This window comes from Mixophyes fleayi, chromosome 3, assembly GCF_038048845.1.
Source record: "Mixophyes fleayi isolate aMixFle1 chromosome 3, aMixFle1.hap1, whole genome shotgun sequence".
Lineage (NCBI taxonomy): Eukaryota > Metazoa > Chordata > Amphibia > Anura > Limnodynastidae > Mixophyes > Mixophyes fleayi.
Window position 1 is genome coordinate 28,947,775 of NC_134404.1, and position 57,662 is coordinate 29,005,436.

A 57,662-nucleotide genomic window follows, 5' to 3' on the forward strand; every position below is an offset into this window, starting at 1 on the left:
TGCTGTGGTGTGCCACAGTTGACATCGAAGTCGACATGTAGTATGTAGTAGAGCCACTTGATCAAGGGCCATTGCTAAGGTTTGGTGAAAATGAGGTACTGCCTTCTCAGGTGAGGAGAATGTAGAGATAGGGGAGAGAAGGTGTTGGAGAGAGGTGGAAAATCGTTGAAGATTAATAGAATTTAGATTTCTGCGGATATGAGGAGGCTTGGTGGAGTTAGACAGTAGAAAGGTAAGAGCAGTGGGGGTGAGCGTGTAGCTGATAAGGTGATGATCTGAGAGGGGGAAGGGTGTGTTAGGGAAATTAGAAACTGAGCATAGTCTAGAGAAAAAAAGATCAAGGCAATGGTCATCCTGGTGAGTAGATGGGAGAGGTCAAGTGAGTAGGTTAGAGAGAGCAGTTTGGAAGCAGCTTTGGTAGTTGGGTTATCAATGGGGATGTTGAAATCACAGAGGATGAGGGTAGGGATGTCTGAAGATAAGAAGTGAGGGAGCCATGCAGAGAAATACTCAATAAATTGCTGGTGTGCTCCTGGGTGACGATAGATCTCCGCAACACGTAGAGAGAATGGATTAAAAATGCAAAGAGCATGTACTTCAAAAGATGTGAACGTGAGTGATGGGACATTTTTTAGAACTGTGAATGTGAAATGTGGGGAGAGAAGTAGTCAAACACAACCTCCTTGTCTGCCTTCAGGTCTGGGGTGTGGGTGAGATGGAGGCCACCATGTGAAAGTGCTGCAGGTGAGGCAGTGTCTGATTGCATGAGCCATGTTTCTGTTATTGCCAGAAGGTTGAGGTTTCTTGAGAGGAAGAGATCATGTATGGAGGTATGTTTGTTGCAATCAGAGCGTGCATTCCAAAGGGCACATTTAAAGGACTTTGGAAGAGTGGGGAAACAGATAATGTGTTTGAGGGTTGCTATAGAGCAGTAGTGCTCTGATGTATGTGTGTGTGTGTGAGCAGTGTCGGACTGGGGCATGAAGGGCCCACCGGGGAATGCAACACTAGGGGCCCACCAAAGGGGGTGTGGTCAGCCATCATAAAGGCGGAACCAGACACTAGAGGGGGAGTGGTCAGTCCACAAAAGACAGCTAGCACCTTAGTGTAGTGAAACTACAAGCCCCAGCATGCTTTGCCAATATATAGCAGCTTATTGCTGTAAGGATATGCTGGGACTTGTAGTTTCACAACACCTGGAGTACCACAAGTTAGCCAAGCCTGCACTAGACTCAGAACATTTGACAGACTGTCCTACCTGTTGTTGTCACTTTTACCACCTGTGGCTGCTGGTTTCTTTAGTTGCAGCTTGTCTGGATCCAGGAATGTTGAGGGCCCTATTTGGAAAAAATAATGGGTAAATTTAGAAATGCCAACCATCCCTGCCATTAAATCAACAGCACCCACATTCAATTATAGACCCAAACCACCTCAGCATTAAAGGTCCCATCACCCCCTCCCTATAGTGTTCTTTGTGCAGCCCCCCTCACTAGAGTTTAGTATAGTCAGCCCCCCTATAGTTTAGTATAGATAGGCAGCCCCCCTATGCCACATAGTAGTGCCCCCAAAACAATGCTATGCCACACGGTAGTGCCCACAATTTTTACGCCACGCAAGTGTCCCCGATTCATATTATGCCTGCAATAGTCCTCTCAATTCACACACATTTTATATATATATATATATATATATATATTGAGAACAGATGTAATGGGAGACCCCATATACTTTTTACGATGAGCGCTACCTTAGTACTTTCTGGTAAAAATAAAAAGAAGGTGAAGAGGGTGATGCTGCCACTATTCCCAGGGGGTAGAGTATCCTGACAGTACTCAAAAAAATTTAAATTTACAGGGTTTTATGGGATGGGCGCAAATCAGGGGGGAAGTGGGACACACAAGGATACAAACATACGCACCTATTTGGACTGTAATGTGTATCTAATACTGGGTGTGTGTAATGATCAACAAAGCTAAATTAATATCAAGACCAATACTAATAACATTGTAATCCAGTGTTATCAAGATAAAAAACTATAATACATAAATGATTTTTTAGCACAAACAATATAAACAACTGGTTAAAGTATACTTACCCAAAAGTTGATTGATGCAGCCTCTCTGATCTTCTCCCTTCAGCGGCGCGGCAACATCAGCTGACAGGGTGAGTGGGCGGGTCACATGATCGCAGCTGCAATTGCATGTGAAAGGTGAAAGATGACTGGCTGTCAGTGACAGCCAGTCATCCGCAGCAGCGGGGACGCCGGAGAGGAATGCAAGCACCCTGGTGTGAACAACGGGCCTCCAGGTAAGCTCCGCCCACATCTAAAAGGGGGTGTGGCCGTAAGGTAGCCGGGCCTACCGGTAATTTTACCGGTAGTCCTGTGGGCCAGTCCGACGCTGTGTGTGAGGAGTGTGGGGGACCTGGATTAGGTGATATACCACCGGCTAATAGAAGCAGAGTGAGAGAAAGATAGGTAAGGGGATTGTAAGATGTGTGATTTTTTATTTTCTGACAACAGGTAGAGGCTGTTTTTGTTAGAGATAATAAATAGGAAAACAGTTCATGGGTGTTAACTAGAGGTGAGTGGAGTAATGAAGATGCAATGTGGACAAATGTTTGTATTGGTGGAGGGGTGAAAGATGATACAGTCCTAAAGATAATGCCATGAAAAGAGACCAAGAAAAGCAATTTGTTAAACATTGTGATAAAAGAGTGAAAGCAAAAAAGTTAGGGGATTTTAAAGAATTACCTTTTTGCAGTGTTCCGTATAGATAGACTAGAAATGCAGAAATAGGCTGTGGCAGATGTAGCTTATTCCTGGAAGTAACCAAATGTTGTCCAATGTTTGTCCAACTGTGTTGTCTAACTGTGCATTTTCATACACTTTGTGAGAAAACTCACTTAGTGTAGAAAACACCCACATACGTTTCACCCCACAATGTTGTTCAGAACAGCAGAGCATGGACATACTTTTTAAACACAAAGTTGCAGGGATGAGATACACAGATTAATGTAGTTCAGAATAGCAGAGCATGGACATACCTGGAGATGAAAAGAGAAGAGAAGGATGATTGGTTAGCTCCTGTGTTGCCTATTCTTACGAGCCGCTGCTCCCGACGGGCCGCCACGGCTCACTTGCTGCTGCCTCTGCTGAAAATATATTAGGGAGGGGGCTCGCTGGCACTCTGCTCTTATTGGTTCCCCTCACTACTTAAGGCAGTGAGGACTGAGCCTCACTGCCAGTTATAGCTCCCAGTGTAGCTAGGCTCCTGTTCTCTGTCCCTGCTCCTGTTTTGAGTACTTTAGTTTGATTTCCCGTGTATGAACCCTGGCTTGCTTCTGGACCTCGTTGGATTGCCTGTGCCCTTGACCTTAGCTTGTTCTCTGGATTTGTTTGCCTCCTGCCGGCCCCCGACCTTCGCCTGGACCTCACCCTGCTGTCTGCTATTGCCCTCTGACCTCGGCCTGTTTACTGGACTCCATTTCTACCTCCTATTTGGCCCTTGCCAGCGCTGTGGCAACATCATAAACTTGTACTACTCTGAGTTTAAGTTCTGGGGGCATATAAGTAACTGTGAGAACGTACAGGTCTACGGGAAAGGCGGCTTGCTACAGATGAAGACCTCTTCTGCCTGTTCTACAAGTTTATGGTGCTCCCTGACAGCCATAACAGTCTAACTGTGCATTTTCATACACTTTGTGAGAAAACCCACTTAGTGCAGAAAACACGCACATACGTCTCACCCCACATACGTCACCCCATAGACTAACTATAAGGAGCATGAGTGGGTATCATCTCAAATTTGTTCCTCACCTGATAGTGGAAGAGGGTTCTCTCATTTTGTTCCGACTGTACATTTAATGGTGTTAGAATACATGGTTTAAACAAAACATACTATACTATATGCAGGGGCGCACGCAGGATTGTCAGGGGTTTCCCCCCCCCCTGACAAAAACAAACAAACAAAAAACACACGCGCGAGAGCTGCTGCGCATGCGCAGCAGCTCAGTTTCGGCAGCACTATCCTATACAGCAGCCACGGCGCTGTCAAAGAAGCGAGCCGTGGCTGCTGAATAGGACAGTGCCGCTATGGTGGCCACTTAGTTTGCAGAGGGGGGGGTTTCTGGAGACCCACAACCCCCCATGCATGCGCCACTGATATTGTATACTTTTGTTCTGTGATCAGCAGTAGCAAACCAGCTCATAACACACCTTTCTTTTTAACTACCAGAAAAGGGAAATGCACTTTAATGGAAAGGTCCTAGTTCCTCAACAATTGCATTCTGGAAGTAGCTTTCAACTCTGTACTACCATTGTACAAATCTATCTATGTTAACCATGGTTGTCACTTTAGCTTTTAAAGAGCCTGTTGTAGTTAGTTAGTTTGTGTTTTTAGTTTATGCTCTTCGTAAACCCATGATTTTATTATTTTCTTGTGTCCAGCAGTAGGGACCGGGGGGGGGGGGGGGGGGGTCAGAAGGGGCAGTTAACCCCCAACTCTTACTTTGAACAACAAGTTAACACAATGACTCTAATATCAACAGCATAAGACAATAACATTAATTGTTACAACCTTATACACTGGATCAATATATCAGATGGTAACCTTACTGGCTCTTGGTACTGGGAATTATCTAAAGGGGTGAATGTATATATTTTTACTTATATCTATACAATATACTGCCAGACACACACACTGGCAGCACTCAAACACACCACACAGATGGAGCAGTGCACTGCAAGTTGGGGCCCATCTGTATAGATGCAGCATGTCCAGTTTGCAGCTTTAGGGGTCTTTCAATCGCTTGCAGGAAAGTACAACAGTCACAGTATGCAAACCTTCCTGTAGCAACAGCTGTGAGATCCTCAGCTTGTATCCTTGATTAATCCTGGGACTTGTAGTTCCACAGCTTTATTTTAACACCAGAGAGGTCACATTGTGGTATAAGTTCAAATGCTGATTAAACAAAAGCGTTGTGCACGTGTTCCTGCCCACTCATCTATCTCTGACTCTTCAGCCCTTGTGAACAGATATAGTCCGCACCCTATTGAATGACAGGTAGGTAAATTAACCACAGTTACTTATCTGCACCAGTGTGGGTCCCGGGGTCTGAACTTGATTCCCTCCAATATGGCTGTAAAATATCCTTCTTCAGAGGTGCATGCAAACCTCCTCCTACAGTGGTTTAACTGAGAAGCTCAGTAAGGAGCCTAACCCAATGAAAGCCCTTCTCCAGCAGGTGGTTTTGCCCTTGGTGCTCATCATGACTCTGCCTGCTTCCTCGGAGCGCACCTTTAGCGCACTTCGCCATCTGTAAGCATATCTGAGGTCTATCATAACGCAAAAACGCCTGACGCAGATCCTGATACTTCATGTTCATCAAGAACATACAGCTGCACTGAACTTGTATGACGTGTTGAGAGAGTTTGTAACCAGAAATGAAGTGTAGGAGTAGGTCCTTCAAGTCATGGTATCTGTTTTAAACTTGTGAAACTTTTTTAAATTATAAATTGTCTAAATATAACTACCAAATGTTCTTTAATATAAATTGCCATGGTTTAGATTTAACACAGATTGATTGATTTGTTTATTTAAAAAATTCTAAGTGTTGCGATCATAAATATTTAATAAATAACTTGTATTGATGAAGAACTTCTATTCACTTTACTTTTACCCTGAATTTAGTGTGGTGCGTCCAGTAACAAACACATAGCATAACCAGTGAGGCAATGACCATAGATTTAAAAACACTCACAATCAAATAAGATTAGGCTGTCAACGAAATCTGAATAAAAACTAGGTTAATGACTATGAAAAATGTACATTTTTAAGATGAACAATTGAATTTATCAATCTTTCTAACAGCTATTGTACTAATTAGAAGTTAATATTAATAATATTTATTTAATAACGAATAAATATTTTTTTTTAGTAAAATAAACCTCTGAAACACTGACAAAACGTAACATAGGATTGGGAGTCTTTGTATATCTATAGTCACTGTTACAGTCAGTGATATCTCATAAATCGAGATACCAAGCACAAGAAAAAGGGGCTCCAAGCCCTATAGTAGTCCTTAGCATTTGCCCCCCCCCCCCATGAAAATTTACGTTCCTACGCCCCTGCTTGTGTCCTTATAAATACATTAAATTAAAATAAAGCATCTATAAAGAAAAATTATTTTTATTCTATTTGCAGTAAATGTTAAGCAATTACAGTAACATTACTAATTATCTAATATTGTATTATTATGATATTATCAAAGTTAATTTAATTCCAAAGCTTTAATTGAAAGAGTTTCAATTCAGTGCTGGGTAATTGAATTGTTACACCTGTAGCACTGTTTTACGGTATATCTAGCATTCCACAAGTTAGCATCATAAATTTAAACAGCAGGACATATAATAAAAGTCATTTCAGTGTACTGACAGTGTTGCTCTGAATATATCTCTGTACCACAGCTTGTCATACTCCAAAAACAATTTAAAAGGGAAACAGTGAGACACCTTGTGGTGTAAAAGCATACTGTACAAATTATTTATTTAAAAGAAAGGATAGAATATGCAATGATCAATATGCAATAGAAGGATCAAATAATGTTAATCACCATCAGCAGAGCTGGTATTAGTGTTCGCTAATGTAGAGAACTACAATCCCTTATACTTTTGTTTATATGTAACAAGCCTTCATTCTCTTTTTTATGTGATAAAAAAATTATCTTGCTCTTTAAATTTATATAAACAATCTTTAATATATATTTTATTGCACAATAATTATATATGTGCAGAAAAAAATACATAAAAAGTAATTTAGTGTACAAAGTAGATAATAAAAAATATTTGACTCATTTTGTTTATGCAATACAAAACAATTATGACATATCTTATCATCATCATCTTATAATATAACTTGGCTGACAACATGTCTAGCTGCGAGGTATAGCACAGATTTCATGAGGTAATGGTGCATTAGTAAACCCTAATGCAGGGGAGAGTTCCAGTTTAGCTCCAGGTGGAGCCTGGAATGTGAAGTTCTGTAGCAGGGTCGTGAAGAACAAAAACAGCTCCATTTTGGCTAGGGTCTCTCCAGCGCAACTTCTTTTACCTAGTTAAAACGTAAAAAAAAGCATTGAAACCAGCATATATGAATAGAAAGTGGCATCCAATACATTTTTTTTTTCCAATAATAATTTTTATTAGAGTTTACAGTATACAAAGTATACAAAAAATAAAAACACATACATTAAAATGAGGGAAGGAGGGAGGAAGGAAAGGAGAGGGTAAAGCGGGATATAGGGAGGGAATGGGTTGGGAGCACACTCCATCTAATACATTTTTAATAAATGATTAATTAAAAATGTAGAACATGTTATAAAATAAAACACTTGATTTATGTTTTACCAGTTTGGGGTCAAACTAATCAAGGCTTGGCACCTTTGAGCTTCCTACTTTTTTCTTTTGGATAGAGGATGATGAGCATATGAGATGCACAATTAATGACAATGCCTATCTACATTAATGCCAACTGATTTGAGGTTTATTGGCGTGGGTGGTGAACGACAAAATATTATTTTTCATTGTCATAACTGTGCCATTTGGCTCCTTACCACATGAAATAACATCAGTGTGGACACAGTTTACATGCTGAAAGTGGAAGTCTACAATGATGAAAAAGCTCTGCTCAATTTTTTTTTTATATGTGCACTATATAAAGTAAAATAGTCTCCTCTTCCATTCATTGCTGTTAGTTTTCATCGATCTTGTTCGGTGACTTAAAATCTAGAATGTTTTTTATTATATTTTATAAGAGAAGGAAGCCCTATACATCAGGCATTACAGTGTGTCACTGCAATAGGGTACCTGGGATCCATCTCGGGACCCTTGAGACTAGCTGTAGCAGAGGTGAAGTAGAAACTAGGAGGCCGGATGAAGACCTTGCTCATGGAGACAACGTGATCTCTATTCATTACTACCAGATGACAGGAGGAGGAATACTGCATTGAATTTAGTAGTGAAATAACCAACTGGAAACTGGATCTGTTGGACTGGAACCTGGACACAGGAAAAGAAAGATGAAACCCATGGCCAGAGACTCACTACCCCCAAATTCCAGAAATTTAGAGAATTCTTGTATCAAGACTGAAACTGGAAAGGCTCATAACTCAGATAGAGGAATACCAGGAGTGGCTACCTCCTGGACTGAATAAGCCTGGACCTGGAATCGGAAACTCAGGACCTGCTGAACCTACAACCTGGTCAAGTCTGGAACTTGAAACCCGTACCCAGAGACAACGGTGTCATGGGCACTAGGAGTCTTTACCCAGGGATCACCAGATGATGGACTTACCAGAGCAGTATAGGTGGTAAAATGGTACTCTGGTAGCGGGGTGATCACGGAACAGGAGACAGCAGATGGTAGAGAATGCTCGTGGAAAGTCTATGACTAGCAGCACTGGTAATATGTAATAATAGTACACGAGGAACTGAATGGACAAGGGAACGTGAGGGTAGTCAGTGGTCTGCGGATAGTAAGTTGTACCACTGCTATAGTGAGGAGAAATGTCCAGAAGTAACGAGGAGGTGATGAGAGTCAGCGGTCTGCGTTAGCAAGTTGTACCGCTGTCTAGGTGAAGGAATGGAATCCGGGTGGAGGTATCCGGGAAGTCAGTGGTCTGCGTTAGCAAGTTGTACTACTGCTATGTGAAAGGATACGGCAACAGGAGACTCAGGAAACAGGGAACAGTGGTCTGCCTCTAGCAAGTTGTACCACTGAATATATATGTGAGGAGGAGCACGGGGAGAGAAATGCAATGCAGAGTATACATGGGCACACTGAACTTGATCCCACGTTGATATGCACAATATAGTAATGACTGAACAGCACTGCACAATAATACCAAGTCACAAGAACTATCCAGGCAAAAGGTAACACAGTCAAATGATGGCAATAGTCTCAGCGGATAGTAAGCTCCAGAGGAGAACAACTCAGTCCAGCAAGATATGCAATACACCAGCACAGTCAATGAGAAGTATGCATACCGTGGTTCAGGAGAGCAGGCTGTCAGACAGAAGTGCAGAGATACCTGGACGGCGGGAGGCCGGCAGGATACGAAGTCCCAGGAGGGTAGAAGCGGTAATCTAGTAGGTGCAGCGCACAGGTAGGTGAACCAGCCGGGATAGAACAAATACTCAGAAAGCAGTAGTATATAGAACTGGACACCTGGAGAACACTGAAGAGTAGAGATGATCTAGACAAGATGAAAGCAGCGGGGCGTTGATCCAATGCAGACAGGCGAGTTAACACAAGCGGAGACACTGTAGAAGCACGGAGAGCGGATCAGCTGGCTGCAGACACGAGAAGTGGAGGGTAGCGATGAGCAGGGAACTGCAGATACACGGAGGCAGCGGATAGGAATCAGCTGGAGAAGTCACGATGAAACACGGGAGAGTTGAGGTGAGGAGGATACTGCAGATACACGGAGGCAGCGGATAGGAATCAGCTGGTGCAGTCACGATGAAACATGGGAGACTTGAAGTGAGCAGAATACTGTAGATACACGGAGGCAGCGGATAGGAATCAGCTGGTGCAGTCACTATGAAACACGGAAGAGTTGAAGTGAGCAGGATACTGTAGATACACGGAGGCAGCGGATAGGAATCAGCTGGTGCAGTCACGATGAAACACGGGAGAGTTGAAGTGAGCAGGATACTGTAGATACACGGAGGCAGCGGATAGGAATCAGCTGGTGCAGTCACGATGAAACACAGGAGAGTTGAAGTGGACTGCAAACTGAAGTAGCACAGAGGCAGCGGATAGGAATCAGCTGGTGCAGTCACGATGAAACACAGGGAAGATGAAGTGGTCTGGAAACCACAAACGAACAACAGGAATCAGCATGAGCTGAACACACGAGGAAACACGGGAACACCTTCATAGGCTCATGGGGAATGAGACTCCAAGATCAGGCAACGAGGTATTGACCTCAGGTGCTTTAAATAGGGAGTGTTGCCTGATCAGCCAATTAACTAAAAGGAACATGAACTGAAGGTTTGAAAGGGCTGCACATGCGCAGACCCTCAGGATGGTGGACGGCCACGGTTCCTAAACACACGAGAAGTAGCACTCACAGTCTGGTGAGTGACAAATGGTTCCAGATGATGGAAGACTCAGAACAGTAACGTACTACCCCGAATGACCAGTAGGTGAGTCAGAGGAATAGGTAGAAGTAAGCTGGATCCTCACGAGGAGTAAATAGCCGGACTTAGAACAGTAGCAGAATATAACCTTGAAGTAATAGGAGGAAATTAAGTCCACACAATAAGTTAATGGCTGGACTTTGTTCAGCAACAGATGGTAACACTGAAGTAGTAGAAGGAAGCTGAATCCACACAAAGAGTTAATGGCTGGAATCTGTACAGCATTAAACAAATGACAACAGTGGTAAGCTGAAACCAGGAACTATGAAATTTGTTGAGAGTAGAAGGTGACTTTTATAGTCATTACAGGGTGTTAATTGGTGGATGAAGTCAGGTTCTCAGAATAGGCAGCATGTAGCAAAATGTGTCACACAAGATGGCAGCGGCCATTACAGCAGACAGATGTCAGCTTTGTCCCAGGATGTAGAATGCTGCATTCTCACAGAAGGAAGATACATGATGATATGATACCGCCAAGTGGCATAAACAGGCCTAAGACACAGTAGTTTAATTACAAACATCTATCACTGTGATTTGGTCACAGCAACATTAAACATACTTGCCTACTCTCCCGGAATTCCCGAAAGAGTATTCAAATAAATGGTGATGATGATGATGAAGTGAGGTAATTCTACAGCTAATACATGGCAACGAGCACTGCCCCTCCCCTTCCCCCCCGGGATGCGTGCTTTTATCAGACACACACCAATCCAGGGTGCCAGACAATGCACTATAAAGAGCCATTGAAATTCCCAGCAAGAAGCCAGTTCATCAATGAGCTTCGAGTCAGCCCCAATTCCCACAAAATTATACTCTAGTTAGGTACCTTTCATGTAAAGTGCAGATTACAAACACAACAAAACACATGTGGGAGAATGTGGCCTCTAAAAGGCTGACTAATAGACTCAAAGACATTGCATGGATGGCTATCCAGAGATGTCTGCTTCTCAGGACATTCATGCACTCCCGGAACCTGTGACGATATGTCCACTGCCCCTTTTGCATCACCAGAAGGGAAACAGCACAGCATATTTTTAGGACTGCCCCACTGCACAGGCACTGTTGGATGCCTTGGTACATGAACATAAGGACAGTGTCACCAGAACTTGCCTTTCATACCATTCGGTATTTTATGGATTATTTCCTGGGACCCACATCATTGGGGCAATCCAGGAGGTCTGGAGCCTTATGAACTGCTTTAAGGACGCTCTTTGGCTTGCCAGGAATCACCTCATCATCATCATCCTCATCATCATCATTTATTTATATAGCGCCACTAATTCTGCAGCGCTGTACAGAGAACTCATTCACATCAGTCCCTGCCCCATTGAAGCTTACAGTCTAAATTCCCTAATATAGACAGACACACACAGACAGAGAATGAGACAGACAGAGAGGGAAAAGATGACCACTCATGACTGTCGCAGGCTGATCCACAGCCTGCTAAGAGACTATAACACCATTGACAGTCCTAAGGAAGAGGAAGATGATTCATTTTCTGTCTCCCTCTTCTCTTTTCCCCCCTAGGTGTCTGTTTATTCAATATAACACTGTTGAACTTGCCTGCAAATTCAGAAGACAAGCCTGCTTGCCTTCCTCTTAATCAATCACTCTTAGCAATTGAGCACTCGTCTTTGGGTGTATATTAGACCCTACACTTAGTAGTGCAAATTCAGAAAAAAAGAGTGCAATGACTGGTATATTAGGATTTCAGCAGTCAGAAATTCAGCTCTTTTAAATGGGTGTATATGAGACCCCAAACACTTTGTAGTGTAAATTCAGAAAAATTACCATCCTCCTATTTCTACTCTATCACTTTGCCTGCTCTATACTGTGACCTAACCCTTCTCTGTCCCTCTCCCAAATGGCACTAGATTGCTGTGGTGGCGGGTATTTATTGATTCCCTAACTCACGAGATACGAGATCCGACAACGTCACAATGACGTTTTGCCTCGTTTTGGAATCCGAATAGGCGCGAGAGTACCAAGCCCAAAGTTCGGGTGGGTTTGGTTTAAAGGAAACCGAGCCCACCCATCTCTACAACAAACTAGCAATTATTAATTAATTTGGATATGATTAGGCTGCTATGGTATTGTTTAGACCAGGGTTTCTTAATCCCAGTCCTCAGGGCTCCCGAACAGTGCAGGTTTTCCGTATCTCCTTGCTGGAGCACAGGTGTATTAATTACTGACTGACACATTGTAACAGATCCACAGGTGGTCCTAATTATGTCACATGTGATCTGGAAAACCTGCACTATTGGGGAGCCCTGAGGACTGGGTTTGGGAAACCCTGGTTTAGACCCATCAATAATAAAACAGTTTATAAAGGTACAATTACTCATGTAACTATAGCCCTCAGCAGTCACTGTGACTGACATGGGCCCCGACAGTGCATAGGGCCCTGAGTCAAAGGAAAGAATGTACCTTAAAGTTAAATTAATACAATGAATTTATCCATTTATATGATTTGGAAAATGAGGATAAAATGACTGCATATGAATTCAGACTTGTGTGCTAGATTTCTACTAATTCAATGAATACTCTGCCCTATTGGATACTGACTGGGGATGGAGTAGACATCATGGTGGGTATGACTGTATGATGGTGCATAGAGAAGCAAAATCACAATGTTGTCATAGGGCCCAACATTCAAGTAATGTCCCTGTGTACATTCTCACATTTCATTCATCCTCAAGGAAGCAGTGATATATAAATAATATACATTGTCCACCATCAATACTTATACTGAAAGTAAAAAGATCATTAGTAAAAGTATAAGATATCGTATTAGTATAAGTATAAAATATAGTATTAGTATAAGTATCATCATCATCATTTATTTATATAGCGTCACTAATTCCGCAGCGCTGTACAGAGAACTCACTCACATCAGTCCCTGCCCAATTGGACCTTACAGTCTAAATTCCCTAACAAACACAGAAGACTAGGGTCAATTTGTTAGCAGCCAATTAACCTACCACTATGTTTTTGGAGTGTGGGAGGAAACCAGAGCACCCATAGGAAACCCACACAAACACCGGAAGAGCATACAAACTTCTCACAGATAAGGCCATGGTTGGGAATTGAACTCATGACCCCAGTGCTGTAAGGCTGAAATGCTAACCACTACACCAAGATCATTCTACTTTCATGCTTTAGATACAAATTACATATTGTTCTTGTTCTAGCATCGGTAAAATATGTTCAGAATGAAAGTTACCTAATGAGAAAGGTATGAATGCTTCATTCTTCTTGAAATGTCCTTCTGAGTCGAGAAAATGTTCTGGCCAAAACTGTTCTGGTTTCTCAAAGTAGGCTTTATCTCTCAGTACAGAGGACAGTACTGGAAAAACGGTGGTGCCCTAGGGAGAAATATAACAGTTTGGGTAAAGACGAATCCTTAAATAGGCATCACTGCTCCCTTAAAAAGCAAACATTCTCCGCACAGGTTTATCATGAAAATGACAAAGACACAGAAAACTACTTGAAATTGATTTCATATTAAAATTGCTGAGTGAAGCATCTTAAGTGAAGCTACTATATTTATAAACTGCTATAAAGTATATTTTTATAAGACATATTACACAATAATATAAGTAAACAAATCTATGAAAAACATCTTCATAATCAATAAGTTGTGATTTCAGAACACACAGATTATAAACATCTTCTTTATGGTACAAAAATTATTTCTTATTTCGTCACCTTATGTGTTAACTTACGTCACCTTTAGTGTTCTTCTTAGATTGTACATTCATTTGAGCAGAGACATCTTTACCATCTGGTTCATGTCATTGTTTGTAATTTGTTTATATTGTGATTCCCTCACTGTTCTATGTAATATTTCATCACTTTGTAAGTAAAGGATGATAATAATAATAACAATAATAATAATAATAATAATAATAATAATAATAATGTTAACCCTTTCACTACACAGCTGCGGGAAGCCTTCTATATCCTGGTGTGTCTTAACTAGCGGATGTGCATTCACAACCAGGGATTTGGCAGAAAATACATGGAAGACTATAAACAACTTGCCAAAAATGCAGTAATCCTAAAATAACATGCTCTACTACAACATGTAGGGGGATAGCACTAAAAAAAGAATCAGATGAGGGCAAAAGGTGATTCCTGCCTTTAACAAAATACAACTAAAATGGTTAGTACATATTTCTCACAGATCTTCCTCCTGCAACTTCCGCTTATTAATTTTTTTATCTAATTTAATTTACGAATTTTCTATTTCTTATAGTTTAAAAATAAGCATCCTCATTTAGAGTTAGTAGCAAAGCAAAAAAAAAAGGTGTACCTGGCTAAACCATGTTACCTGCAAGGGATGTAAAGCATTTTTTTTCTATGCGCGGATAACAGGGTCTGCATTCACGTGGAGAGCACAAATACTGGGCAGCTTTATTTTTACACTGCAATTAAATTTTATGCTGGGACACCCCTCTCTCCCTCCCAACTGTAAATCTGTCTTCAAATTTGTATTCCCTCCCCCCCCCCACCCCTGCAATACAACATTGCCACTGGGCAAAATTGTCCATTCTAGTTGGATTAACTCCTAACTCTAAGAAGTGAGATCCACAGTATTATTAGTTTAATCAATACAGAGGATATACTACATACAAACAGTAAATAATGAAGTCATGAACATCAATATTTGCATAGGCATATAATCATCTTAATAATCATTAGCTTATTATAAGGAATAATATACCTCTCAGGTTGTATAGATATGAGAAGTCATCTCGGACATTATGTCCTTGTGCCTCTATGTGCATCTAGACCCTTTCTTGACTTCTAGTATACTCATATAATACATCATTATCACACAACTATCACACAACTTGTTACTTCCGCTCATAGCATCTCATATAGTATTTGACAAAAGTTTCTGTAATAATTTGGGTAGCATGTTTAATACTTGAGAAATGCTGCAAATACAGAATCTTACCGTACCTACAGAACACAGGTTTTAAGGCAACTTTCTACCTGAACTAATGTCTTACATTATGTTCCTATCCATTCCAACTTACATGCACTAATTTTTGTATACATTAAACATAATGTAAGCACACAGCTAAGGCATATCTGCTATGGTTACCCTCATAGATGCTGGTCATCTATACCCATCACTGCTCAAGCCTGCTTGTCGTCAGCAGCCTGTTTGTGTTCTGCATGAATGCTGTGTATATTAACTAAAGGGCCAAGAAGTATCCTGCCCCTGTAGTCAATGCACACCACAGTCATACAGATCATATACAGAGAAAGTTACACAAATATGGGTATGTCATATTGTAAGCAATTTTTATGACTGCCTTATTACCGCTATCTGCTGAAGAAATGTGGGAGCCATCACTCCCAAGGATGGGCAAGGAGACCCTTCAACATAATGATCTAGGGTCCTAAAAGTCAGTGCACAGCAGGAAGAAACAAATCACCTTTGGAATAAAATATCCTCTGAATGTGACATCTTGAGTAGGGGCATGTGGGAGATTACCAGGTATAATATCACCAAACCGCTGAATTTCATGAATGACGGCGTCAGTGTACGGCATATCTTTCCTGTGCTCTGTTTGTGGTTGAGCTGATCCAATCACTCTTTCAATTTCATTTTGCACTTTTTCTGTTAGGTGAGAAGACAATATCTTTTGAGTTATAATACATACTGATAATAACACCATAGTATTATCATTCAGAAATAGATAAGTCAGATACATCAAAGTACATGAAAATGACTAGGACAATGTTTCTATAGACATGAAGGGTCTGATTTCAAGTCCGAACTGAACTTCCATGCAACAAAAAAAATCATGAAACTTTAGTGTAATTCTGCCTGTGTTCAAATTCAAGCAGATCTCGAGATGATTTTAAGTACGCTCTGTCTAAACAGTATTGCCATATGTTAGCAGGCACGTACATATGTACAATATATAGTCAGATCAGAACAGCACGCAAAAAAAAAGATATTTTAGAAAATAAATGAGCAACTCATTATATTATAATACTTAATAAAATTATGCGTTTTCAAAAATTCTCTTTTTTACATTACATACATAAAGCAGGATGTTCTTAACACGTACTGTATAATGCAATGCTTATTTTATAGTCTCTCTTACTTGCATACACATATTCTTTGTTATTTAGTGGCACACAAACATGTAGTTTTTAATACAAAGGTTATGCCTTGTCAGTTATCACTATCAGTCAGCACTTACATTTGCTGGTGGGTCATTCCACGTCAGTTCAACCAGGGCTGTCCACCACCCATCTCAGATTTCTATGAAAAATTTTTAGTTAAGAGAGGAGGTCAAAACAACTATTTCTGCCAAATATCTTGACTGTCTGACAATTAGTTGATTAAATATTGATTTTTCAATTTATTAAATAATTTACTAATCGCGGCTTCTTTATCCAGTTTATTTGAAGTATTACGGGTGTTAATTAAGGAATCGACACAAAATTTGGACTCCTAAGGTAACTCTTCCTTCCGAATCCAAAAATCCAAACCAAATTACTTTATCTGCCTCATGTTTTGCGTTACGGCAAAAACGCACGTTTTTCGAATATCATTAAAAACGCTAGATTCAATTGACATTAGGGATCCCATTTTTTGGGGGGTGTTTAAAAAAGGTATAAATTACTACCACAAAAAAAATTAGTCGGGTACTCTGTTTCATAGTGAAGAAAAAAATAATGAATTTGATGCTTGATTACTGCTGTACAGCATACATAATTTACACATTGTTAAAAACCATACCAAAAAAAGGGAACTAAACTGAGGCAATGGGATAAAACTCCCATACAAGGAAATGAAACAAACATAAACTGATGGGAAGGTGATTCCCTTTAGAGAGACCAAAACTGAAACTTTCCAGAGAAAGAGAGAGGGAGACACAGAAAGCTGCTCATTTGGTAGTCTTTCAAATATGGACTGCCATATTACTATCTACTCAAAAACCATTGGATTACATAGCTGGGACCACTTTACTGATGAAAAAAAAGAACTTTTGATTCTGAGAACTGAAGTTTCAAATGCAGTAACCAATGATCCTGAAACCTCAGTCTGCTAACATCATGAAAAGCTTCTGCTGCTAAGATATGAAGAGTTTCAGAAAACATGCAGTAATCCTTTCTTGCCTCACAAAAAAGGAGCCAGAAAAGCTTAAAAGTTATGTCACTGAAGTGTACCAAAGAACATGGTGACTGTCAGCTTGTTGTATATTTTAGGCAAGATGATTATGACACTTCAAACTGTGTGAGCCTGTGCGTTATTAGCGATACTCATGACCATGTAGCTATAACTGTGCATGCCTTCATTACGGTAGCTATGAAACACTTAGCGATATTATTGTCAAAATTGTAGTATGTGAATTTAGTGATGGTGCTAGTGCACAATATAAGAACTGCAAAAACGTTTTTAATTTATGCTTCAATAAAGATGACTTCAACATTCAAGCAAAATGAAATTTGTTGCCACATCTCATGGTAAGAGTCCATGTGATGGCATTGGAGGGACAGTTAAACGTCTAGCCACAGGCACCAGTCTGCAAGCAGTGGAAACCCATCACATCTTGATGCCTTTGGACCTGGGCAAATGAAAATGTACATGGCATAAAACTTTTTTACGTGTCACAAAACGAAATACAAGACTGCGAAACCAAGCTGCATAGCCGTCTCGAAACAGCAAACACTGTGGCAGGAACACGTTCTCATCACAGATTTCGGCCTATTAGTAATAGTGAGCTACACATATATCGATTGTAATCAGACGACATAAAGTCAGGAGGAACCAAAGTTAGTGTCATTATGACCACAGTCACAAAAAATGTGGCCAAAAGTGATCTGCAACTTGGAACATACATAGCAGCAGTGTATTATAACATCTGGCACATTGGGTATATCATTCCATATAATGAGGAGGAACAAGGGGCCTGATTCATTAAGGATCTTAACTTGAGAAACTTCTTATTTCAGTCTCCTGGACAAAACCATGTTACAATGCAAGGGGGCAAATTAGTATTCTGTTTTGCACATAAGTTAAATACTGACTGTTTTTTCATGTAGCACACAAATGTCAACTTTAAATTTCAGTGAACAAATAAGCTATCAAGTATTTGTGTGCTACATGACAAAAACAGTCAGTATTTAACTTATGTGCAAAACAGAATACTAATTTGCACCCCTTCATTGTAACATGGTTTTGTCCAGGAGACTGAAATAAGAAGTTTCTCAAATTAAGATCTTTAATGAATCAGGCCCAAGATGTGCTGATACAAGTAATGAAACCAATCAACAAATGTGCTGTCCTGTCCTTCAAGAGATAAGTGTTTTGTTCCTTTTATTCACGTCCTCTGTGTAACGGAAGTGCCTACGATCCATGGAAGTACTGGAAGGCAGTATACACTTTCTGCTGACACTTTAAGGAAAATTACAGACGGTTACAAATTCCAAACAAGGGAAACATAATGAGATTGTTGACTCAACTTCAGTTAAGGGCTTAAGTTATGTTAAAGGTTTTAAATTTCATGATTTCTTGTGTTAATTATGTATGCGGTTCAACAGTAATCGAACATCAGCATCAACTTCATTATTTTTTTCTCCACTATGAAACAGAGGACCCTGCTGATTTTTTTTGTGGTAGTAATATATACCTTTTTAAAACACCCCCAAAAAAATGGGATCCCTAATGTCAAATGTAATGTGGTCTCAGCTATATAATCCAATGGTTTTTGAGTAAATAGTAATATGGCAGTCTGTATGTAAAAGACTACCAAATTAGCAGCTGCCATGATTGACTCTTTCTGTGTCTCCCTCTCTCTTTCTCTGGAAAGTTTCAGTTTTGATCTCTCTAAAGGGAATCCCCTTCCCATCAGTTTCTGTTTGTTTCATTTCCTTGTATGGGAGTTTTATCCCATTGCCTCAGTTTAGTTTACTTTTTTGGTATGGTTGTTAACAATGTGTAAATTATGTATGCTGTACAGCAGTAATCGAGCATCAACTTCATTATTTTTTTTCTCCACTATGAAACAGAGTACCCGGCTGATTTTTTTTTGTGGTAGTAATTTATACCTTTTTTGAACACCCCCCAAAAAATGGGATCCCTAATGTCAATTGAATCTAGCGTTTTTAATGATATTCAAAAAACATGCGTTTTTGCCGTAACGCAAAACATGAGGCAGATAAAGTAATTTGGTTTGGATTTTTGGATTCGTGAGGAAGAGTTACCTTAGGGTCCAAATTTTGTGTTGATTCCTTATAAAACACCCGTAATACTTCAAATAAACTGGATAAAGAAGCTGCGATTAGTAAATTATTTAATAAATTGAAAAATCAATATATAATCACCTAATTGTCAGACAGTCGAGATATTTGGCAGAAATAGTTGTTTTGACATCCTCTCTTAACTAAAAAAATTTCAAAAAAATCTGAGACAGGTGGTGGACAAATCATATTTTTTTGGGTGATCTGATGTGGAATGACCCAGGGGCAAATAATACGGCAAACAAGGATACTTATGAGAAAGCCAGGCCTGGAAGTGTGCGCCTCTGTATCTGAACGCCCTTGGCACGCCCTCACTGTACATGGCCAACGTTTATCTGCCTCTTCTCACCCCTCCTCTGCCCTTTAAGTAATAGGTAGACGTAAATGTCATATGTGTGTGGACTTGAATTTCATGCAATTATGATCATTGACGTGACTTCTGAATTGAAGCATGCGTAGAGCAAATTCAGACAAGGTAATGCTTATGTCTAAACAAGAATCAGGCCCAAATTGTCTAATCTTTGACAAGACATTCTTATCATGTTTCATATAAATGTCTTACTTTGGATTTCAGGGTATTTCATCATTAGCAGAAGACCCCATCGCAGAGTAGTTGTGGTCGTTTCCATTCCAGCAGCAAACAGATTGCTGACTAGTACGGTTAGATTGTCGTTGTGGTAATACAAAGTAGATTCTGGCTTTCCCTGAGTAATATAAACAGGAAAATCTTTGTGACCAGTACAATATTTTAGAGCTAGATCAGACTAGAAAAAAGCACAACATATGTGATTAATCATTGTGTAACAGGCATTGTACAAGTTAGATTATCGGTCAAAGTGAGAAAATCTCTTTCTGACACACTTCTCTGCTGCAAGATCAAACAGTTCAAGAGATTGTAACATGAAAAAGGATTATATTTTTAATTGGGACAAGCACAGGAAATTGTTTATGTTAGACATAGTTTTACTCTATCCTTCTCTGCAAACTATAAGCAAACTCAAGTGTTTGACAAATCTCTCTGCATGCTCTCAATCATACTTTTGGTCCTTTCCGGATTTGGCTACCATACGCCTTCACCAATGATGTCACACATATATTGCCAATCGGCTATGTTGCCAAACTATAGTGACAGGATTATCACCTAAAATTAATAAAACAAAAAAGCTCTGGGAGGAGATATAGAGATTATGGAAAAGTCAAATCATGACAACTGTACCGAATGGTAAGATCTGCATGCAAATGTACTACAGCTAAATGTGAAAAAATGTAAAAATAAGCAATTGGGTTTCAAAAACTCAAAGGCTCGATATGACATGTGAGGCCATAAGCCAAACGCACTTAGGGCTAGATTTACTAAGCTGCGGGTTTGAAAAAGTGGGGATGTTGCCTATAGCAACCAATCAGATTCTAGCTTTCATTTATTTAGTACTTTCTACAAAATGAAAGGTAGAATCAGATTGGTTGCTATAGGCAACATCCCCACTTTTTCAAACCCACAGCTTAGTAAATCTAGCCCTTAAACTCATTTGATTGTGCCAGAGTGATTCACTTACCTAGTAGGAGTTATGCTTCACTGCATACTCCAGACAATTGTAATCCAGGGGGAGGGCTTGTGACTGCTGTGATGATTATGTAGTATATCTAATGAATGATTGTTATTTTCTGTTGAATTCATGTATGACAATGTATATTGTATGTAATCTTGTAATATAATTTCAACATGTGCTTTGCTAGATGACATGAGTTTGAACTTATGCAAGTGTCAATTATCTGTTGAAATAGCAAGACCTGGGAGAGATAGGGTCCTGGAGGAGTTTGAAGCCCCAAAGTTGTAAACCATCTAGCTAGCCAAGCAGAACGAGCAAAGGTTGAAAGTCAGGTCTTGTGAACATTCCAATTTCAGGACATCCCTAGCTCCCTTCGAAAAGCCCTGTGACATTTGGGAGATCAAACTGTCCTTTGACAGCTAAACTCCTAAGGTGGGGGTTGAGGGCTATGTGGAAAAGGGTTTAAAATCTTCTGCTTTAGAAATCAGATTGTGCATTTTCATGCTGGGGTCTATTAAGACTGAAATGTGTGATGTTTCTCAATTGTGTTCCCTCACACATCAGGCCTTAACTTGTAAGTATTAACTCTGATTTTATTTCCTAATTTATTTTCTGAAACTCATTTGTGTAACATATTGTATGTCTTGTTATTAATTTTTGTAAATAAGCCTTGGAAACATTTTTCAGATTAAAAAAACTTTATCTAGTGAATTCTCAGTGATTCTTTGCGAACTTATGGCAAAACTTTTGGCAAAAAATTAGGAGTGGTTTATGTTGCAAAAAAGAGGTTGTAGGATAGGTTAGGCTATTGACGCATTTATTGCAAATAAATTAAATGGTTAAATACACGGGACATAAGTGTATGTGATGTATGCCTGGTGTAAATCAGGTGAATATACTACTGTTGCCGACCAGCATGTATCTTAAGATACTTGCCACTTTGTACATGGTTGCAATTGCAGCATTTATTATTCCAACCTGAGCCTGCGATTTAGGGTCCAATTATAGCCAGATCTAACCCTTATTAACAACCGAGGAAGTAACTAGAAATTTATGGGACCACATAAAATTTTTTGAAAAGACCTCTAAGGTTTCTCCCTTTCTTTCCTTCTCCTCACCTAATTCACAGGTTTTACAGATTTGAAATTGGAAATGTCACAATTTTTAATATACACCAACAGTACTGTACAATTCCTTGTATTTTGTATATCAGATGCAGTCCTCTGCATCCATTTTTATTTCTTTGAGTTTTAAAGGCCAAATTAAACATTTTGAAGTGCCTCAAGTTTTGCATTGTCTGCACTGCATATGATGTGCTTAGATGCATCTGACCAACAGTAGAGTGTCCCTGGAAATTATTTTAAAATGTTGGCAAATATGCAAATTCTAGATAACCCTGTATGGACCAGTCACTACAATATTTTCTATGGTAGAACACAAGTGATTGCAGTGAGAAACAGGTGTAGTAATGTTGTCAGAAGATGACACAGTTTAAGTAGGGTGAGGTTTTCAGGTGAACTAGGCCAAAAACAACCAGGATATATATAGAATCTCAAAAATAATAGTTTGAGATGCTTAAACTATTTGACTATTACAACGCACCACAGTTCATGAGTTTGAACTTACACTGAAACCAATTCCGGAAATATCTAATCTCATTTTTAAATAAACTATAAAATGTATGTGTTCAATCATGTTTAAGCTCATTTAAGCTTGAATAGCAAAATTGCATAGGATTACAAAATAGTTTATTATGGGGTTGGGTATGCCTGAGTGATTAGAAGTATTCCGACAACTGGAATTCCTACCTGGACCCAGCAGGCTAAGTGTTCAAGCAGTTAGCCTGCGGGTTCCAGACATTGCCGCTTTAAAATACCATTGAAGTAAGTCGCGCCCACGTCACACTGCAGTGCCGGAGAGGTCTCCAATCGGAATCACCGCCTGTCAGCCTGCACTGCCATCGGACATCTCCCTCGTCGTCTTTCAGGTAAGTCTGCTTCTATTTCAATTGCCATCCGGTATTTTATGTAGGAATCCCAGTTGTCGGAATAGTGGTAGTCGGTAATCCGATTACCACAGTTATTATGAACAGCCAACATTGCTGTGTTCAAGTTCATCTTTGAATTCACTGTTGGCAAGGAAAGTGATTAAAAATACTATACAAGGTTAAAAATGGATGAACTGTCTACCTACTTGAAATTTAGCTTAAATTTTTTAATTTTGAGAATATATTTCATTTCTTCGAACGTTAGAACCAGTTTGGAAACCACTTTGAAACAATTACAAACATCTATAAAGGCATCTCTGAATAGGTGTTTTTTTAAGGAATGCTTAAACATTTGAAGGGAAGAGTGTTTGTAAATAGAACAGGGTATTGCTTTTGTTGAGTCTGGTCACAGCACAGGAAAGACCTGGGGCGTGAATGGGGTGTAATAACAAGAGAGGATGACAGGCATAGGTCAACGGCAGAGTAGCCTTGACAAATTATTGGACATGGGTAAAGAAACCTAAAGTGGTGTAGAGTATTGTGGAGGACTTTGCCAGTGAGAGCAAGGATTTTACATTTTGTCTTGGAGGAAATGGGTAACCAATGACAGTGACTAGTAAAGCCTTGCACTTTTAGTAAAATTGTTAATGAGGAATATCAGTCTGGCAGCTGCAGTCAAGTTGCAATTAAATAAGCTTAAAATATTGCAGTAAGATTAGATGTTGAGAGGATGTACAAGTACCTTTTAATATATTGAATGTCAACATTATATTTTCTAAAGTAAGAGAACACATTGGGGCTCATTTAGAGTTGCACGTGCGTATTATTTTGTGTAGATGCACATTTTTCATCTACTTCCACCTGGATAGGCAAAACGAGTCCAGGAAATAACATGCAAGCATTCTCTGACTACAGTAAGGATATGTACACACAATTGTGGCACAATTAGACCTGGATGAATTAGCAAATAAGCCTTTTAGGAGGTGTATGTCTTGCGGATGTTGGAGACCTGTGCAAAGATATGCAATGATGATGATGACGTTCAACAGCACTAACCACCCACTTCTGATTAGCTGATTTTGACCCAACTTCTCTCTCCAACTACCACCCTATTTCTCTCATCTCCTGTGCATCCAAACTATTTCAGTGACTTGTGTTCAATCTCATTTTCTCTACTCCCACTCCTTTCTCTACTCTCTGCAATCTGGCTTCTACCATCAACATTCCACTGAGACTGCCCTCACAAAAGGGATCAATGATCAACTTACAGCAAAATCTAAGTGTCATTCCTCCATACTCATCCACCTGGACCTCTCTACTACTTTGAACACTGTTGACCACCCTCTGCTCCCCTGCACATCCTTCACTTCATTAGCTTTCATGACACAGGTTCACTTACTTCTTAATGAGCTGCTCCTTCAGTGTTTCCACTTCCGACACATCCTTCCCTCCACTCCCACTATCTGTTGGGGTCCCATAAGACTTTATTCTTGGTTCTCTGCTTTCTCTTGTGGAACTATTTCACTCATTCAGCCTCCAGTACCACTTCTACAGAGAAGACACCCAAATCCACTTCTCCTCCCCTGACCTCTCCTCTTCTGTACTAACTTTTGTAATCAACTGTCTCTCTGCCATCTCGATATGAATGTCCCAATGCTGCCTAAAGAGCTTATCATCTTCCCTGATCCCAGAATCACCACCTCCCTCAAATCTCCCCCACTGTCTGTACCACTAACACCACAATGTCCCCAGTTTCACAAGCTTGTTACCTTGGTGTCACAGATGACTTCATCCTCTGCTTTGTTCCTCACATTCAGTGTTCCTGGTCCAACACTAATCCCACCACACATCAGAATTAATTTCCCAGCTCTACTCATAGTTAAATAAAATATAAAATAATAAATTATTGTTATTAATTACTATCTCTACAGCGAATACAACAACAAACCCAACTCCAAGCAGGTACTAAGAAACTAAAGCAATAAATCATTTGATTACATCACTTTTATTGAATTATATCCTAACATGTGTACATGTGTCTTTTAAGGATACAGCACCCTTGCACCTCAATTCAATACATACCTCTTGTTGCTTGGCAAGGAATGAATCAATAAGATTTCTCTGATCATTTATGTCCAATTCTTTCTTCTGTTTTGTAAATGTCTCTCTTACAAAATCTTGAATCTCGTCGTTGTTTTTGAAGACTTCTCTGTGACTTCCAGGCAGCCAGCCTATCAACGAGGGATAACTATTGTACAACTTAAAATGAAAATAAAAAATGATCATTTTAAGCATAGAATAGAAATACGAAAAGGTGATATGGGTTAAAATGTAAACATTAAACTATACTTAGAAAAAGGAAATGATATACAAATGCAGAGTTCTGTATTTAAATATTATATATATATATATATATATATATATATATATATATATATATATATATATATGTATATATTTATATACATACATATTATATATATATATATATATATATATATATATATATATATATATATATATAATTTAAATATTTAAACTGTATGCAGTGATTGCTACCATAGTCTAAAAAATCATATATGTTGGGAACTAAACCAAAAGTGCGAATTTTTATTGTACCCTTTGTTTAATATATGTATGTTTATCCTGACCATTAATTTACCCAGTTATCTTCAAACATAGTATCAATATTATTATTATTAGTAGTAGTAGTAGCAGTACTATTACTGTACTAACAACATGCTCATCATTTCTAACCGCACCCCATTCATGTCTAAAACAATCAGGCTTCATCTGTATGCACCATTGGCTGTGTACAAACGGGGATAAACAGAAAACGTGCAGTCAGTGGTGACTGATTACTGGGTCTGAGAAAAAGCAATATACTACACTACTAAAATCCATTATTGCCTGCTTATTTCTACAAAGTCTTTAATAATATTGCTCCATTGATAATAAGATGACATTTATTTTCCTGCTGCCTTATGTTGAATAACCAAACATTCAAATTATTTGTAGCCTATTTACTTGTGAGCTAAAATGTTAGCTGACATCTATAAGATACATTTGAAAAACATAGATGCCTGAGCTCTCACCCCTCCCTTCCCTGCTCATTACAATGAAACTCGTCACAGATCTTCTGTTTCTCACTTAGTTGCAACAATGTTGCTGCAGTCTGAAAACACTTAACTTTAGAGTAGCAGAAATGCTGATATATTCAAAGGTTGTATATTATTCATAGGAGAAATATGAAGGTAAGAAAAATACATTGGACATCTTTAAAATCCATCGGACAGAGTGAGAATACTTACCCTGACCATAGGGCTTTGCAGGATCTTGACACTTTCATTAGTTAATCTCATGAGCCTCAGTATGGTTGGATCATCATATTCATATCTACGACCGAGTAGTATGGACACTATTATATTGGCTACAGCAGTGTTAATGATGGGCATATTATCAAAGGGTTTTCCTGAAAATTGATTTTTACATTGAAAATGAGCAATATTACAAGTGAAAAAATGTAAAAATGTACATATAAGAATATAATGTATCATTATGATAGATGAGTGGTGTGAATACTTGTAAAAAAAGCTGTGAAAGATATCCTTATCAACTTCTGACATCACCAGCCAGTCATCAAGAATAATAACACTACAATGTACATGACATTCATGTGAGTCAGTTAAAAATTTAAATGCTTCCCATTTTTTCATACAACTTCTATTTCATTCCACCATTAAATTCAGTCAGACATCACACTGATCCCAATATACACAGATCTTCCACTACAACTAAGTCTGTTATAGCTCAGCACAACTACTCGTTTAGTTGTGCAGGGGCAAACACAGGATTTGTAAAGGGGGGTTTCCACACCACGCCGCCAGTGGGCGTGACCAGCATGCATGGTGGCGTGGTTATAATTTTAGACAGTGCTTGGCTGCTCTCCAACTCTTCCTATCCCCATAATATACAGGGGCAATGCTGTGTGCACTACTGTTAGGTGAACGCAGCCCTCCTTTTTCAAGCAGAGCTGTGTGAAGCGAGAACAGGGTCCAGCCACCTCAATTATACGGTGTCCCAGGCTTGGATGGGGTTTCCAGGCACTAGGAAATCCCCTCTCGGTTTGCCTATGTTGTGCTCAGTAGTTTAATTAGCAATAGCACCGTTAAAGCAAACATGTCATTGAATGGCCAGTGGCCAGTTAATCAACTTAGCACTTTTCTCTTTAGTGGCTGAACATGAATACTCAGTCTGTATTCTGCTCCTTCAGGGACAGGACACCCAACTTTCCATAAAATGGTCCTTTGTCTCTGATCTCCTGCCTCCTGTAGGACACACGCAAGCCTCTCTCTGGACCATCTACTGGTCTCCTCACCAAGCTGTTTCCTTAGCTACTCACTGAGCCATCTCCTCAGCCCCTTGCTGAGTCATACCATAAATTTGATTGCCCCTACCAGAACTGGAATAGTTGTCTGGCAGCTGCTATTTTATACCTGTTCTTGCAACTTTCACTACCTGTCCGGTATGAAAAGCAGGTAAGTGAGATACGCTACCCGGAAAGCCAAGCAATGAATGAACAAAAAATAAAACAAAATTATTTCAACATGGTTTGACAAAGAGCAGCTTTGCACCTTTAGCTGGATTTGTTCCCCCCCTAACTCTAAATAAGACTCCATGTGATTATTGGATTTTTAACCATGTTTGACTTCTATCTATAAGGTAGACATGGCAGAGCTTGAGAGATTCAGAGGTGGACAATCTTTTTATTTAAGAGAATAGAGGGGTAACTGTGACAGGATGGACCGCCTATGCCACCCTGGCTGTTGTTGCTGGGAACCGGTTGGGCTTCCTTTTCCACTGTTCCCTTTCGTTATCCGTAGGAGGGGCTTACACGAGCTTCCACCACTGGACTCCTTATCGGCATCCAGTACCGGGTTTCTTCTGGGTCACTGAAGCTGCTAGCGTATCTCGTTGCTGGTGTACCTGGGCTGGTACTCCTGATCTCTTACTGTGGATCAGGGTTGCTGTGGACAGATCCCCCACTGGCCTATCACACCGAAAAAGGGCTGCTGGGTAGCAGGCAGAGCAGTGGTACTGGAAAGCTTGGGTCCAAACCTCACAACAGCCGGCGATCGGATTAGATTTAGGGTCTAATCTGTAGATCACAGGAATACAGCAATATTGAAGATGTTTTCAAGCAGGTCTTGAAGCATAGTGATGTTTATTTGCTCACACTGGCTTGAGGTACCAGTGTGATCAGGTCAAATGTTAAAATCAGAAGAACACTCACATGCTCACACAGCTCATCATTTATACAGTTCATAAATAGTCTATTTTCAGAATCAGGATGTACCCTGCTTCCCAAAACATAGATTTACATGCATTTCAAGGCTAACAAAATTTACACTTATCTATGAAATTCACTCTGGGCAAAAGGCCACACAGTAACAACCCTCTGCTGGGCCTTTGACCAGAGCAGGTATGACTCTTCATCACAAAACTTCATTAGCACTCCCTGCTATCAGACTCCCTTGCACATATGCCTAAGTGGAGGTTTCCACTAGCAACCTTACAAATCCTAAACAATGACACTTCCATACTAAATACATCCCAATATACACAACACCTCCACCCACAAAGGCCTATTGTATCAGATATATGCATCAGAAATAAGTGATATCCTTTAGTAAGGTGAAAACAGGAAAAAACTGTTTCTACCATGGTCTCAGAAATAACGATTTCCTATCTCAGAATATATACAATATAAAAAATAAGTGCCTATGCAATTATATAAATATGCGCCCTGCGCTATTTCCCTTCAATAAATTGATACCATAAGTTATTTATGAGTGATCCAGTCACACTCCTCCCCCCCCCCTTGCCCATGTGGTAACCAGGGTGTCATGTCCACACGATTTGGCTCCTGGTCCGCCATCTTCTAGGGTTACCACAGTAACAACTCCCTGCTGGGCCTTTGGCTAGAGCAGGCATGACACTTCATCACAAAACTTTGTTAGCACTCCCTGCTATCAGACTCCGTTGCATATATGCCTAATTGGAGGTCTAAATAATGACACTTCCATACTAAATACATCCCAATACTCACAAGACCTCCATCCAAAAAAGCCTAGTGTATCAGATATATGCATCAGAAATAAAGCATATCCTTTAGTAAGGTGAAAAAAGGAAAAAACAGTTTCTACCCCGGTCTCAGAAATAACGATTTCCTATCTCAGAATATATACAATACAAAAAATAAGTGCCAATGCAATTATTTAAATATGCGCCCTGCGCTATTTCCATTCAATAAATTGATACCATAAGTTATTATGAGTGAACCAGTCACAGTAACATTATAAACAAAAACTGGATAAGATTGAAAAAAAATGTTTAAGAGATGTCCTAATTAGGATGTAGAAAATATATAAAGATCTATCTTGTTAGCTTTTAATACCCAGAACAGTGCAGGAGACAAGGAGGCAGCTAGCATGACTAGTGGAAAGAGAGTTCCTTCAACACTTACACTAGCCACTTCTAAATTTCCACTTTAATCACTCTATATATACAGGGGCGTCGAGAGAGGGGAAGCGTGTACTGATTACCATGGCCCGGGTATGTCACGGGGCCTGGGCCTGCACTGCAGACTACCAAAGTGTTTCCTGGGAAGGGGGGTGGGCTGCGGTGGGGGTGTCGATGAGGCAGTCTATGTGGTCGATGCATATGCTGTCAAGTCGCATACTACTAAATGCGGCAGTGTCATTCATTCATAGAATATTGTACTGCATCATGTAGTAATGAGGGTACAGCTTGTAGTACAATAATCTATAAATGAATGATGCCTCCGCAGTGAGTACTATGCGGTGTGACAGGCATGTAGTGCATATACAAGAATAAATGTGCAATTGTGAAAATGAGGGCGAGAGCAGACACTCACCTTTATAGGATCTAAACGACTGCATTAAACATTCACATTCATCATTGATCTTGTTTTCTATACTTCTCTTCCCCATCCCATAATCTCGTAGTGTTGAAAGAGCAAATCGTCTCATCACTTTCCAGTTCTCACCATGAGCAAAGATAACACCTTAATAGAATGAATACACATCTCTTTGTTACATTTATTTCTACTGCATTTACAATGGACAATATTTATGCTTAGATATAAATGTCACCGAAATGACAGCTGTCCCTAACAACTAAATGTCACAGTCTCCCCACTAACCCACCACCAGATCCTAGTCTCCATAGACTAGATCATCACAATCCATTCACCTGAATACTTTGCAACTATTATTGAACACATGTTTGTTAACTCCATCCTGAGACAAATGTGTCATAGAACTATATAGCCCTGTTTTGTGTAGGTTTAGAGTATCCTGGAGTGACATCTGACAGATTAGGATTTGTCTTTAATTAAATTGCCATTTTAAAGCAAATGGCAGCAAACTGGAACTTAGTAAATATTCCCCTTGGACTCAACAGATTTACTTTTAGTTCTAAATTTTAAAACAGTTTCAGAGTATCAGTACCTATGATCACATATAATATAAGTAGTTTTGTGTCAGTGGCATTTGTATGTTGCCACTTTTGAAATGCATGTGAGCAGGGACTGGGATTTTTTATTCAATAAGTACGACTTATTTTACTTTGATGTACTTGCAATGTGTTTAATATATGCATTCAACTCTTTTTATGATTTCTAATGACTTTTCACTCAAAATAGTTACCATGTCCTCTTGCTGTTTTATCAAACAATGGTGAATTGGGTCGTTCAGAAAATTCCTCAGCATGATTGATTAGAGCATCTTTCACAGTGTCATAACCACACAGGATGACCATCTTTGTTAGCCCTATCTGGACGCTGAATACTGAGCCGTACTTCTTGGACAACTATAAAAACAGTCAAAAAAAGAATCAGCAGAGCATTAAAAGAACAATTATTAAATATTGTTAGCTTAATATTTTGGCTCCCATTTCCCACAATCACCCCACCCATGATATACCCTCACCCATTTCCCCCTCTCTCACAAATGACTGGCCCAATCCAGTGTGGAATGTCTCATCTAGAATGTGAGGCTTAAGCTATTCTTGTCAAGTATACACTAAATCTGTACATGCCAGTTGGACACTTCCTAAATAAGCAAATGGGTGTGGGAACTGATGACACAAAACTCTGTGAGCCTTGACAGTGTAGATAGGCTGAGTGCAGCAAAATGAAATTCACAAATATCTCTTTCTAAAAATAGCTTAATACTATATTCATGATTTAATATACACCGGTGTGTGAAGAAATCTTTTTCGTAGTGGAATGTTATTTATTTATTTTAGGTCAATATGAATAATAATAATAATTTAGAGAATTGGTACTTTGTGAATGCTATTGTTAAAAGTAGCACATGGCACATCTATATAATAATGTTGCGTGGATACATTTTAATGAGTAAAATAAAGGCTGTTAATTTTCGCTGGAAATAAAAAAACATGTAAAAAACATATTTTGGCTCTACGATAAAACATGATTTAAAATATGTTTATAGATGTAATATCATACCAATTCGTTTGTGAATCCCACTCAATATTTACTAACTATTCTCAATGATGAAAATCTACACTGAATCTATTGCACCCAATCAGTTATTTACTTTGAATGTCTTATACTAGACAAAAAATAAACAAGTTGCTGATTGGTTGCTGTGGTTCAGTACGGACTTGCAGTAGAACAGAGCAATGTCAGTAAATAATCCTCTGTCTAGTTTTTTCTGGAAGGAATGTTTAACTCTTTGCAATTGTGAAATTGGGAATTCAAAAATTGCATTTTGCTTTCAATATTATGATACTTCTCATTTAAACAAATTTATGCAAGTAACAATCCCACATTTTATGTGCAATTCTAATATTTTTATCCTCAATTCTATTTATCAAACTATTGCTGTGGAAAATAGAATGTAAACCTAAGATTATTTTTATATAGTCCTTCCTCTCTTAGACTAGCAGAAGCATCAACAGCTCTACCCAAACTCTGTGGCTTCATTTTCTGATGGTTATGGGGAGGCGTGGGCTGGGAGAGGGAAGCCCGGGGGGCACACAGGGTTGATGACGCGGCCGCATCCCCTGTCATGTGATGCGGCCGCCCGTGCGCTGACGCGTCCGCATATTATGTCATCAGATGCGGCCGCTGGTGAAAATGGGGCATATTGCATCCAGGGGGGCGGCCTAATAGCGGCCTGACTGAGCGGCCCGGGGGGGCGCTGCCACCCTGCCCCCCGGGCCAGCCCGCCCCTGGTTATGGGAGAATAATGCAGTGAGTGCTCATTTTCATAATACTACAGCTGGCATATTACTACTGCGCATGTTATTGACATGTCACTAGCATTCTTGGGACTAATACTCTGATTAGCTTATTACTCATAGTAATGCTGGATGAGGGTTCAGGTGGGGTGATGTTTCATACTTGCAAAAAAGAAAAAAAAAAGAAAATTAAAAGCTACTGTATGTTCACACCATTCACTATCACCTACTAAATTGCTATAGGGTATTGGCTACAATGTGTAACCAAATGTATCTAACACCTACCTTAGTTTGGAAAACCTCCTCTGTTTACTTGTAAATGGCATTTTCAAAACTTATCAAAAAATACACTTTGGGTCTACTTAAGTTAAATTTACAAAGGGCTCTACTAACATTGCATTTAGTGGCACAATTTGCAGTAAACCACAGGAATAAATGAGCAATTAGCTTATATTTGTCTTGTTCAACTTAAATAATGAAAGTAAATGTCTGATTGGTTTATTTTAGCACATATTTTGCCCCTGGATAAAATGTAAATAAATGAGCCTTATATTGGCCAAACATGGGACACCCTTTAAATTTAAAGGGTTTTAATGTCAGTATTTTGGTGGGGGTCTTTCAGCTCTATTTGAAAGCCTATTTTCACAGATCTAGCTAGTTCTGTGTAGATTTAAGCAGCAACATGAGCGATTTGCCAGGATCCTTCCAGTTAGAATGAATGGTAGGGGGCGCTCCTCAAAGTACTACTATTGACAAGAGGATTGTGTAACGTTCTTAAATAAGGCCCTTTAATGATTTAGTGGTCTTAATTACAAGTACTGTATTACCTCTATAAATGTATTATGGGGTCTTGCCACGTCAATGATGTTCATATTTCCAATGATCGGTAATGGCGTTGGTCCAGGGGGGAAATTCTTGTTGTTGCCTTGTTTCCCATTGTTAAAAACCTTGGCCAAAAATAGGATGACAACAACAGACAGAAGAATTGTGACCGGGTCAATGGCAATCATGTCTTTTTTTTATAGTCTAGAGAGGGAAGACAAAACATATACAAAACAAATTAGTTATAATCAAAATACAGAACAAACCATGGTCAATAAAGATTCCATTCCAGTCCTGCTATGGTTCTGGCCATCAGAAAGAAACAGATGTAGAAGATGAAGATGTAGAAGATGTGCATTATAGGTAAAGGTCCATTATTAATATATTTTCTATTGTATCGACCTCTCAAAGTCAATAACTCAGAATCGTTCTTTTTCTCCTCAGAGCATTTTTATTTTTGTAATCTCAAATTAGAAATTATTGTGTTCTATCTGGAATTCTACAGAATATTTTCTTTGTTCCCACCACAACTTAAGGTCTACAATATCTACTCAGTTTTCACTATATCAGGGGAACAGCATCCTCATGGTCTCCCTGTTATGGTGAAATCCAACCCAGTCTATTTATAATTGGTGCTGGTTGGTCATATGTAGAGGAGACAAATTGCCCATTTTTTGTATTTATTTCATTTTAAAATACAGTACAGCTTTTGTAAATCACTTGCAATTCTCTTCTAACCAGTTTTCTATTGTAAGTGGCTAACAATTGCCTCCTCTGATTCATTAATTCATTAATTTTAATTAAGTCTTTCATTATTTATGATTGCTAGAGTCTATCTTTAGGTGACCACATATCTTTGCAATAGTTTAACAGTAGCTCATGTAATTAACTTTGGTTTTGCAAATAAATGGTTTTGTGTTTAATGGTAACATTACACATGGAGAACCCAGAGAAACCATACAGCATGGGATATGCAAAGGCAGCAAACTGCTAATGGGATTCACAGAAGCCACAATAATAAAACAAAATGTAAAAAATACAGACATGTTTCTTAGACAGCTAACCGACTATATATCCCCTTTAATGGAGAACTAACATCTTAGTCAAATTATTGGATACATTTATTGTATGTCGTGCTGCAAAAAATGATGTACCCATAGCATCCTATAAGATATCAGCTAATAGTTCCTTCCCCTTTGTGCTTATATTTTTGTATCACTACAATCAACTTTTTGTCTGGACTTCACTGCTCCTGACCCCTCCATCCTCTTCCCCTTTCCCAAACAAAGACCAACACTTGCTATCATATTCTTTTCTCCTGAACTGTTGTGTCTACTTCTCCCACCTTTGCATATCTTCGGCAGTGATGTCAAAATTGTATGTTCTCCAAGCAGCAATTGCCAATCTTTGTTTTCTTTTCACACGTTTTCTAGTGGTAGTTCAGGACGGTAGAAGTGGAGAAATCATGTGGCACAAAAGAGCATGGTGCTTGGTGTTAGGAGGAGATGATGACCTCCATGCTACAGCCATGGTTCAGGACAGGATAAGATGGAGCATAGCACTGAATGTTAGATGAAGGTGATGACCTCCATGCTACAGCCTTGGTTCAGGACAGGATAAGATGGAGCATAGCACTGAATGTTAGATGAAGGTGATGACCTCCATGCTACAGCCTTGGTTCAGGACAGGATAAGATGGAGCATAGCACTGAATGTTAGATGGAGATGATGACCTCCATGCTGCAGCTTTGGTTCAGGACAGGATAAGATGGAGCATAGCACTGGATGTTAGATGAAGGTGATGACCTCCATGCTGCAGCTTTGGTTCAGGACAGGATAAGATGGAGCATAGCACTGGATGTTAGGAGGTGATGATGACTTTCATGCAACAAACTAGGTTCAGGACTGGAGAAGAATAATAAGGAATGTGAGGTGTTCTTCCATTTCAAACCAAGCAGGCCCCCCATGTCTGCAGTGCTTTTCTAGATACTAGTACCACATTGCACATCTTGTGTCACAGTAATCTACAGTACATACCACTTACTGCACATCAGCAATTACATTTTATTAAATCAAAATGAGAACTTATCAAAGAAGATGTCCAGTGAATGTCAAATTAAAAAGTAATTAAATGCAAATTTTTTGATGGACTTATGCAGTAAGTCAACCAAAATCCATATTATTCATCACCTCATCTATCTGTTTGTTCCCAGTTTATGTATTTTAAAAATCATTGAGTTCTGATGTCATCACTTCAATCTGTATTGGGAACATTTTTTGTATTATAAACAATAAGACACCACCTACTGTACAGTATTATGGATATTCTAATTCAGCACAGATTCCCGTGAGCTATATAAAATCCCTAGTCCTGCAGTCTTGTTCCTTTAGATGGGCACAGAACTCCTTGATGACTTTTAATATCCTGATAAATTACAGTAGGGGTTGATAATGAATTAAATCCACGCAAAAACAACCATCTTGTTATTTCCTTTAAGCTGTTGGGCACAACGGTGGCTAAGAGGTTATCACTTCTGCCTCACACCACAGAGGTCATGAGTTCAATTCCCAACCATGGCCTTATCTGTGTGGAGTTTGTATGTTCTCCCTGTGTTTGCGTGGGTTTCCGCAGGGCCGTCTCTTCCATTGGGCACGATGGGCAGGTGCCCGGGGGCCCTGCAGGCAAGGGGGGCCCGTCGGAATCCCCCCCCCAAAAAAATTTTTTTTTTTTTTAAATACTTACCTTGCGGTCACCATCAGCGGTGATCCGGCTCCCTCCCTGGTCCCCTCTTCCGTGCTGTGCTCGCAGTGAATGCTGGGCGTGATGTCACACCCAGCATTCACTGCAACCACAGCACGGAAGAGGGCAGAAGAGACTCAGCGGCGCGAAAAAAAGAAGAGGATCGGACTTAAGGTAAGTTAAGGGGGCCCCTATATATATATAATCACGTTTTTTTTTACATACATATATATTTTCCTTTTTTACACACACACACACACACACGCACTATTTATATATATATATTTTATTTATTTTTTAGGGGCCCGGTACACTGCATTGCCCGGGGGCCCATAAAGTTGTTAAGGTGGCCCTGGGTTTCCGGAGCACCCAGACAAGACCTACCATAGACAAGTATACACATTTACAGACATTCACTAGTAACCATAAGTTACAGTAAAATTTATATATATATATCCAGCTACAAGTGCTCATTTGAGTAAGTCAAGCTTGCACTATATTTTAGTATACACAATAGAATGCTTAAGCTTATGTTTACCTATAAGAAAAGCTGTGTACAACATGAAAGTTTACAGATAAACTGAATGATAACACAGATGTGTAGTTTTTTTTACACTGAACTTCAGGATTACAACATTTGAGTTATATTGGTAGAAAAAGTAAGAGGGAGAATCAGGGACGGGAGAAAAGATTTTCTTTAAGTACTGTTCCTTTAAGAGATAGACAAGTTTCAGTTGCACAGCTCTAGCAAACAAATAGCTATTGAGTAAATGCGTATATTACCACCTAATAATATCTGTTTTCCAATTACTTTATAGCTTCCTAGAAAATAAGTTGTCAGCTATGGTATGAAAAGAAATAGTGTTTAGTATCTTACTTTGAGCACTGTACAGTGTGGAACATAAACAATGAGCAGGTCTGGTCTCTCCTCCTCTGTCCTTCTGTACAGAATCAACTGCTTTTAAACCCTGTGAGAATACATAAACCTTATCTTGTCCTCACATGTTGATATATGTGGACTGTTAACATTCCACCTGCTACTCTCTTTAACCTGTTGTTACGTAATAGTTTCCAACCTACCAGCTCAGCATTTCATAAAGAGACTAAGTAAGTTTACATTAATAATTCTTACCTCTATCAGTTAAAAAGAAAATGATGGTAGGTCCACTTTGCCCCAGAGTTAATGATCTTTCGTGTTTCATTTGTGGATTTCAATATTCTGTCATTTTAAGATTTTTATTGAAAACCTGATTGATTACTGTAACTCAGTGGCAAAGAGAACTGTCTGTAAAACAAACTGCAGACACAGAACTGCAGGAGAACCTGGTTCAAAGGCTACTAATGTATATACCACATATGGAATAGTTTATGTTAATGTACTACACTCCTGCAGTCATTGCTAGGAGCCATGCTACATAAGGTGATGGGGATGAGAATGTCCTACATATAGACATGATCACAGAGCACTTCCTCATACATGGGTAGATTTATCAAACGTTCTAAAAAGGAAAAGTGGAGGTGTTGCCCATAGCAACACATTAGAGTCTAGCTAACATTTATGTTGTACATTCTAGAAAATGTTAGCTAGAATCAGACTAGTTGCTATGGGCAACATCTCCACCTTATCTTTTTAGAAGGTTTGATATATATACCCTACAGCCACTGTGAGGAGCCCTGCTATATAAGGTAATAAGAAGGGGATGATCATCAATCACCTTCTCTTACAGACATAAAAACTAATGCACCGTCCCTACAGTTATTATGATGAGTACTGGTATAGAAGGTATAGAGGAGGGTTAATGTCATACACAGAGACAGGATTATCAAGCATCTCCTCTCTCAGCCACTATGAGGAGCCCTGCTATACATGGTAATGAGAAGGCAGCATGTCATATATATATATATATATATATATATATATATATATATATTTATGTGAACACATTTAAAGTGCTTTATTTATTTTTATGTATTCAACTGCATGTTTTATACTAATTGTACTAATGTACTATACAAAAAGGTGCCGTAAACATCTTGTAGTGCTATTAATATAAATAGCAATTTGTCACATTTGCTCTCTAAAGACATCACTTTGCATTAGCTATAGTTAGAAAACTCGCTTCACCTTTTCCTTCTCTATAACATTTCTGTAACATTATCACCAGCGCCTGAGTCACCTGGGTTCAAAGTCTGTCTTTTTGTAACACAGAGAGTAAATATTATGCTGACTTTTTAGTTTTACATTACCCACAAGCTGGATATAATAGAGGTTACAAGCTCCTGTACAGAGCTGTGTTGTCTATCCTCATGTCGCAGAGTTAAATAAATTAATTTTCTATTTGGACTGTAACATGCTTTACAAATGGCCAAAACTTCAAATAAACAATACGTATCATAACATGTGAGCTTAAATATCAATATCCAAATTTAGTATGATGAATGGACATTTATAATATTAATTAATGATTCTATAAAGGAGAAGGCATGGAAAGGTTATGTCACGACTTGCACTCTGCAGCTGCTGTCTGCAGTGACTTTATTGGATTCATTATGTATTCTACTTGTAGTACCACTGCCCACCAAAGGGGCCACTGTGCTACCTTGATCATTTTCCTTGATTACTGAGAGTTGTATCACCTGCATGAGGCCTATATTAACCTGCCTGCTTCATACGGTCTGGGCCAGATCATCAGGTCACTCCAGTCTGCATTTCCATGTGCTCAGCTCCAGTCTGCATTTCCATGTGCTCAGCTTCAGTCTGCATTACCAAGTTGTCATCTACTGTCTGCATTACCAAGTTATCATCTACTGTCTGCATTACCAAGTTGTCATCTACTGTCTGCATTACCAAGTTGTCATCTACTGTCTGCATTACCAAGTTGTCATCTACTGTCTGCATTACCAAGTTGTCATCTACTGTCTGCATTACCAAGTTGTCAGCTACTGTCTGCATTACCAAGTTGTCAGCTGTTATCTGCTATCTGGACTCCTGCATGTTTCTCCATTGAATTCACTACTGCTGTTGTCTGCTATCTGGACTCCTGCAAATTACTTCATTGTATTCTCTACTGCTGTTACCTGCTACTGGACTCCAGCATCTTCAACCATTATACCTGGTACTTATAGTTCCACGCTGCCTGTTGAAATCTACTATTGAAGTTACCTGTTGTTTCTCATCTGCACATTGAACTGTCTCGTGAGTTACCTTGTCATCTGTGTTTGTTAATAAACTCATTATAACCACTTATCCCCTCTCCGTGGTCATACCTGGGAAATCCTGACAGGTTACCTTAACCTATATTTAAGTCTGTCATTCTATGTGCTCCATATTAAACTGTATTTAGAACTGTCCTATGTTGTAGTCCATAGAAACATGTCTTTAGGATTGGTTTTCTTTTGTGCTCCATATAAACTTTGGCAGCAGCACAACATTATGTAAAAGTGCATTGGTTTACAGATGTCAGCATTTGCAGCTGGTCAGAATGAGAACGTTCCTTTTTAAAAAAAAAAAGAGTAGGTGCATCTCCGGATGAAGGGGGAGCTGCTGCGTGGAAGAGCTCACAGTTATTTCATACTTGCCGGAAACTCTTCCGGAATGTCCGAGAGGCTCCAGAAATTCGGGTAGGTCTCCCAGACTCCTGGGATAGCGGGCATGTATCCTGCATACGGAACTCACTGATCAAAATGACGTGATTCGTCCCCCGCGACAAAAGTCATTTTGTCACGGGGCAGGGCCAGAATTATGCGTTTGACTGCGCCCGCCCCCTCCCGCCATCCAACCATGCCCCCCTGATCAGGATCTCCCGGAATTGTCATTTCAAAGGTTGGCAAGTATGAGTTATTTCCACTCAGCGAAATGACTTGACTGTCCCACCAACTCTGAGTTGGCAGAGATCGTGTCTCATCTTATACTTTTAAGGGAACATATTTTGCACCTTGCAGTTGCACTTTGACAGAGAAACGCATTTTTAGGCAAACTTATACAAATGTTACATGTGTAATAAAGACAGTCCTGGTGTGTGAGCTCTGTCATGATTATTTTAGGAGAAAAACAATAATACTAAAAATCCACTCTAGGAACATAGGTTGGACTTTGATGTGACATTTTTGCACACATTTAATTTGCAGAGCTGTCTCCAGGGAGTGGAGAGTAGGTGTGCACCTTGAAGTGCATTGGGAAAGCCATCTAGGTAATCGGTGCAAGACAATGTCATTTTGCAGTGCACTTCATAGATGGGTTAAATGGAGGATAAGCAAACAGTGGATGAATTGGAGTTGTAAAAGATACCCTTTTAGGACTACTCATATGTGTGTATGCGCACTTTACTAAAATAAAAGATTTATCTGACCCAATTATGCCCTCTTCACCTTGCTTGGCCACCCATGGGTGCCTTACTACAACAGGGAAGGATGCCCAATATGTTCTAGGGGGTTTAACAGCCACTCAGACAAAGCTGTTAGCAAATACAACATTACTTTTATTACTAAATAATACACCAGAATATAAATACACTTTAAACAAAAGCCAGGTGGGTTTAACACACACCCTGTCCCATACTCCTCTAGCCCAGAGGACTACAGTCACCTTTGCTCCTGGAACCTTGAGCCCCCAGCCACTTGGCCCAATTTTCTCCTCCTCTATCAGTGTGGTAGGAATATGTTACAAAGTATGTCTGCTTCAGCAGGTCCACCAAGCTATCAAACTCATAGGGTGATGTGTTGACTAGCCCATGGGTGGGCTTAGATATATCACCCCTCTGGGATTGGCAGCTGTCAATAGGGGCTTCTACAGGGCACCACGTGCACATGAACTCCCCAAATCCACCTCTTCATGGATAAGGGGCTACAAGTGTCAGTGTGGAGAAAAAAATACTGGTGCAAATTGCAGGCTTGCACAGTGTGGCAACTTTGTGATCTATAAATATGATGAAAAATGCACTTGTATCCCACTCTAAATTAGCCTGAAAATGTCTACTTTGTTATGAAAACACATAAAAAACTTTTTAAGACATTAAAAGCATAAAATCAAACAATATTGCATTCTATAAAAAGATGTTTTAATAGAATACAGTGTAAGAATGTACAGTCATTCCATAAAAACATTTTGAAAAACATGTTCACGTTCCTCCTTTTATATACAATATTTTTTAAGTTATCTGTTCTTTATATTATTTTATTCTTACCCATAAAACCAAATAAATAAAGTTGATAAAAGAAGTTAAAAAAGAGAGCTCTCCAAGCTACCTAAACTCATTCAGCAGAGAGTAGAAAGTAGCGAATCTGCAAATATTTCCAAAACTCTGCATGAGGTAAATCTTACTTTGAATGGATTTCAGCAAATGGATATACACCCTTCGAGTTCAACAGTTGGCCCACCTTGAAGGCCCCAGCTTGGGACCAGACATGGAAGGCCGATAAGTTAGTACCCGGGGGAAAGTCTGGGTACACTAAGAAGGAGGTTAGAGGAAAGACCCTAGAGCAAATATAGAATAGAATTCTTGACCTCTTCCAGCAAACAAGCGTGGGTGAAATCGTCGGGTGTGAGATCAAAGGTAGGCTCAGTATCCAAGGGATGACCTCTGAGGAGAGTTGAAGAAAATGTTATTCAATGGAAACCCATTGTTTACTGTCTTTAGCTCTCGTCCATTCTAAAATTCTGTTCAACATTATAGCTTGATAGAGAAGTCTTATGATTTGTTTAATAGCTTAATTTTGGGTAGAAGTGCAAATTTTTGTGCGTCTCTTTGCTTATTCAAGAAGGCCTCTAGCTGAATACATTTACCCCTAATAACACACTTTTATGCTCCCCAGATAAAGAGATTTTAGAGGTGTCAGGATAATTGTGTGAAGAAAAGGCAAGGTAATTAAATTGTGTCAAAAATGGGAGCATGATCAGACCATGTTACCAAGCCTATCTCTGCCCCCCTGTAAGAGGAGTAAGTGCTTGTGACTGAGAAAGATATTGTTCATTCTAGAATAAATGCCATGTGGAGCAGAAGAAAATGTGCAATTGCGGCCAACAGGGTATAGGAGTCTCCAGGTGTCAGCCAACTGATGTTCATGATAGGTGTGCCTTGACCATGTTTTCTAGCAGGGTATCTATGAGTTATTGCTAATGTGCCATAGATGGGATCAAGGGTCCACTTGAGATCGCCTCCCAATATTTTGATGCCATCAAGTAGAGGTTTTACGAGTTGCAGCACATTCATATGAGAAAACAGGTTGACCATGATTCGGGGCGTAGAGATTAACAATTGATAACTGGTGGTTAAAAATTTTACATTTGGTTAAGAGAACTCTACCATCCTCCAACCTATGTGTTACAATGCCAGACAATGGGAGGTGTTTAGCAAATAAGATAGCTACCCCTTTTATCTTACCACTGAAATTGTTACTGTAAAACACGTTAGGATAATAGTAGTTACGTAGTGAAAATATTGGGGACCATGTTTAAAGTGTGTTTCCTGGACAAACGCTATATCAACCTTATTCGCCAAAAGGGCTGCTGATCTTTTCCAGGAATATTTAGTCTTTAGCATTAATAGAGCCAATATGTAATTTTTCCAAAAGGAAATTCATCTTATCTCAGGAGGAAGTACTACTCCTAGTTGTGTCATATAATTGGTGAATTGTCCTCCCAGGGGTGGGTGGGGTTGGGTTTGAGGTGTCAGGCGGAAAGGAGAAGAAAGGAACAATAATAATAATAATAATAATAATAATAATAATAATAATAATAATAAAAAATAAATCAAGTTTACACTTTTAGGACACATATTGACATAAATACCAACTGTTTCCAGAAAAAAATATATTTCTTTATACACGCACTGGGGATCACTGGTGGACAGTAACATCAACAAACTTTAATATCGAAAAAATAATTAAATCAATAGGTAATAGCTATGGTAACAGTACAAGTATAACACAGTACAGTTGTATATTAATAAGCTTAATCTTGCAAAATGAAAACTTGAGAGAAAACATACAAAATACAAGTAGCAAGAAGTCCACTATAGGGACGTGTGACGAAACGAGCTTCATATCCCCTCAACTAGCCTGTCCATAGTTTCTCACAACATGTTTAGCTTTACAACATGTCCTTTTTATAGCCCTGTTGTTTGTTCCCCGGCTCACCAGAGTACAACTGCAGTGTCTAATTACATGTGGCTAAGGGGACATTGTACCTTTCACTATATGTTTCTCATTGTAAATATGTACATTGTTGAATCTTGTTAATATTGCAGTGAAGCTGTTATTCATTGTGCTTAAAGTGAAGCCAGGTGGGTTAAAGGTAAGGATCAAATGGCAGGATACAGATGAGAGGGAAGGCCAATTAGTTATCATTGTTCTCAACAGGACTAGTCCAGATATTTAATCTGAAACCCAGCAGGGGAGCTTCTGTGGAAGCAAAACTCATCTCCACTCCCCCTCCAACCCCCTGATCCAGCACCAGCCAAAGTTTAAGAGGGAGAGAACCAGGGGTATGCCCAGGGGTAGGAAAACACTGTGGAAATTTAACACTGGATATAAGGAACCACTCGAGGGGAGGAGGGGAGGTTCATTCTGAGGATTGATGGCTGGAAGCTGCAGGGTGGCTAGTTTCGACTGGCCGTTCTCTACTAGTGGACTAGATCTGCAGATCCATGGGTCTTCAAGTCAGGACAGCCAGGTTGTTGTAGCGCCTTAAGCTAGTGGGGTAAGGGACAGATGATGTGGTAAACCTGCCTGGCATTTATTTACTGTCTGTATATAATATTCTAGTGATTATTTTTATTACAATAAATGTATTGTTTTTCTTTCTAACTGCATTTGCCTGAGTGACTATAGGAACTTTATAAGGGACTGGGTAGGCTTCCCTGGCATTGGAAGGAACCCTGGGTGGCCAGCCAGTATGAAGGTGGCAGAATTGGGCCAGCAAACCTGATATCTTCACATTTTGGTGGCAGACAGTGGGGTCACTCAGTCCCAGGTACTCTGTGGGTAGAGATGCAGGGGAACAACTGTATCGTGATACATTCCAGGGTTCTGCAAAGCAGTTAGCACTAGAAACCAGTTACTACATTATCCAGAACTTACTCCTAAAGGCTTTAAGGTAGAAAGTGTCATGAAAAGCATTTGGGCTTTAGGCGAGGGAAGATGCCGCCTAAGTGCCAATTTGATAAGGAGAGGCGCACCCCACCAGTGTAGAATGGAAGATGAAACCATGTCTCAAAGAGGGGAGATCACAGTGAGGTGGTCCCTGAAAGTCAAATGGGTGTGATCTCTGGGAGGAAGAGTGCAGATAACAGCCCAGTGTTGAAAAAGGTCCCAAAGGAAGGGATGAAACAGTCCAGTGCACCCAGGTGAAAGGATTCCTGGGATGAAGGACTGTGGCAGTGTCTGCAAGATGGGGATATCAATGTGTTGCACCACCCCACCACAATGCAGCACATTTTGGATTATTGGGATGAGGAGCACCCAAAGATTATTATATGGAAATGAGTCAGCCTAGAGGAGAAATTGCAGAACCTATTGGATGTGTTCCTAATGTTGAAAGAGGAACAAAGTGCCTGGAATTTTTGGGATGAATCAGAATGGGATGAGTTTATAGATGAAGTTATTTGTACTATGCAGAATCTGGCCAAGGGAAAATCCAGTGACAACAATAATCAAAAGTATGTGTTACATAGAAAAGAAATATGGGACAGAGATGGAGCGAGTTTGAAACGTTATTGACAAACAAGATAGAGGAAAGCAAAGGCAAAAATGGACTGTTAGAGCACAGGGACATGCCTTAGTAGTGAAACTGGCAGATCACATAACAAGGTTTCTCTGTTGGTAATCCCTTCTGTCTCAGCACTCTATGTGCTCTATCAAATGTGATTTGAGAGTTTGGCTCCTGTTCCAAAATCTCATTATAGGTCTTAGTCAGCACATCTATCAAACCAGCTTAGATAGGCCCCTGACCAGAATGTTGTTTCGCCTTCCTCTATTGTCCAGTGAGTGCTGAGGGCTGTAGTAAGTTCTCCAACATCAGCGCATATATGCAGAGTATCCTTCATTGTGAACGGTAAATGAGACTCCCATTAACTGTCGGCAGGCAGAAGAGTTGAGGCACAGCAGAAGCAGGGTACTCTGTATCCAATAAGACCCCAGAGAAGAGGTTGGACCCTGGATCAGCAGTAACAACAGGAAACAGACCTCCGGGTAGCAGGTGAAGTCACTAGCACATATAACTTGCTGGGAGTGGTGAATCACCAAAATTGATGAAGTTTTGATTTGTGGACTCATGGAGTTTCTGAAGAACGCATGCTCCCAAGGTAGCAGCCAAGCCAAACCCCTGAAATTCCACTTGTTAGTTATGTTTCAAGTGCTTAAAAATATAATATTTGGGAATTTCTTACTTCTTAAGAGTTTTGGGATACAAAATCAATACTTTAGAGCTTAAGATGGATACACTGATAGAACTTAGTATTGTATTAGTGTTTGGGTTTATATTATTAAATATATATTATATTTATATATATATTAAATATAAATTATTATATTTGAGTATATATAATATGTCTTCAATCAAAGCTCTAAGTAGGTTTGAATGTAGAACTGTTGCTAATGTGAGGTCTTTGAAAGGACAATACAGTGGCACAGTGGTTAGCATCACCAGGATCCTATCTTTATGGAAGTTGTATGTTCTCCTCATGTTTCTGTAGGTTTGCTTCAGTTTCCTCTTATATTTCATAGACATACTGGTAAGGAAATTGGCTTCTGATTAAGTTAACCTATGAGTGTGTGATAGGGAATATAGACTGTAAGTTTTTTGGGGGAGGGACTGATGTGAATGATTCAATTTTCTCTGTAAAGTGCTACAGAATATGGATTAAAACAATGAGGTAATTATACTTTATTGTATTTATATGTGTCTTAGTTGATTACAGAATTCTTAGTCTCGTTATGATTAAGAAACAGAAATGAAACAATGGGCCTCTTCATTTCCTATGACATCTAGAGGCCATATTTGCGCCATTTGAACTCAAATACTAGAAAATCTATTGGTGGGTCCCCCGTAACAGTGGGCCCAGGGCAAACTATGTCTCACTATTTACAGCACTACAGTTTTTATATTTATATATATTTATGAATGTATTCATATTAGATGTAACTTGTTATATGCTAGGACACAATGCCCAATGCATGTGTTACTGTTTTTTTTACATAATTTTTTTTTGCTGCAAAATTTATCTTTATGTAACAATCCTGCTGGCGTTGTTATTCACACCTTCCAGTGACTGAATGTGTGGCCCCCAACATTAGTACACAGAGGCTGGTGTGATCTGATCTGAATTTGGGTGATGAGAGATAAACAGCCAGGGACCTAGATGGAGGGTACATACCTGACAACAGATTGATATTTGGTGAATGAATCAGGCATGTGAAGGGCATGTGAAATGGTTTGTTGTACATAGGTGTGTTTAGTGTGGGTAAATAGTGTGACTTAAGCTTAATTTCCACCTTGAAATGTTAACAGGTCAGCCTTTAGCAAGTACGCTTCCCAAGTAGTAAAATTTGGGGTCCCGACTCTTGCACCCATATTCTGATCTTCGAATTGGCATCAATTGTTGGAAAACAGATATCAGATATGAGCATTCAGTAGACAATCCATCAAACCTGAGCCCTGGATTAAAAACTTTTTGGGACAAGTTTATCTGAAACTGATTGTGGTGCCTGATAGTCAGGCTCAGGAATGGATAGTCCTATTAATGCATAGAGCATGCACCAGAGGGCCAGTCCCTTTCTACCCTGTCTACTCCAATTACATAACATTATCTCTAGAACTTGCTTCACCTGTCTGACGTTTCTTTTGTAGGTAACACAGGTAGGAAAGATTATGCTGATTTCTTAGTTTGTATATTACCCGCAAGCTGGTTATGATTAAAGTTACAAGCACATGTACATCAAAGTATTTCTATATCTTCAATCCTCATGTCACAGAGATATAAACATGATTTAACTGCTAACAGTTGCTAATCTAGACCCTAATATGCTAGACAAATGAGCAATAGTTCAGTAAGTGTAGATTACTTTAAATGTGAGCTTCGGTATTAATACGCAAACTAAGGCTGGTCAATTTCTGTGCTTAAAAAACAATTCTATAAATAATAAGGCATTGACAGTGACTATTATCTTCTATTTATAATTGTTTTCCTGTACTCGGTGTAAACTTTAAGTAAGTGTTTATAGATTCTCACAGCGTCAAAACCAACTGCAGCCCAAATTCCCTCGAGAATCACACGTGTTTCAAAATATATCAAACAATAAACAAGAAAGAGAATCCGAGCGCTGTTGGTATCCCCAAAATATAAACAAAAAAAAAACTTTTCACTGTAGTCCTTTGAAATTTTCTCTCGTCTTTCATTTTCTTTCCCAGGTATAAATTACCATATTAACTATAAAATATATATAATATAGTATCATTCCATCATAAACATTACATTCCTCTACTAATATAAATCTTCTACAGTGAAATATAAAATAAAAGTGTCCATACTGTCCCAGTGTTCAAACACAATACATTCTGCACACTTCCAATTTATTCCAAGTGCTGGTGCTTGTTTCCCGGAAGGCACTGCCCCCTTGTGGTAATATACTTGCTAGCACAATCCTTGCATATAAATGTATCATCAGTGGTTGCCTTTTTCATTCCCATTTAGTTCCCTCATACATGATGTATATGGAAACACAGAGAGAGGCAAATCTAGTGTAATATTGCTTTAAAAACTCAAAACTTTAATATTAAAATATAATTCAGCTTGTAGGTGCAGGTCTTCCTGCCAGAAATTGGATATCAACGTCACAATGTACCAGATGGAGGATTCTTTGGGGTATTGTAACCACCAGACATTCATTCCAGAAGATGTAAATACTGGTCAGGTGGTTGTCTCAGAAAGATTGTCCCCACCCACCAATGCATTTTGACCATGGCTTAGTGGTCTTTTCAAGGTGGATGGAGTGGAGTTATAAAGAGTCCATTTTTATGCTCACAATAACCAATCAGCTTGAAGATGAAAATTAATAGATCAAAATATGCAGCTCAAACATTAACTCTAAAAGTCCAAGAAAAAGTTTCATAAATACAAAACCTAATTATACAAAAAAAATACACATTCATTCATTATGTTACTATATTCGCTACATTTTTCTTTTACCTCCACAAGTAGTTGTCACAGTATTTCAGTTACTCCCCACTGAATCAACTGGGACGCAACTTCCGATCCTTAGTTAATAGATTAGTAATATATTTCCAGTCTCACGCTAGGAATCTGTAACATCTCTAACACAGACTGGAAGGTCTGCAGAAGGGACGTCACTTAGGTCCGGTCCGCAATTCTATGCGATTCAAGCCTTCTTTTCGTTGCTTTCCAATAGAAGTTAGCTAGAAAGCCTAGATGCCTTTTGAATATTAAGGAGAAGTTTTTGTTTTATTCAACTGATTGTCGATCAAATAGCGCTAATTACTAACTTGTTTATCTGGTCATCTTAGTTTTAATTATTACAATTCATCATATAGTCAAAGATGGTAATATAAGAATAATCAAAACTGAGATAGTTCTTATATATTTAAAATCTCGGTTGAAATTTGTTCCATAGAAGTCACATATAAGTTTTTGTACCTTCTAAAATTGAATAAAACTTTTTTTTAAAATTTTTAATATTGATACTGACTCTTACCCTTTTTGATGGATTCTCACAATACATAAGGATGAAGTATATCTAAATAGACTAAAAATATCTATATTAATACACTTAAAAAGTTCTTATCTCTAATATAGTGTTCCAAAATAGACATATTCAATTTTCAAAAGTAATTGAATTAGGAGATGCTAATCTTGAGTCTAGCTCCTACATAACGACACAACAATTCTCGCATGACATATTATTCTGTCTAAGTAGTGTAGCTACCCCAAAATGACTTAAGTGAGGAACCAGTTAATTTCAAACTCTTTGTTTAAACCATGAGGGAAGAGGCTATTTAATTTATAAATCCAGTATCAACTTGTCTTTAAGACTGTCCTTCTCTGTGCTCCATGTAAACGTTCCTTTAGGTTTATCCTTATATATGCTCCATGTAAACTTTTATTTATGATTGTACTATTGTTAGGAACAATGAAATTGTATTGTGGTTAAAGATGGTTTATTGATACTCAGCAGCAGACAGGGAATAACAACATATTTACAGTACTGAACTGGCAGTAATGATACACAGGATAATATCTGAAGCACAACAGTAACACTGTTCTGACCAAGAAAGTGGAATATGCAGACAAGTATGGAGATGAGCATCTCCCCTATGGGAACACAATAATGCCATTTTACAGAGTTCAATTACTTTTATCACACACATGCAGGAGAATATTTGATGAGAACGGCAGAGTCTCCACTAGAGATGGTCACTGACCCCCGTGTTTTGGTTTTGGATTCGGTTTTGGATCTGGATTACCGTCGTGTTTTGGTTTTGGTTTTGGTTTTGCAAAACCGCCATTGCGTGTTTTGGTTTTGGTTTTGGTTTTGTTTGGTTTTGTTTTGCTATTTTGTTGGAAAATACATGTTTTTGTGCCTAAAATAACCCAATTTAGTGCTCCAACTGTTTTAGAGATAAGTAATCTAATTGTTGAGGTAATAAATCATCCAAAAAAACTGTTTAATTCTTCGTTGGTAGGCCTTCATTTATTCTACAAACAAAACAGATTGTCTTCCTCTCCATCTATGCATATTGGCAATGCAGCCATCGTCTTTGAATCTATATTACACCCTACACTTATAGTTAAATATGTAAAGAAATGGAAAAAGACAGTTTGCTTTCTCTCTCTATAAGCCCCCTCCACTTTTTTAAAAAAACAAAAAATTCAGCCATTATAGACTGTACAATATTAATTGACATGGAGAAAGCCAGTTTGGTTTCTGTCTCTCTAGGCCCCCCTCCACTTGTATAAAATACCAAAAAATCCAGCCGTTATAGACTGTACAATATTAATTGACATGGAGAAAGCCAGTTTGATTTCTGTCTCTCTGGGCCCCCCTCCACTTGTATAAAATACTAATAAATTCAGCCGTTATATACTGTACAATATAAATTGAAATGGACAAAGGCAGTTTGGTATCTGTCTGCATCAGATCCTCTCTCCACTAGGAGTAAAATAGAAAACTATTCAGCCGTTATATAATCTAGAATATAAATAGAAATTGAGAAAGGCAATTTGGTATCTGTCTGCATCATAATCATCAACATCATCATTAGCGCCCTCGTCGCCTACACAAATCTCCCCCTCATCCTCTTCTAATTCCAAAGTGGCATCCTCAATTTGGGCATCACCGGCTACACTCGGGCTATTAAGGCACATATCAGCAGAATGCTCACGATTAGACATCCCACTGTTGAATGGACTCTCCACAGGGATTGTTGTCATTTGTGAATCAGAGCAAATATTCTCCTGTAATGCCTCACTGTCATCTTGCAGCTCGGCTTTGACGCGTAACAGTAGTTGTGCACCAATTGTAGGCTGGGTAACTTTTTGGGATCTGCCACTAATAGCCAAAGGTGAAGGCCTCATTCTCTCTTTGCCACTGCGTGTGTAGAATGGCATGCTTGCAATTTTTTTTTTATCGTCACTTAACTTTTGCTCAGTTACACTTCTTTTTCGCTTCAATACAGTAAATTTTTTTGGGGTTTTTGTTTTTTGCACTAATTTGAAAACACTCTGTTGTTTGACATCGCCTTGGCCAGATGACGTACTGGGAACACTAACATCAGGACTGGTGACAGAACCTGGTTGCTCATTCAGATCATATGTGGACTGCTTTGAATCCATTCTGAGCGCAAACCACTGGAGAGTGCTAAAAATTATTTAGTAGATACTGTTGACAGATATGACTTTTGACAGCCAGAAATATTAATGCACAATTAGGGAGGACACCCCAAAAGCACTGAGGAGTGCTAAAATTATTTAGTAGATTCTGCTGACAGTTATGACTTTTGACAGCCAGAAATATTAATGCACAATTAGGGAGGACACCCCAAAAGCACTGAGGAGTGCTAAAAATTATTTAGTAGATACTGCTGACAGATATGACTTTTGACAGCCAGAAATATTAATGCACAATTAGGGAGGACACCCCAAAAGCACTGAGGAGTGCTACAAATTATTTAGTAGATACTGCTGACAGATATGACTTTTGACAGCCAGAAATATTAATGCACAATTAGGGAGGACACCCCAAAAGCACTGAGGAGTGCTAAAAATTATTTAGTAGATTCTGCTGACAGTTATGACTTTTGACAGCCAGAAATATTAATGCAAAATTAGGGAGGACACCCCAAAAGCACTGAGGAGTGCTAAAAATTATTTAGTAGATACTGCTGACAGAAATGACTTTTGACAGCCAGAAATATTAATGCACAATTAGGGAGGACACCCAAAAAGCACTGAGGAGTGCTACAAATTATTTAGTAGATACTGCTGACAGATATGACTTTTGACAGCCAGAAATATTAATGCACAATTAGGGAGGACACCCCAAAAGCACTGAGGAGTGCTAAAAATTATTTAGTAGATACTGCTGACAGATATGACTTTTGACAGCCAGAAATATTTATGCACAATTATGGGGGACACCCCAAAAGCGCTGGGGAGTGCCAAATATGAAGAAAAAATAATAAACCTCTATCCTCCTCTCTGCACTAGCGATTTTGGTTAGAGCAATTGCAAGAACAATATTGTATTCTCTGTCCCTGCTCTAATTAGCCTATGACTACACCCTGCTCTCTCCCTCTGTCAAATGGCGATGGATTGCTGTGGAGGCGTGTATTTATAAAGTTGAAGTATCGCGAGAACCGAGCCCCGAGATCCGACGACGTCACAATGACGTTCGGCCTCGAACTCAGCTCGGTACTCGGATACCCAAAGTTCGGGTGGGTTCGGTTCTCGGAGAACCGGACCCGCCCATCTCTAGTCTCCACAGCCACCCCCAGTGTACTAAAACTCCAACAAGCTTCCTTGCTAACACGCCATGCAATTCTGTCCACTCACTTCAGAGGTGAAATGGGAAAATGAGACCTTAGTAGTGGCCTTCTTGCAAGGTTTATCTTGCCAGATTAAGGATGAACTGACTTCCAGGGAACTTCTGTCAGATCTTTATGAGTTATTCTCCCTCTGTATCACAATAGAAGAGGGAACACTTCCATCATCCAGTTTTCCGATTGGCACCCAAATTCCAGAACCCCACAGTAACCTCAGAAGATGCCATGCAAAGGAGTCATTCCCATCCTTCACACAAGACAAGAGGTATAAGAACAAGTTATACCTCTACTGCGCAGAGCCCGGTCACATTCTTGTGATTTGTTATAAGAGACTGGAATACACCAAATCCTAACCGGTGCTAAAGTCTCCACTGGGTAAAAATAGTTTTGACTTCTTCATATCAGTCACAAACCACTTTTCAAAGGGTCCTATTCTGCTCTCTGCCTTCGTAGACTTAGGTTCGGCTGGTATTTTTATTTCCACCTCAGTGATAGAGGTACTTAAAGTGTCTTTAACTTAGGGATGGCAATCAAGTCCTTAATGGAACCATCTCTAAATGTATCCTTCCTATATGACTCGGAATGGATCAGCTTACTAGTTCTGCTTTAGGCTTTTCACCCTATCATCCCAGCTCCAGATGAATTCTCCCCAATTTGATTGGAGAAAATTACCTCTTTGGGTTAATAGTGTTCAGAGAATTGCCTTCTATCAATCATTCCAGGTTCCTCCAGATCAGTCTGCCATACCCAGTCCTCCAGTTCTTCTCTGCCACCTGCCTATGCCTCATTAATAGACGTCTTCAGTATGGCTGCTGCTGAGAAGCTTCCTCCTCAACTGAATTGGCGTTGTGCAATAGATTTAATTCCTGGGAAGACTATTCCTCATGGCAGGGTCTACCCCCTATCTCTAAATAAAACCCAGGCCATGTCCAAATATATCTCTGAGAGTCTCAAATTATTTGGATTTATTCGCAAGTCCTTCTTTCCATCAAGACAGTTCTCTAAGATCTTGTATTGATTACCATTGGCTAAATGCTATTACTATAAAAATCAATACCCCTTGCCTCTTACTTTGACCGTATATGTGGGGCCAAGATCTTTACCAAATTAGATCTACATGGTGCCTGTAACCTCATCAGAATATGTAAAGGGGATGAGTGGAAGTGTCACACATCAGATCCGCTAATCGACAGGCTCCTCGCTGTTACTCCCCTTATTCCCGCCGGCTGTACTTCTCTGTAACAGATGCCGCGGCTCTCCTGGCGGGACGCCATCTTGTCAGGTGAATTGCGCATATGTGGACCGACACTTCTCTCCATTCATTCCTTCCAGCCAATTGGATGCCTAATTTCATTATTTAAACACACCTCTTACCTGTGTAAGTTGCCATATCTTCAGGTCTCACCTCCTGTTCAGACATCCTGTACCCTGGCTCCTGATCACTACCTGTCTCCTGAGTCTCCAGCATATCGGTCCGCAGACCATCACAGCCTCTGTGTCTCCTCCACTATCTTTGTGGTAAACGCTCTGCAGACCATCGTTACCTGCCTCCTGAATCTCCAGCATACTGCTCTAGAGACTATTACACACAGCATATCTACTCAACTGTCCCTCGTGAAAACAACCTCCTAGGCCCTCAGTTGTTCCGATTCTACTTCCCCGTGGTAATCTCCATTATATTTCTGGTTCTCATCACAGTCTCACTTATCACCTTCCAAGAGAACCGCGACCTTAGATCTGGGAGCTGTAAAGTCCAAACTCCCTTGCGGGGGTTCCTGGCGAAAACTTCCCTCTCCGTTAGACTCTGCACCTTTTAGGAGATAGTACATATTCGAGCAGACTGTACGGGCATTCCTCTGACCCTAGTGGACATGACAGTCTACCTGGGGTCTGTAAATGAGATTTTTTTTTTTTGGGACCTCTTGTACCACTCACTGGTCGTATACTTGGACAACATTTCAATTTTCTCTAAGGATTTTGATTCTCACCGTAACCAGGTCAAGGAGTTTCTCACTCTCCTCAAGTCCAAACACCTTTTTTGTAAATTATAAAAATGCCTTTTTAAGCAAGAAAAAGTTCAGTTTCTTGGATACTTTATATCTGGCCAGGGTCTTCAAATGTGTGGTGCCCCAAAATCTGAGTACCCTGAGGTGTATCTATATGTTTTTAATTTGTTAATTTAATTTGTTAATTGTTAAAAGTGTTTATAAAGATTTAAAAAAAAAAAATGTTTCTTGAGGGAGAAGTGACAGTTGGGAGTGGTTGGTGGTTGCCGGGAGTGACAGGAAGGAGGAGTGTGTGGCATAGCAACAAGTCCACTAACTTTGGTAATAACTGTGAACTCCCAGAAGGCAGTGGGGAGAGGAAAGTTCTAGACTTCTGAGGAAGAGAGATCCCTGTGTCTGCATAGACTGAGAGAGAAAAAATAGGGACAGAATGAAAATCGGACAAAGTGATCTATAAGCAGATTAAAAGTGAAGTAAGTGTAAGAAGAGAAGAGGATAAGAAGTGAGTCAAAGAGAGGTGTGAGTAAAAAGGAAAGTACTGAAAACAAATTATCAGTATAGAGATCTGTGACATCACACTAAACAGACTGAGCTATGTACTGAGAACAATGTGAGAGGAGAGAAAATAGAGAGGTCTGTGAATACACACAAAAGAGACTGTGCAATACAAAAGATCATCAGCTTATTTGGCGTCAAAAAGTAATTTATGGGCCCCAACCACGTGCAGCACTTCTACTAAATTCCTGTGCACAGTTCAACCCAGGACTGAGTGTAAATATGGTAATGTTACCAAATGTTTTAGTGGAATATTAATGTTAAGTGATTTACCTGAAAATTGATTTATTATTATTATATGTTAAATGCTATTGTGCTCTATGTTGATCAAATGAATATTTTGTCATTACCATTGAGTTGAAGGGGTCAGTGGCGCGGTGGCCAAATAACCAAATAACCAAAACTATCTTTACCGCATTATTAATAAACCCAAGTTATTTGACCAATCCTTGTCCCTCTCATTGAAGTATTTATCTCCTGACCACCGGATGTCCGAATAAAAAAAGAACCTGAATCGTGTCTGGAGGACAAGGTAAGGGAAGGAAATCCCATCTGTACTCGACCACCACAAATGTATCAGGCAAAATGGCATCGGTCCTCAATTGGCCTCAACTTTTTGGTGTCAATGCTATTCAGTTTAATGGGATTTACTATTACCATCAATTTGCAAAGGACTTCTCCCCAGTAATGCATCCATTACTCCTCCCACCCATAAAGAAGCCTCCCACGAGACCTAGCCACCAGAGACAAGTTCTGCTTACTAAATTCTGAAAAAGCTCTTGTGTTCAGCACATATTCTTTTGCAACTAGGCTTCAACCAGCCATTCTACCTTGAAGTAGATAACTCTGCAGTAAGAATTGGTGCAGTCTTGTCCCAAATATATTCTTTTGGGAGATTTCACCCCTCTGGGTTTTTCATTAAGAAGTTCTTGCTGGCCAAGAAAAAATATGGAATTAGTGATAAGGAATTATTAGCATGCAATTCAGCACTAGAGGACTGGCGTAACCTCCTATAAGTATTCGCTAACCATAAGAATTTAGTTTTCCTTCAGTGAGTTCATTGTCTTAACACGCAACAGGTAAGGTGGTTTATATTCTTTACATGCAAGAATAAAAGAGCTGAAGCTCTTTCTCACTGCTTTGATATCTCGGATCTTCAGACCTCTCCAGACCAAAAACACAATTCCGGATCAAGACAGTATTATAGCTTTCATCACTACCTCTCCTAAAACTCCACCAGTGGGTCATTCCTTCTTGGATCCCAAAGGTACTTTGTTGAGGCCATGGTTCAAAACGAATTGGACATGTGGGAGACAATTAGACCCTATTTTTGATCTCCAGGTATTACTGGTGGCCCACTCTTCTTTGTGATGTCCAACAATAGTCCTGAGTCATTAAGTAGAGCAAAGCAAATTAAAGGAGTAAGTTTGCTCCTGGACAAACCATATAACAATGCAAAGGGTGCAAATTAGTTTTTTATTTTGTACATAAGTGGCTGTTTTTTCATGTAGCACACAAATACATGATAGCTTTATTTTTACACTGAAATTTAAAGTTGATCTAAGACATGCCCTACCCCAACTATAAATCTGCCCCCACATTTAAAATTTTTCTCCCCTCCAATGCATCTTGGTTTTCCCAGATGCAAAGTTGTTTCTTTTTATGCATTGCTCTCCTTAACGATGGCCCAATATGTCCAGGCTTTTACAACCTGTGCTCAGCATAAAATTCCCCAGGGGTTGCCACTACCCTGGGCCTATTTCTGACATGTCTTGGTCCAGTGTATCTAAGGACATCATAACTGACCTCCCTGATAGCTAGGGGGTTAATTCTGGGTAACAGTTGACAGTTTTTCTAAAATGGCTCATCGTGTCCCACTGAAAGGATTACCTTCCGCACCGACCATGGCCAGTCTCTTTATAAAACAGATCTTTCGTCTCCATGGCTCTTACCAGGAAATCATTTCTGACTGGGGTGTTCAATTTATTTCTCAGTTTTGGAGGGCTTTTTGTGAGGAATTAGGAATTAAACTAAACTTCTCCTCTGGCTATCACCCCCACACTAATGGGCAGATAGAAAGGGTGTGCCAAGATCTTCAGCTCCTCATGAGAACTTACATTTCCGAAAATCAGGATAATTTGAGTGATTTATTTGCATGGGATGGTTTTTCCCATAAGAACCATCTTCATGAGACCTCTGACTCATTTCCATTCTACATTGTCATTGGTACCCACCCTCAATTATCTGTATTTTCTTCCTTTAAGAACCCTACCGTATCACTGTGGAATCTCTGGTCCATGATGTCTGATGCAGAATGCTTAGCAGTCTTCATTACTGCCCAGGAGCAAATGCAGGATATCTAGAGGAGAGACTCCGAATGTTAGATTTCTGAACCAAACAAAAAAAAACTTGACATCACACACCTGTTACACACTGACATGTCTCCCACTTCATACCTACTTTTCTCACACATGACAATCTACCCACTAGCAATTCTCACATATGTCACCCCTTGCCCATCAGCTTTTGTCACACATGCTACTCACATAACACCAGCTTTACTTACATGCCCCCCTACCCACCAGCTTGTCTCTCACTTACACTCCTGTCCTAGGCATCCTATCAAGCTTTATTCAAACATGCCCCCCTGCCAAACTGCTTTTCTTTCACATGTCCCCTTGCCAACCAGCTTTTTTTCTCACATATCCTCTTGCTCACAAGCTTTTAATAAATAAACAGCTTAATGCTTAATGGCTGAGAAACCATTTATTTATTTAGTATTTTCCCACTACTTGGCTCTCCTCAGTTGCTGTCTATTTGTATAATTAATTTTAATCTACAGAATACATTAACACATGCAAATAAATAGAGAAAGGTAAGTACAAAACAGCAGGCCACAATTTATGAAGTGTTTATAGCAGAAGAAATTTATGCTTTCTCCTGCCATAACCAAATTAATGTTTCTTAACACAGTCCCCATGGATTAATATGGGGACTGCGTTGATCTGCAATTCATTAAGCCCTGAAAAGCAGCAAGGTAAAGCCAGCTCAGGAAACCTGTCATTTTCAATGGGATCCAGCTGAAGCCTCTCCAGCTTCACTGGATCCCTGAATGATGGTAGTGCTATGCACATGTGCATAGCACTTCCTCCATTCACTGGCAGTGCTGCGCTGCTAGAAAATAGTAGAA

General features: G+C 39.4%; 1 protein-coding gene across 1 annotated transcript; it reads right to left on the bottom strand.

Annotated features, from left to right (window-relative positions):
* Nucleotides 1–6,263: 6,263 nt before the first annotated feature.
* LOC142143450 (cytochrome P450 2K1-like) lies at nt 6,264–33,315 on the bottom strand. The gene is made up of 9 exons (XM_075201300.1): nt 33,127–33,315; nt 30,739–30,901; nt 29,946–30,095; nt 26,320–26,480; nt 25,091–25,267; nt 20,037–20,178; nt 15,652–15,836; nt 13,425–13,566; nt 6,264–7,109 (listed from the first exon to the last, which is right to left on the bottom strand). Exons 1-9 carry the CDS (start codon nt 33,307–33,309, stop codon nt 6,931–6,933), a joined length of 1,482 nt encoding a protein of 493 aa, XP_075057401.1. The 5' UTR covers nt 33,310–33,315; the 3' UTR covers nt 6,264–6,930.
* Between the last annotated feature and the right edge of the window lie 24,347 nt (nt 33,316–57,662).

Coding starts and splice junctions, on each gene's coding strand:
- LOC142143450 (XM_075201300.1), bottom strand. CDS start 33,309: ATGATTGCCATTGACCCGGTCACAATTCTTCTGTCTGTTGTTGTCATC. Junction 30,902..33,126: donor CCCATAATACATTTATAGAG/GTAATACAGTAC, acceptor CTGTTTTTATAG/TTGTCCAAGAAGTACGGCTC. Junction 30,096..30,738: donor TAAAACAGCAAGAGGACATG/GTAACTATTTTG, acceptor CATTCTATTAAG/GTGTTATCTTTGCTCATGGT.